The sequence below is a fragment of the Helicoverpa zea genome, chromosome 9, assembly GCF_022581195.2.
Source record: "Helicoverpa zea isolate HzStark_Cry1AcR chromosome 9, ilHelZeax1.1, whole genome shotgun sequence".
NCBI classification, from domain to species: Eukaryota; Metazoa; Arthropoda; class Insecta; order Lepidoptera; family Noctuidae; genus Helicoverpa; species Helicoverpa zea.
This window is the reverse complement of record NC_061460.1, coordinates 5,856,117-5,917,064: the sequence shown is the minus strand read 5'-3', so window position 1 is coordinate 5,917,064 and position 60,948 is coordinate 5,856,117. Positions and strand designations below refer to the sequence as shown.

At 36.6% G+C, this 60,948-nt stretch overlaps 2 protein-coding genes and 1 long non-coding RNA gene across 5 annotated transcripts; 1 reads left to right on the top strand and 2 right to left on the bottom strand.

The window, feature by feature from the left end:
* The first annotated feature begins 272 nt into the window (after positions 1-272).
* On the top strand, positions 273-7,745 carry LOC124633013 (nucleolin-like). Its single transcript, XM_047168095.1, has 8 exons — positions 273-445; positions 588-802; positions 1,889-1,999; positions 2,090-2,503; positions 5,519-5,726; positions 6,040-6,520; positions 6,720-6,854; positions 7,238-7,745. The coding sequence occupies exons 2-8, from the start codon at positions 595-597 to the stop codon at positions 7,346-7,348; spliced, it is 1,668 nt and encodes a 555-aa protein (XP_047024051.1). The 5' UTR covers positions 273-445; positions 588-594; the 3' UTR covers positions 7,349-7,745.
* A 47-nt stretch (positions 7,746-7,792) lies between these two features.
* Positions 7,793-51,441, bottom strand: LOC124633012 (sodium-independent sulfate anion transporter-like). Of its 3 annotated transcripts, none has more exons than XM_047168093.1 (13): positions 51,268-51,441; positions 31,009-31,225; positions 30,265-30,460; positions 28,522-28,661; positions 26,992-27,072; positions 24,940-25,103; positions 23,917-24,074; positions 19,851-20,012; positions 18,665-18,777; positions 13,408-13,581; positions 12,784-12,934; positions 12,075-12,248; positions 7,793-10,230 (listed from the first exon to the last, which is right to left on the bottom strand). In XM_047168093.1, the coding sequence occupies exons 2-13, from the start codon at positions 31,207-31,209 to the stop codon at positions 10,043-10,045; spliced, it is 1,902 nt and encodes a 633-aa protein (XP_047024049.1). In that variant the 5' UTR covers positions 31,210-31,225; positions 51,268-51,441; the 3' UTR covers positions 7,793-10,042. The 3 variants fall into 3 exon arrangements, with proteins under 3 accessions (XP_047024049.1, XP_047024048.1, XP_047024050.1); XM_047168092.1 differs by having other exon boundaries at positions 51,272-51,440; XM_047168094.1 differs by lacking the exon at positions 51,268-51,441 and adding an exon at positions 47,709-47,851.
* A 2,129-nt stretch (positions 51,442-53,570) lies between these two features.
* On the bottom strand, positions 53,571-58,934 carry LOC124633237. Its single transcript, XR_006984711.1, has 2 exons — positions 58,521-58,934; positions 53,571-53,652 (listed from the first exon to the last, which is right to left on the bottom strand). It is a non-coding gene; the product is annotated as an uncharacterized LOC124633237 (long non-coding RNA).
* Between the last annotated feature and the right edge of the window lie 2,014 nt (positions 58,935-60,948).

Genomic DNA, 60,948 nt, shown 5'->3' with positions numbered 1-60,948 from the left:
AGTAGTAGAATTTAATTCTTTGAACTTTACCAGTTCAAATCATTGAGATATATTTCTATGATCTTTTAGAAGCATTGAATGAAGTAACAAAAGGTTTATTTATAGGATTTAAATGAAATGTATTAATCATATTTAATTACAGATAGGCGAGACACAAAAGGAAAATACTTGATAAGTTCATAATGTTGGCACGCCAGACAACAGGTATAAATAGGAGTGCGTCTGCGTGCTGGTTGATCTGTGTCCCCGTCAGCTACCATCACTACTTTCCTTCCATGCGTGTGTGACGTAACTCTATAAAAGAGTGCGCAGTGAAGACGCCGCCGCTATATCGTTTCCGCTCGCCACGCTCGGCCATAGCGTCCCAAACACCGGCACAGAAGGACGCGGGCGGAACTCTTCCGCTAGAGCCCACACGGACTCATCAGTGACAGTTCAACAAAAGGTGAAGTGTCAAGGACAGTGCATGTGATTGTGATGGTGACAGTGTTGTGATATCGTGATAGCTACAGTGGGCTGGTGGCAGGTCGGCACTGTCGCGGTCGCGATGCTCCCGGTGATGTAATTAAAGGTTGTGTTTGTTTCAGATACGAGATGAGGTCGTTGTTCTTGTTAGCGGCTTTGTGCTGCCTAGTGTTGTCGGTATGCGGGAGCCCTATTGCCCGGCCGGAGGAGGACAAGGAGGTGAGCAGGCAGGCCGCAGCCGCAGCCCCCGCGGCGCCCGCAGCAGCAGCTGATGACGATGATGACGACGACGACGATGATGACGATGATGAAGACGTCGACCTCGATGATTTGGGAGGTAAGTACCATGGATTTAATCAACTACAAATTGATAGCAGTTAGAAGTGTGATCAATTGAAGAAATAAGGAGATAAGTTAATTTCATTTAAAAGTTTCATCTGGAAAGTACGTACCAGACTACGAGCAAAAACATTGAGAGTATCTGCTTGATAATATTTTACCGTTCAAGTGAGCAAGTGCTGTAACGGTATAACCGATAAATACATTTAGTGAGATATACGCTGACAGCGATAATGCTGCATTAGCAAGAGCACTCGAGCTTAGACGGTTAATCATTGATAGGCAATTTACTGCGTTTTACAAAACACCTGCATAATTGTTCCACAAATAGCATGGTAATATCTCGTTAAGCGATTCAAGCATAGCTGAACACTTTGAAGCAATTTACATTTATAATTTACGACTTAATTCAACTACCTCTTCAATAAATATTCCGATTATGGCAGTAATTTGATTTTAATCGATTCTTTTGATGTCTAGTCACTATTTACATGATGCAGTATTCAGATTTTGTAGTAAATAACTGGTGAAATTATATTATTGAATCATAAATTATTTCTAAACCATCACTTTTTATGTCAACGTTAGCACAAATTAACTGAAAGAAAAGTCTTTGCCCTTGTGGGGCATCATGTTAGAATGCTAAATCATCAATGTACACAACGGTAAAAGTGTTACGATACATCGATAAAAATTCCTTAGAATCAGGACGTGGCGGGGCCAACGCGGAATGTGAGTCGAGCAGCGTGACAGATGCTCTCAATCGTTAATTAATTCAAACAGAAAGACTCAATCAGAGAAATTGACGCTCCCCTGCTTTCTCGCTACGAAAGCCTCGCTCTGGACGTCACGCACCACGAGACGGTGGCGCGCGTCTCTCATTATCTGTTTGTTTAACAGTTCATTTGTGCTTCGGTATCGCCACTCGTGCTAATAACACGTATCTATTGAAACGGACTCAATGCGCGATAAGTGTTAATATAAATGAAGTAGACAAGTGTACGGTACCGAGAGTAACGTTATATTTCATTTTAGCACCTTTGCGTTTCGTCGCAACGTTCTAATCTGAGTATTTTTGTCGCAGGTGACGATGATGATGATGACGACGACGATGATGATGACGACGATGAAGAATCTGACGATGATGAAGACGATGACTACCTGGAAAGGTTCTTCGATGACATCTTAGGAGGAGGTAAGGACGCATGATATGAAATTATGATATTAATTAAATGGACGCGAAATTAACGAGCAAGAAAATAACATCAAAATTACAATTTCACAGAAGAAGATGATGACGATGACGAGCCTGCGGCTGTACAGCCGGTCGTCGCAGCCGCCGACACAGTCGCGGCCGCCCCCGCTGCACCTGTAGCTGCTGCGTCATCAGTCGAGGAAGTAGCAGCCGCCAGTGAAGAGGCGGCTGAGGGTGAAGCCGAAGCTGTGGAGGGCGAAGAGGGTGCAATCGCCCAGAAGGAGCCCGCTAGCGCCGAGGTGGAGACTCCTACCACTAGCGCTGAAGTAGCCGCCGAACCTGAGAACGAAGAGGATGATGATGACGATGATGACATCGGCATCGACACCGTCGCCGAGGATGACGATGATGATGATGATGACGATGACGAGGCTGAAGACGACGATGACGATGACGATGATGACATCACGGACGCCCTTGGCAGGAACGTCTCTAAGAACGCACGTGAGTCCAAAAAGCTGAAGGCGAGCGTCGCGGCGTATGCGAAAAAGACCGGGAAAAAAGCCAACCATCTGGGTAAAGTAAAGAAAACCAAAGCGACATCCGCCGCGGCAGTCGCCCCTGAACACAAAAAGTTCAGATAGTGAGTAGGCGGCGTGATCCCGGGCGAGCCACGCCCTTCATCCACCTGACGAGACCTCCACGGTCCTCTCCTTTAGCTTAGCTATTTATTGACTATTTATTTATTGCTATTTATTTTATTTATTAAGTGAGTGTGTTTGATGTGTGAAAGTGTAAGTATGGTACCGAGAAAGTTAAAGTTAAATTAATGTCTAGATCATGTCACACTGGTCTCGTGGCAAATTATTTGAAATAAATCTGTTGTTCTAATTTATGTGTGAAATTTTTTATCATACCTTCCACGAAGATTTGTGCGTCATAATTCAATTTTGTCGTACATCGGTCAGAAAACTAGTTGCTTATTCTATCTCGGTGTCAACTACTTGGGTGACATTATCTAGTTATATTAATTTAATTTTTATTGTTATAATAAAAAATGTATACTAGTCAGCTTCAGCTATTTATACTCCTCCTACCCTGATCCATCTGTAACAGTATGCAGTAGAGTTATGTTCTAATCATACGCATTATTTACGTACTCTATCTCCCCTATTATTTCCATAGTACATTTACGTAGCAGTATTGTATGTAGAAATTAAAATATAGATATAAATAACTAGCCTTTTGACCGATATATGTATGTATTATAACGCACAAACATCCTATCTCCTAGTAATATCCCTTCGTCAAATCCATATCTATCGATTGTCGAAGCCCGCTAACATCTCTGTCTAAATCACGAATAAGATTTCATTAACTGATACTGGGGATGTGCCTTCGATAGAGATCTAGAAATCCCGCGAGTGAAGGCGCGGGTGCGCGGGCGCAGCGGGCAGTCGCCCGTCAAGGAACTAGTTCGGTAGATGTGTGTTAGGAGGCCGGCGTCCACCGCCCGCTTACTTTCTCAACCGGAGCTCGAGCGATGAACCCGCCCGATTTCTTCTACAACCTTGACACTTTCTTTAACCTTGCTCCGGCCGCGCCCTGACTGACCTTGACGAATATCCAAATTATATATTAAATCAACTGATAGAAAGTAAATCGAACTAAATATTTACTCTCACTCAATGACGAAACCGCGAAATTTGCGTGCCGAACGTCCGGCCAGTGAAAACAAACTAATGAGATGCGAAAAGAGAAATTTTTAAATGTTTGTCGTCGTGAAATGTTGGGAGTGTCGTGAGGAGTCATAAGCGACCTAATTGGAACTCGTTTGTTGTCGCCGCACATACATACTCACCTGTACGTTCTCAGAATACATCAGGTTATTCTGTTCCTGTCTGAGGAAACTAAGCGTAACGATTTTTCACTTCTAAACATAGTCAAATGTCTCTGAGATCAACCATCACAGATGTTACTAGAAATTGCGTAACTACATATCATAACTGACAATATAGATATTACAAGCTTTTACCTACATTATGGTGCATCAATAACAGGCAGACTAAGTTGCTTACTCCTAAATCGAATATCAGAATTGAGTACGACTAAAGCGGGGCCGCGTCGTATCAATGTATGCCGTAATTAGATTTCTTCGAATGTGCGTGGTACGGCACGCAGTTTCTTTTACGTGTGGAAAATAGAAAATCCACCGTTGACTGGGCGTATTAATTGTGAACGACGATTAGAATTCAAGTGGGGCTCCAAGAGACCGATACAGTTAGCTCGCGTGCCAATGTAACGTGGCTAGAATCAGGTGTAGGATTCAGTTGAATTATAATTATCGAAGAGTACGTTGAGTAGGTACTTGCATGGTAATAGGCAGGCAAATAGGTCTATTTAAATTTAGCAATATAAACGTGACCGTTGAAAGAAGAGAGAGTTATTTAATTGACTAAGTTTCAATTGAGGCTAGAAGTCTCTATTTGGCAACAAAGTAGTAAATTATACCGATATTACAAACCACTTGCATTACACATTCTACATATCAATGCAATATGGATACTCTCCATATTGTTGTATTAGAAGCTATGTCATAGAAATATTAACTGGACAATTAATTGAACACAGATAAGGTGCACCTTACTATACTTTTACGATAAAAGGAAATTGAATAGCATAAGCCAATACGGTTCAATGTTTTGGAAGCTAAATTGTTTTAGCAGATAACTTATAAATATCGAATTTCCTACCAATATAATATATCAACATAGTATATAATATAAACATTGGAAACTATTTAGACAACCACACATTTTATAGTCGGAAATAGTTATGGACTGTTTTCACGACAGACATGAAAAATAACTTATAATTTGGTCTTCATTTGTTTTGACACGTAACTAAATCAGTTCCGTCTATAACATTTTTTATAGTACAAGTCAATGTATCTTTGCGTTTCATGTCACATAGCAATTAAACGATACCAAAGCAATTTTATTAATTACCGCATCCATCACGAAACACTCAATATTGGTTAACTGTCTTCGATTTATTTGCCTTTTGCAATACGTGTTGTAGCCGGCCACAATTGCAAAATAATTGGAGTATAACAAATGAGATACGGAACAAAAAAGGTTTTACTTTTGCTAAGAAATAAATATGTATTCTTTATTTACTGAGCACTGCTTTAAAGCGATAGATTAATGGGTAACGGAGTAATGTTTTTTGCAGTATGCTTCTCAGACCCGTTGTGTGAAAGAATTATTCATCTTTCAAAGAAATGTTATTCGTAGCTTGTTGTTTTACCGTAGATTCGCCCCGATTAGGTATTTGATTTTCCTTTGTTATTTTTTTATGCTTATTCATATGATGGAAAAAAAACTATACCAACGTAGGTGTATGAAAAGTCAAGGTCAGAAATCGACTAGGTATACTAACCTGATACGTCTTTAAATATGGCTTTGTAGGGACCAAGCCTACTTACAGTTACCTATACCATCCATAAATATTTAACAGGCGCTCTGAGTGACGAGACAACAGACAAGCCAGCAAGTGTACCAGCTATCTACATCGTTAAGTACAACAGATTCGTAGACTTTATTCTGCAGAAGATGAACGATATTCTGAGGGTGTCATACGATCCCGTCAGCGTCAAACTACAGCCCATCGACGCCAAAAAGAAGAACTCAAAGCCAAAGAAGAGCAACAAGACTAAACCAAAAAGGTAAGACATTTTTGGTCTTACTACAAAAACTAAAACATGAGTCGAACACTTGTCTAAAAAATTGTGGCTGCAAAATGGACCTTATTTCAATGTCATAATCTGATATTTTTTTAGACAAGTGTTAAACTGACGTTTAAAAGTTTTTGGGGTACGACGGCTAAACTCTACGTATTAGGTAAAATTCGGAACAAAGAAAGTCAATGACTAAAATAAAACGCTAGTAAATATTTTAAAGACACATAAGTAGGTACTGTCTGAGTCAATCATACCGGACACAATAATATATCCTTACATAACACAATTTCTCTTTTAGGAAAAGCTCAAACAAGAAAAAGAATACAGCACGAGGCAGCGAGACAAACACTACCCAAGAGAAAACAGTCTCGGAAATCCCAGAAACTGTTAAAGAGATGACTCAGGCCAACGAAGTGGTTGGTGAACAGACGCCTATTGCGGCTGAATCTAGAGCTGTTAAAGATAAAGGTTCTGAGAAAGCTAAACCTACACCTGTAAGGAAGCCAGTCACTAAGCCTTCTAACAAGCCAGTTACGAAACCTCCTACTAAAGCGACTAAACCGAAGCCTAAACCAACGAAGACGACTACTAAGAAGCCAACTACTAACAAGAATAAGACTAAGAGTTCTTCGAAGAGCAAACCTAGGGCTAAGGGAACGTTGTACGGCTTGTCATCTTTGAGGAGAACTGGTGATGTGTCAGTCCAAATGAAATCTCCAGAAATCACTGTCAATTGCAACTTTGCTATTGGTCCGCTGATACTGAGAGTTCAAAAGGAGGTACGTAAAGGATTATCATAATTCGCTTACTGTTGTGTCATCTTGGCTTCAGTCTTCCCATATACTTCTAAATATCTATGTGGCTGTTACCTTATTCCCAGTTACTATTAATTTTCCTTAAGAGTTGTTTTCGGCTTTAGAAAAATCTTGTTTACACTTAAATATTTGTAGTGTTTATCATGAATTTATCTTCGTACAGGTTAACAATGGAGCCAAGAAAGACATTAGATCAGCAACAGCGACCACAGCTGAGATGAATGGCAAGTTAGTTCTGAAGATCAACTCACAGGGCGTCGCCACATTGCATAGCATCAAAGTACTTCAGCCTAAACAGGTGATACAATCATTACATTTGTTTACCTTTTGTGAATATTCCAGAGTTGGCACCATCATCACAAACACTTTGAGGAATTTAAAACGAAGTTCTTGTTCCAGTATACTCTTAATAGTACTTTCTGGTTGAAGTAGATATTCAGTAGGTATAAGCTACAAACTATTAAAGATTTTTCTATATATTAGAACAGCATTTTTTACCAACTTTCCAAAAATAATGTTTTCAATTAGGATGTTTGTATATTTTTTTATCGATGAAGTATCTAAGTGTAATTAGTGCTTTTGATAGCATAACAGCTAGTAACATTGCCAAATTTACTGAAGCTAAAACGCTGCTTCGGTTCAGAATGAAAAGTACTAACCTATCAATCTTCCTTCTCACAGGTTCGCGTCGACAGCAACAATGAACGTACTCGGAAGCTCATTTGGCGGCGCAGCGGCAGAATAGCCGACGTCGTCTCTGAAACGCTACTCTCTGCTTCTAAGCGGGTGTAGAGAAAAATATAGCATTAAGAGGGGTCTAGGTGATGGTTCAGACATTGCATTTAAAAAGCCGACTTCTCAGACGCGAATTTTTAATTCAATAGTGTAATTTGGATCTAGCGAACATTTTGTTCAGCTATTCTAACTGTTAAGACACGCCTTTGAATTGTCGGTTTGCGTTCGACTGATATAGACGATATTTTTAATTTAATTTGCGTCTTTATATTATGGGCTTTAGAGTATATTTTCAGTCGTAAGACTTATGATACTCATTATTTTTAGCAAATAGTCAGACAATGCATTTACTACGTTGTAACTTAATGGTGCTAAGATTATAGAAAATATGGAGAATTTTATTCGATGTATGTATATTATTTATTTTTTAAATAAATACTTTTGTAATAAAAAATCGATTTTTATTTTAGGTCACTGTTAGTACATAATAAAACATTCCAGTCATTTGTAAAATGTAATTTTAAATAGTGTACAGATTGATCAATTCTTTCATTTCTTCACTGGTAACGAGCATTTATTTCATGAATATAAAGGATTTAAAAAGATTCCACAATATAATAATAAAAAATTAAGGTTTTCTTTATATAAATATTCACGAGATTAGCGTTTCTACTGAAAAGGAATTAATGAAAATTACGGCATCGCAAAAAACTCAATACCTTTTACACTTGCACTTATAAACAGTTGCAAGAATTACTGGTTATTGCAGAAAGTTTTATTAAACATCGATAATTCGATTATATTGGAGGTTTTGTCGATAAAGCGCATCACTACGCACAAGTTTATTGGACTCATTCATCTTTGGTACTATTTCTACATTTATGCCTTGGAGACGTTTTGAACGGACTATAGAATAAAAACAACTAATTCAAAATCAAATAATTCCATTTCTTATAGAATTAGCTGACAATATTCGAACATTAAAATAAGATAACATAAAAGTTTTCAATAATATCTAAGTAGGACATACGTTTGCAGACAAAATACATATTTAGTTACTTACCACGTTCTGAAACTGCAACACAAAAATTACCCGAACTACATAATTAAATTACCAGTATAAAACACACTTTTCACTAACTACTTGGCTTAATAAGTATTGCATTATAAAAGACCTAGGCCTAAGTTCATCGACAACAAAAACATCTGTTTTCTTAAAACAATGTTTACTATGAATTTTCAGGTTAAATATTCGAACTAAATAGTTGTTTTACAAAAAAAGTAACGTTTTTGTTGTCGGTGCAAATGGGCGTTCTAGTACATTAATACTAAATAAAAATAATTAAATAGGGGGACATACTTCACAAAGTACAATATTAATTTAGTTGGCAGATAGTCTTTCTGTCTGGAAAATATTTAAAACGTGTCAACGTTTCCTTACAACAGTATTAAGAGTTGGTATCTAATGAATTTGAGAGTTGAAAAAATGGTTGATATTGATATGTTATTTAAACTTGCCAAAAGAGACCATTAATAACGAAACTATCGGAAATTTCGTTTGAACTTTCTTAGATTATAAGTAAATACGAGTCAGATCACAAATATTCTCGATAAAAATAAATTAATGTTTGAATTTTTTCGATAGATCGAGCATGAGTCAGATTGAATTGATGGCGTTGGACGCTACAGATAATATAAATATGTATATATATAATTAATTAATTTATCTACTTTACGCTTAAACTAATTTATTCATCATCGTGTACAAGATCGACAATAGTAATGAATAACTTATCTAACTGGAAATACTACGGGAGACATGTAAATTGGAAGTCATACGTTCAAATCAGACTTTTCAGACATACATATGGACCAAATATTTTTTTCAGACTTTTTTATCTAAGTATGCTAGTATTATAAAGCTAAAGAGTTTGTGGAATTGGAAAACATATTTTTGTTTAAGGAAGCCCATGTTTTATTTGGGTGCGGGGTGTAGTTCTCTCGGGAAGATGGTGAAACCACTGGCAGAAGCTAGTATTATATAATTGAAAAAGGTATTTTGGAAGTATGGAGTTGGATATTTGGAAGAGCCATAGACAACAGCTGGCATGGTCGGCAAAGCAATCATGAAATATATTTTGGAACAAGAAGAGGATTTTAGTAAGACGGACGGCTTGATTATTTTAGAACTTAAGAACAGCAAATGTCAATATCCTAGACCGACATAAATCTGGACAGTATTGATGCTTAGAAAGGGCAAATACTAGCCAATCACTTATTAAGTACTTTTTACTAGTTAAACATACTTTAGGAACTATATTCAAAAGGGTAACTTTGTCGAACTTGTACGAAACATCTATCTACACTAATACTTACATACTGAAGTTTAATTGGTTTAATAGAGGGATTTTTGCTGATATTATTTGCTGAAATGGATTATAGAATTTAAAGGACAAACTATTACAGTATCACTGTCTTTTTGTTGCACACAAAAAGTATTTGGCGTTCCGCGCCTCAAACTAGTATAGCCTCATACGGATTTGTACAAATATTCGGATGAGCCGCGCCTCAAGCCGGTTCACTTTCAATTCTGTGTACATATTTGCACGTACACAAACGCAACATTTTGCTATAGTCATTCAATTGTTTTTTTATACTCATTGCAGCTTAATTTACAAAAAAATCCATCTTAAACCAAGAAAACCTTAGTGAAAATACATCTAATCTTATTCAAAATACGACGTATTACCGTCACGTATCATTAGCGTCGCTCGGATGAGATCTCGTCCCGTTCTTGCATAGCAAAGGGACGCTGTTTTGTTCTTCGGTAATGACGATCTCTGTGATGTCGTCATCGGATTGCTTTAGTGAGTCGTACTTGGGAGGCGGCGTGTGTTCTTTGCTGTTAAGTATTGGTAGGGGGATTTGTCCGGTAAGACCTGTGAAGATGGACAGACAATTCTTAGTTTGTTTTGCACTGATTTAAGAGGCATTAGACAGTATTTAAAATCTATTCGGTCCCAATGTCTTGCACAATATAATGATGCCTATACAAAATGTTACGATATGCGAAATGTTCACTGTTAGTTTAAAACTCAAACTCACAAACGTTTATTAAAATTAGGCTGATAAATCAGCACTTTTCGAACGTAGAAAATGGCAATACTGATTTTTTGTCTACGACATAGTAATCTATCTCATTACGACTTTTGTTTCCTTCAATTGCGGACTGCCAAATGGGACAAAATATAGACTGATAACGATATTTTCAAAATTGACAAAAAATGTATGTAACCATCTGAATCATGTTTTTTTTTCATCAAAAATCGTAAGGACGTACTGTGTAATGTGGAGTCTAGTTCAGCACTGGTCAGCACGACGACGACGTTAAAGCCGGCGCCGCTGGCGCGAGGGGACAGCAACACCAGCGGCTGTTCTCGAGACACTAGCAAACTTCTATACAATAATGTTCCCTTCATCAAGTCATACGTACTATGTAAGGTGGAGTCTAATTCAGCGCTGGTCAGTAGGTACGACGACGACGTTGTAGCCAGCGGCTGTCCCCGAGACACTAGCAAACTTCTAGATCATAATGTCCCCTTCATCAAGTCATCTACGTACTATGTCATGTGGAGTCTAGTTCAGCGCTGGTCAGCACGACGACTACGTTGGAGCCGGCGTCACTGAACACGGACGCAACACTGGCGCGAGGGGACAGCAGCACCAGCTACTGTCCGCGAGACACTAGCAAACTTCTAGATCATTCTGTCCCCTTCATCAAGTCATCTACGTACTATGTAGTGTGGAGTCCAGTTCAGCGCTGGTCAGTACGACGACCACGTTGGAGCCGGTGCCACTGAATACGGAGGCCACGCTGGCGCGAGGGGACAGCAGCACTAGCGGCTGTCCTCGAGACACTAGCAAACTTCTAGATCATAATGTCCCCTTCATCAAGTCATCTACGTACTATGTAATATGGAGTCTAGTTCAGCGCTGGTCAGTACGACGACCACGTTGGAGCTGGCGCCACTGAACACGGAGGCCACGCTGGCGGGAGGGGACAGCAGCACTAGCGGCTGTCCTCGAGACACTAGTAAACTTCTAGATCATAATGTCCCCTTCATCAAGTCATACGTTCTATGTAGTTTGGAGTCTAGTTCAGCGCTGGTCAGCACAACGACGACGTTGGAGCAAGCAGCACCAGCGACTGTCCGCGGGGCGCCAGCGAACTTCTAGCTCATGATCTCCCATTCATCAAGTCATCTACGTACTGTGTAGCGTGGAGTCTAGTTCAGCACTGGTCAGTAGGTACGACGACGACGTTGTAGCCAGCGGCTGTCCTCGAGACGCTAGCAAACTTCTAGATCATAATGTCCCCTTCATCAAGTCATACGTTCTATGTAGTTTGGAGTCTAGTTCAGCGCTGGTCAGCACAACGACGACGTTGGAGCAAGCAGCACCAGCGACTGTCCGCGGGGCGCCAGCGAACTTCTAGCTCATGATCTCCCATTCATCAAGTCATCTACGGTGTAGCGTGGAGTCTAGTTCAGCACTGGTCAGTAGGTACGACGACGACGTTGTAGCCAGAGGCTGTCCTCGAGACGCTAGCAAACTTCTAGATCATAATGTCCCCTTCATTAAGTCATACGTACTATGTACTGTGGAGTCTATTTCAGCACTGGTCAGCACGACGACGATGTTGGAGCCAGTAGCACCAGCGGCTGTCCTCGAGACACTAGCAAACTTCTAGATCATAATGTCGCCTTCATAAAGTCATACGAACTATGTAGTGTGGAGTCTAGTTCAGCGCTGGTCAGCACGACGACGACGTTAGAGCCGGCGCCGCTGAAGACGGACGCGACGCTGGCGCGGGGCGACAGCAGCACCAACGGCTGTCCGCGGGACGCCAGCGAACTTGATAGTGCGCAGATGCCTTTAGCTGCTGTGAAGTCTGCTCCTGTTGAATTAGATAGGTTTGTAGATTATGGGTACACACATTGAGCACATTAAAATGAATTTTGGATTTTTTACACTTAAGTCTCAGTAGCCCGCTCTATGTACTGTCCTATGTATATGTAACTTTCACACTAGCGTATATTATGTTTCTCCGTTTATTTACGCGCGAGAAACTACGAGCTACTAAAAACCAGTAGCGTGGTTTCAAGTGTTATCGTTTGAATTGATTGATGCTAAATGATTGCTTTTCGTACAACCCTCTTGAAAAAATCGTGCGGAAAAGCCTATAGTGGGAATATGCCGGTACCCATAAGCGTAAAACCGTTAATAAAATATAACTGTTACAAGCACGTATCTAAGTAACATACTAACTTACAGAGCACATATCGGCAATCTATAACGACGGACATGCTGCAGCCGCCTTGTTTCTTAGCAGCTCGCTCCACGTACTGTCTGATGTACTCAACTACGGGGAAGTATAGGTTGTTGCCCACAGTTACTAGACCGTAACTGAGTAACGTTACTATATAACTCACCCAGCACATATCGACAGTCTATAACGACGGGCATGCTGCAGCCGCCTTGTTTCTTAGCAGCTCGCTCCACGTACTGTCTGATGTACTCAACTCCGGGGAAGTATAGACTGTTGCCCACTGTTACTAGAACGTAACTGAAGCCTGATGCGTTCTGAAATATAACAGAAGAATAATGATTATTATCTCGTCTAACTTTCTTACAGTTTCTCAGTTCAAATTATTGTGGCAATTTGTTAAAGTTATTTGCGTTTATCTTATCGATTTTTGCTTTGGGTTTGGACAGTTGTGGGTGAGGAATTCATAGAATAGATAGGACAGTCATTTGCTAAATTATGTTGAATGATACATATAGTGAATGATGTCAGCAGATTCAAATTCACCCTCACAATGCCTCATATCGTATCATCATAATGCTCATATAATAAGGATATATCACAACACCGTGTCTCAGAGATTAGGCAGCGAAATAATTTGACCAGAAAATGGTAGCAGATTTATAATCGCCTCACACCACAATGGTGTATCAAATAATAAGGTTATATCAACACATCGTAACATCAGTTCTCAAACTACGTCAACATACGCCTTATTCACAATTTTTACACACATCCAAATAAAACTCACAGTAATAATCTCAGCATCCAACTGTGGCCTTGCACTAGGATACAACAGTAGTATCACATTAACAGCCACCCCGGCTAAGATGCCCAGTTCTACGCCCACTGACAGACATAGAGCGAACGTCGCGAACGCGGGGAGGAGGTCCGCGCGACGAGATCGCCACATTGGTTTTACTACCTGGTGAAAAAAATAAATTAATGTACTACGTTTAATAAAATACACAACAAAAGTATCATTCATTAATGCTAGTAAAATATTGCTATAAGAAGATATAGTCTGTTTTGAATGAGTCCATTTTTAAGACAATTTAATTTGACTTTTATTAGTATTATTATAGCATGAAATTTTTTTTTTTTTTTTTTTTTTTTTTTTTTTAATCATGCGATCAGTCTTTCTGACTATGAGCAGATAGGGTGTAGGATAGCGGTCGGGTGGAAATGTCCCCCATTAGGAACATCGTCCGTATCAATATAATGGCTCAATCAGTGCTGCCGAGTTTCAATGTCCGTTGACGTTTCAGTCTGTTTTTGGAGGATGGCAACGCGAGCTGGACAGCTAGTTGATTCGGGTGGTTCTCCAGTCTGGTTTTATATTTCCCGGCAAATGTCTCTATTTCTTCCTTTACGGTTGGCATATGTAGGTATTTGTGTATTTCTGAGTTTCTTATGAACCATGGTGCGTTGCTAATTTGTTTAAGTATGTAGTTCTGTGATCTTTGGATTTTATTTATGTTGGATACACATGTGGCTCCCCATAGTTGTATTCCGTAAGTCCACACTGGTTTTATAACAGCCTTATAAATTAAAATTTTATTGTCCAGGGACAGTTTTGAGTTTCTACCCAATAGCCAGTAAAGCCCTTTGTATTTTAGGTTAATTTCATCACGTTTGGTCTCTATGTGTTTTTGCCATGTTAGTCGGCGGTCTAAGTGCAGACCTAGGTATTTTACAGAATTACTGTGTGGTAACTCTCTGCCTCCCAGGTGTACAGGAGGACATGTTTCTCTTCTGAGTGTGAATGTGACCTGGATTGATTTACTGGCACTCGCCTTGATCCTCCATTTGTTGAACCACTTGTTGATTTCTGTGAGGCTCCGTTGTAGTTTTGCTGACGCTTCAGCTGGGTGTTTGCTAGATGATAGTATTGCAGTATCATCTGCATAAGTTGCGATGGTGACATCAGGAGTTACCGGTAAGTCTGCTGTAAAAATTGTATATAAGAGCGGGCCAAGAACTGAGCCTTGTGGAACTCCAGCTGATATATCTTTGAAGGCAGAGGTGCAATTCATCTCTTTCACTTGGAAGATTCTGTCCGCAAGGTACGATTCCAGTATTTGATAGAATGTGTGGGGTAAGAGTAATTTAATCTTACATAGTAGGCCTTTGTGCCACACCCGATCGAAAGCTTGTTGCACATCTATGAATGCTGAGGAGCAGTATTCTTTCCGTTCGAGACTATCGCTGATATATCTACATATCCTGTGGGTTTGTTCTGTAGTCGCATGTTCTGGTCTGAATCCGAACTGGTGGTCCGGAGTCACTGAGTTTTCTTGCATCGCTAGCGAGAGTCTATTCAATAAGACTTTTTCCAGGATCTTCGACATGATTGGAAGGAGACTTATGGGTCTGTAGGATGACGTTATGTGTGGTGGTTTACCTGGCTTGTGAATCATGATCACTTGCGATACCTTCCACAGTGCAGGGAAGTACCCTGTACTGATGATACAGTTGAACAATGTTGTCAAGAATAATACTGCTTTTTGAGGTAATTCAGTGAGGGCTTTTTTGTCTATCAGGTCAAATCCCGGTGCTTTTTTGTTTTCTAAGTGTTTAATAATTCTCTTTATTTCCCGTGGATGTACTGATTTTAGAGGAAGGTCAAGTTGAAAGTCTTGTTGGAGAATTTCGTCAATTTCCGCTTCGTTTGAATCAGAGCTAGGTTCATTGGCTACAAAAACTTTGGCGAGGTGATCAGCAAATGCATCTGCCTTTTCTTGTTTTGATCTGGCCCATTTGTTTCTTGCCAGTTGTAGGGGTGGCTTCGGATTTGTGGGCTGATTCATATTTTTGCAAGTTTTCCATAATGAGTAATTTGTATTGGCAGAAGCGGACAGTGAGAGAATGTTGGCCTCCAGTGTTGCATCGTTATTATCTTTAATAGTCTGTTTCAATAATTTTGTGTAGTTGTTCAATACTCTTTTATCATCAGGGTGTCGACTAGTATGCCAGACTCTCCGCAATCTTCTTTTCTCAAGAATCATGGCTCTTATGCCCTGAGGTACATGATTATGTCTAGGATTCGAGTGATTCGTCTTTTCTGTACTCGCCCAGCAGGACTCTTGAACCGTGCGTGTGAAATCTAGGACAGCATCATCAATTTCATCCCTAGTTTTCAAGCGAGTTTTCAGTTGCAGTGACTCTTCGACCAAAGTTCGAAACAGGTCCCAGTTGGTGTGGTTATTGTATAGCCTTTGTCTTGATTCAAGATTCAAGATATTAGTGCTGATTGTTAGGATAGCTGGGACATGATTTGAAGAGCCATCTAAGCAACAATTTATATTGTAGAAAAGTCGAGAAAGACCCCTCATTATAAAGAAGTCTATTACGTCAGGCAATCGGGCAGGGTCGGACGGCCAGTGGGTGGGCTCGGATGTGGCTATTGCCGTCAGATGGTTTCTATCCAAGCACTTTTTAAGTTCTCTTCCCCGGGTTGTAATCAGTCTGGAACCCCAGTGAGGGTGTTTCGAGTTCCAATCTCCTCCAGCTATAAATCGAGGGCCAAGGGTATTTATATACGTCGTGAATTGTTCCTCTGTTATGTTGTGCCTCGGCGGACAATAAACAGATGAGATATTAAAATGCCCATCCCTATCTTGAATGTTGATTGTGGTAGCCTGTATGTGATCTGTTTTGAACTCGGGAAGTTCGTAGTGTTCTACAGAAGATCTTATAAGGATAGCTGTGCCTCCATGTGCTGTTCCATCGGGATGGTTTGTCGTATAAATGTTGTAGTTCCTTACGTTTATTTGGCTGTTTTTAGTGAAATGAGTCTCAGAGATAAGCAGGATATCAAGATCATGCATTTTTAGTAGCATCTCAACGTCATTTTTGTTCGGCCATAGTCCGTTTATGTTCCAAATGGCTATTTTAGTTTTGTTTATCATTGCGATAATTTATTGACTAGAGTTGTCAAGAGCCCCAACATGTTGCTCATTTGTTGTAAGATAATGTCGATTTTTTCTGATTGCTTTATGAAGATTTCTTCTATTCTGCAAATGAATGGTGCTTGCTCGTGGGATTGTACATCTGGATAATCGTGTTTAGAAGCTATATCCTGTGACTGACCTTTCACGACTTCACTATATTCTTTTCCAGTTACTGGGTATCTGTTGGACTGGTTTTCATATTGCTCGTCTGGTTGAGAGTTCTTGGTATTATTAGTATTAGGTGGTGATGCGGTTTTATCAACTTTTTTCAATTTGCGTTGTTGTGTTTTTCTACTCAAGATTTCTCTATATACCTCGCATCCTTTGTAGTTTGATGGGTGTGGCCCTAGGCACAAAGCACAGGTGGCTGGTGTGTTTCGATCAACTTTAGGACAGCTTTTGGTTGGGTGTGAATCCGCACACTTGAGGCATCGAAATGGCCTCATGCAGTAGTTTTTTGTATGGCCATACTGCTGGCACCTCTGGCACTGAACTATGGTGTTTCTTTTTTTAGGGTCTTCGATAGTAACAATTTGATGGTAGATGTGTCTTATTTTTTTTGCTTCTTTGTTATCAGGTCCTGGTAGTAGGTTGATGAAGAAAGTTGAAGTTGGCTTTTTATCGGGGCCAAATCTGGCATTGATAATTTCCCCAGTCACGATGTTACCGGTTGCTTCGAATGCAGCTCTGATATCATCATGTGGAGTTGTGTGATGTAAGTTTCTTATAACGAGTCTACAGCTCCTTTCCTCTTTCCTGTTGAAGGTGTGGCCTATAAGACCCTTCTCCCTAATGGATGTTATCAGGGTTTTGTATACTGTTACGTTTTCGCTCACGATTCTTATTTGATTTTTATTTATTATTTTATAATTGAATGATGATTTATCAACAAGTGATTCTAAAAATTCTGTGAGTTTGTTAACATCGTCGATTCCATATAGAATTATTGGTGGGGGTTTGCTCAGCTTTTTTTCCTTGGGTTGTTTCACTTCTTGATTTTTGTCATTTAAAGGTAACCCGGTGAACATATTTGATGTTGGAACTTTTTCAGGGGATTGTTGATTTGACAATTTTCTTTTCTTATTTGGGTTTCTGTTGACTGGAACTCGTTGCCAGTCAGGTAATTCGGAGTCCCCAACAATTCCTGCTTGAAGGTCTTGTTTATTATTTGCCTTGGCATGGTTATTCAAGGTGTTTCCAACTGAAGCACTCCTTGGTCTTGCAAAGAAAATTGGGTTGAGGGCTTGCTGTATATATTTTTTGTTTGTCTCAGTAGAGTTGACTGTCACGGGGGCCTGAGTACCCACCCTCGTGGAGCCTGGAGTAAGCAAAATTTTGCCCCCCCCAGATACGATGGGGCAGCCTGAGTTTCCCTGAGGGCTCTTCTCAGTGAAGGATTCTCCAGAATTACTGGTACCTTCCTGGGGTAATGAGTTGTCAAATCCTGCTTTCATTTCGTTTTTGGCATACGTATCGGGCATGCAACCTAGCCTTTGGTGAACCAACACCTCCATACAAGGCAATATGTTTGGTTTCTTATTCGGAGTACCTTCTCCTAGACCAACTGCCACCCAAGGCTCTCGAGTTTGGTCTACCCGGGTCCGAGCTTTATTTAAAGAGGCGGCTCATACTCGCCTCTGTCATCCAACCGTTAATGGGTTTAGCGCCATTTTGTAGAGGTAACTCAGCCATAAGCAACCCCAGCACCCCTCTAGTTGGACCGCCCAATTGTCCGCGACTGCACAAAGCAGCTAGCTCCCATATCTGGGTGCCGTTTCGCTATCCGCAACCTGCGACGCGTGCGGCGGCATAGGGCCTATGCCTCTGGGAAGGGTCTCCCAGGACCACACATAGCATGAAATTAAAAAAAAAACGATGGTTGAAGATATAAAAAATTACTTTTAAACTTTTGAAATAATCACTGGACTGTTCTTTTTCCAATCAATTAGAACAAAAGATTTTTAGGGTCGGAAAATCATAAAATTAGTATTTTTGTAAAAAATGAAATTGTAACTATTAAATTGGAAGAGTTTATGTAATAAAAAAATATCTTACTTCATATTCTATCATAAATATCACAGCACATATCACGACGGCCGCCAGCGCCGCTTTGGGAATAAAGTAGAAGTACGGAGTCAACAGACTCAGTGCTAGCAGCACCAATATACCTGAAAACGTTAAACAATATAATAATTATACATGTCGGGACACTTGTTTACACACGGTCGGTTAGACCCATGGTAAGCTTGTGATGATGATTGGCTTGAGTTATGGATGCTAACGCAACTCATAAACTATTTAAACTTAAGTACATATATATTTATAAATAGATACATATATTACACTCAAACCACAGCCAACATACATGCTCATCATACAAATGTTGACCGCACCGGGAATCGAACCCAGGACCATCAGTTTGCAGTCCAACATTGGATCATTGCTCCAACGAGGTCGTCAATATTTTTACAACTCTGGTGGGAACAATCAAAGGACCGACGTGTGGAGGCAAACTGGGGAGGTCTTTGCCCAGAACCTAGGGTTAAGAAAATAAATAAATAAAAAAGTTATAATCGAAACTGCGTGCGATTATCAACCTTATACGTTGTGTGTGCGTGTCTGTTAAGTTGATAATATATGACCAGTCACTATGAAGGATGTAAGGTAATTTATTGATAAAACCTAAGTAGTGTGGGAAACGATTCTTTACTTAATTAAGCACCTGTATCCTGTACAAATCGACTTCAAGAATAATAATATTTTAATTACCATCATCAAATAATATGATATATACATATGTGAAGAAACCTAATTGTTGTCAATACTGAACACAAGAATATAGACAAGACAAAATATAAAAATAATCATAAAATCAATAAGCACTTGTACTAGATTTTAAATTATGTGATCAAATAATATAATACCTATATACATATTAGATTTCTTTGTTCAGTATTCACATCAATTAAGTTGGTTCAACTTTAATATGAATGTTTTAACATGACGTGATTTGACCTTCTCAACTTTAGAGGTATTAATAAAAAAAATATATATAAAAAATAAAAAATATATTAATATTTGTTACATAATGGACGGTCTTATTACTTCCACCAACTTCTGATTCTTGAAACTCGTTGCATCACAAAATATTGTTTATGAAAAAATATTCATATTGACCGAGCCCTGGTTGCTTAGGGAAATAACATTTTTAAGAAAATAATATGCTTTTGGATTAACCTACCAGTATAAATGCTACCGAACTGCGTGGCGACTCCACTGGCGTGGTTCACCGCGCTCCGGGAGAAAGACCCGGTGATCGGCATAGCACCCGCAAAAGAACCGAATATATTCGAAAACGAGAGAGTTATCAACTCTTGTGTAGCATCTACTGACTCCCCACTAGCTGAAAAAGAAAAAAAAAATGCGTAAAAAAAAATGAAATAGAAAAAGATATTTTTTCAAAAAAGACTTTAGTGAAGCAATTAACTAGTGTTGTTTATGTTGATAGATTCTTGGTTTACGAACTATTTTGTAAGTAGCCGTTGCGAAAAATTTAGGTTTTTGTTAAAGTAACTGTTAGTCATGGTCTACACTAGAAGTAGTTTGCATCATAATTTAAATAATTTTAACAACAAAAAAATTAAACAATGTCCCAATTAATTTGTTTTTAGTTTAACGTTATTGCGTGATGGCTTAGATTTTTTTTATGAAATTCAAATAATCTGTTAACAATTGCTAGTATAAATATTAAAACATAAAACAGAATGAGTATAAAAGGCTTAATTAGAAAACCATAAAACGTTTTATTCTAAGTAATAAAGATTTATTTTCATAGTGTAATTCGCACAGATTGAGCACCATTGACCTAATTAATGTATGCGAAACTGAGAATGTTAAGGCCACGTGGCATAATATAAACACATTCCCTTATACACTAGACGAATGACGTTTACTTAGGGTGCGTCTACACGGTGCAAGTAGTTTGGGTATGTTGAGGCACATGCGCTGGTTACATGCATTTTAAAAACAAGATACAATATACCAAAGCAAGATATCCACCCGCGTGCTCTGTTGCGTGCGCGAGGGTCATTTGCGCATGTTTTTTTATTTATTAATTAATTAAACATACACACTATTATCACAGTATTAACAAATACAATAGTGGTGTTCTGAGCTACTACATAATAACCATACCAGATAAATTAAAATTAAACTTACATCTAACACACAAAAACAAAACAAAACATGTTAACTTGCTCCAGCTATATGCGCCGTGTACACGCACCCTTAACAACAATGCTCATAGCCTTGTTATGACTGCGTTATGCAATCTGTTTTATATGCAAAATAATTGTTTTAGAGATTTAATTGTTGTTTGCAGCTATTAATATTATTTGATTGGATAAGATATAGATGTTTAGTGATTGCAAGGATTATAGGCATATTTTAAGTTATTAACCTTGCAGAATTTTAATAGGCCGTTATTGGATACTATTATTTGGCACACCATAGTTCACAGTAATCCAAATAAGAAAGGAAGTTTATGGAATAGCTCAATGTCCAAAAAAAGGTAGGAGAGAATTAAAAGTTGGTCTACGAGACCTCACACTTGCGTTAAATATTTTAGATGTTTTTATAGTTTTTTGGCTAAGAGTATCAATTGTACACATGGTCACGTGATTATGTTTAGCTAAAGGAGGAGAAAAAGGACAAACCAATCCATTAGCCTATCATCATGTGAATAGAAGTCAAATTCAATGAAGAGTTTGTTTCCCGTGATAACTTTTAATCTGACTTTCCGAACACAGATACCTAAAGAAATGATTCGTCTCAATTAAGTTCTTTGAGTGATAACTTCTAAATTCAATTTGAATGTCACAGCGACGGAGGAAAGAAAGGTAGCGGAGATGCCATAAGGAAGGTAGGTCAGGCGCCTTCTTGTAGGTCAATGTCACGTACGGTAGGCGTGATCAGTTACTAGAACTAACGATGCGTTCAGGTTCGTTTGCAAATCAAAACCAATCTGTCAAAAATTGGTCTTCATTGATTGGCGATTTTGTTTTGAAACGAATGGACGGTTTCTATAGAAGGCGTTTAAGGGCGGGGGTGGTAACATTCCTTGTCCCCCGGACACCTGCATTTTGGGGCGCGCTACTTTCTAAGGAGAATTTGCCTTATGACATCTCTGCTAGTCATTTTGTTCTCCATGGCCACAATATAATTTATTTTATGATAATGTTACTTCCGACGTTGAACAATGATGTTTTATGTTTTGTTACCAAAGGGGAAATGAGGCGATTTGTTTATAGCATTAGTGTAAGTTTGATTGAGTAGTATTAGCGTAATAATAGGGCAATCTGCAGGGAATTGATTCGATAATTTGCGATTAGTTTAACGTTCTCTGATTACATACATTAAAACTTCAATTTGTAGAAATTGAAAACTGTAGAATTTTAATGCAAAGCGAATAGTATTTCCGAAAGTTATCATGCATGCACTTAGTAATAACTGCTTGGTACTTCATTGGTACTATCTGTATTAATTAAACCGTCTCACTTGACTGACTCCGATAAGCGAATGATACTTCACCGATTGATGAAATTCAATGACATAATATCGATTTATTTCGAAGTGTGTGCACTCAAGTTTATTATGTTTTAACTATCGGCTGCCGTAATAAATTTAACTTTTTTACACCGATTGAAAGCTCATTCTGTAATATGTATATGTTATGGACCAAGTGATAAATTGGGCAGTATACATAATGCCCGGTCATTATGAATAATGCCCAATATGAGAGAGCAATTTGATAATAATTATTCAAATAATCAAATTGACCGGGCACTATACATATTGCCCGTGACCTTTTGGGCAAAGTAATACAAACATATTTAATTTCATTTTTGTTATTGTTATTGACATTTGACTTAAAATAAACTAAATATTAAACCACTTAAATAATCAGCCTCATGATTTGGATTAATTATGACGGACTTCTGCCTTAAAAATCCACTAGTTTTTGCATTTAAAAGTTAAGGAAAGTCATATTAAAATTATAAAATAAGAAATAATTAAATTTAAAACAAAAAATTTACAACATATCTTTGTTTTATACGAATGACTTATTATTATAAAACAAAATAAACTAAAGTTTAAGCGATCAGACTCATTATTTGGCATAATTAGCACATAGAAATATAATTAAAATAGAGTGCTATTTAAATAGGCTTCTTTTTAATATCATTACTCGCCCCCAAAAATTTATGTTGCCTTCTAAATTACTAAGTCAGCCACAATTAAATTTGTAGCATGCTAAACTAAAGTAAACTTCTGAAAAACTATTAAATGACATCATAAAATATATTTATTTAGCTTCAATTTTTTTCACTCAGTACGTTTAAAATATAACACATCCCATATCAATTGACAGAGCATGGAAGTAAGCATGCAACATGCAGCAAGCATGGCTTCTGTCACGGCTACGGCGCTGCGGGGCTCCGGCGGTCCCATGCGAGCTTATCGTCGCAGATGGTTTTCACACTCACCACCGCAGCTTCGGCTTGCTGACCGGCTCTGCCGGCCAGCCTCAGCCGCGGCGGCGAGCGCTTCAACTACCTGCGCCTCAGCTCGCAGGCCGCCTCGCCCCTCCGCGCCTACGCGGTTTTTAATTGCACCCTAGGGGTAGGGCAGACAAGACTATGTGGAGTCGGTTTTGCAGCGATTCGTTTTCGTCACTAAGTTCAGTTTTTAATACAATGTTTTGAATCCAAATTAGATTCTACCATAAAAAAAAACGAGCCAAGAAAAATGAAATCAAGAAAAACGACGCCGAGTTAGTAAATTAGATGACAATTGTCCAATTAATAATTTTGTGGCTAGACTTATAATTTCCCATTAAAATAGAACATATAAGTTAAAACAGTAATCATAAAATATGTAGCAAGTAACAGGATTTATTTATTAGAACAACTGCCACCCTCGCACCGCATAAAATATAGCTTTATTATCAAATTGCCCAACTATCATGTAGCAATATAATAATGCCCGTGCAATGTGATAAATAATGAAGTTAAGATAGTTATTAATCACTTGGCCCGATAAAGCTAGACATTATTCATAATGCTCGGGCATTATAAATAATGCCCGAATTAATCACATGGTCCATAACATATACATTACAAAAAGAAATGATAAAGATAAATAAATCACGTACATCGACCATATGCTTTAAACTTAGCGCTAAAGACAGAAAGTCTTTTATGAGCTGTAATTTGAACCTTATTCTTACTACATAAAGTCCAACTTACCGAAAGCCTTGGCAATAGCCACATTGCCTAATACAGCAATAACAGGAACTATGAATATGGAAGAGCCGAGATCTGAGCACATTTCCATGAAGCTGACTTGTCTTCCGTCGTCCAGGGTTGTGGAGAATGGTGGCAGGCGAAGAGAGGGGAGACCATCCCTGAAAGAGGTTACAACTTAGTTTAATATTGAAGCGATCCAGCCTCTATGGTTACAGCCGCTTTAATTCAACTAGGCACAATGAAAGAAACCCTTAAATAAGTTTCAACTAATAAAACCGGTACCGTCTTACCACAAAAACTTTTAAACGTCGGTTTAACACCTGTCTAAAAAAATGTCAGATTATGACGTTGAAATAAGGTCCATTTTGCAGCCACACTATTTTTAGACAAGTGTTTACACATGTTTAAGTTTTCGTAGTAAGACCAGTATTGTTTTGAGTAATACAAAACATTGAGAATCCTATTTGGCGTTGATCTGATAGCTTATTGTTCTTAGTTGTTTTGTCTATTGACAATAACTGTATATATAGTGTTTACAGCATTCCTTAAGAGTATTTATTCAGACTTATCAACAATAGTCTATGCAAATAAACCGGCCTTTTTCATGAATCATTGTAGGTATCGATAATAATCGATATAGAATGAATGGCCTTACATTTATTGGCAAATATCGGCCACATTTGAAGGACAAAACAGTCAACAAGGAAGCGCTGCGTATAACAGACAATTGTTTCGTTTTTGTACTCACGTGTTTTTTGTGTGCATAACGATTAATTAGCCACATTGCATGCAAATATATTAAATTATATGTATTTTTTTTTTCGATGAATAAGTTGTTTGCAATTCTTGTCGGTACTCTCATTCTAATAGTTGTAAAATGTTGCCTTGCAAACATGTTTAGGCAAACTATTCTATTCTTAGAATACGAGATACAACGTCATTGCCAATTCTACAAAAAGTTGAAATACTTAAATAGACGACGTAGGTAAGTTGTGAAAAAGAAAAATATATTGTATTTCTTACTTAACAGTCCCTGTGAGTTTGAAAGGCTGAGTGGAATATTTCTCAAAGAGGAACGCTGCTAAAGAGCATCCTATCACCACAATAGCGTTTCTCGACGTAGACAGCAACCAAAGAGTTTTCTTTAAGCCTTTCTGACTCGGAGGCAGACTTATGTCTTTCATTTTCTGAAAAGGAAATAATATTATAAATACAAAAATAGTATTTCTCTGTCTGAACTTAATACCTACTTTACTATATCAAAAACATTTTGCATTCAATTATTAAAACTCGATCATTTTAAAAGTATAATATCATGCAAAGCACGATAGACAAGCACGTGGTACGTAATTCGAGTTCAGAAAACGCATTGTATCAAAACACGTTTTAACACAGTAAACTATTCAAAATGCATATCTCTTTATACTTTCAAAGCGTGTATACTCCGAGAGTTAATTATTAAAAACAATGAACAACTGCAATATTCGCACGAAACTTAAACAAAAGACGTAAACATGATAAACCGTGAAAAGTTAACGAAAGTTCTGCTGTATTAGCATAATGACTTGCGTTTTCCATACAACGTAAAAAGTATACAAGAAAATAATGAATATTTCTACGCACTTGTGTAAGCATTGAGAAAGCTATTGAACGATATTAGCACGTGCAGATATTATACTTTAGTAAAAATCGCTACACACGCACCTCGCCGCCTGAGGCATTCATGAAAATTCAATATCGACCATTATGATGTATCTTATTGTCTTACAGCATTGTAATATCTTCATTTTATCATGAACACAATAATAACCCTTCATATGTTTATCTCGGAAACGTGAACTTTATATGAAACGGTGTTATAGAAACAATTGTGGATCGACATCACGAGCTCTGATGAAACGAGCCCAAGTTCTGTGGCATCAAATTAAGTGCCATTGAAGTTGACAAAGGTATGCAAATACGAAACGTCGATAGAGAACACCCGTCGACGTTTTAAACGAAAATTAACTATTTCAAATATAAGCGTCAGATCAAATTAATTGGTATTTAATAAACATTTAGCCTCTGCCGTTTGGGACGTTATAATTAATTAGCTACATATATCAACGGCGACACGCCTCCAATTTATCAAAGGATGACATACGAGTAAGTGTGTAATACATACATTACAATAATTTGTCGTCTAGCCTGGGTTAAGTTTTGTGTAATAATTATATCTAAATGGTCGCCTACTTCCAAAATGTAGAATAAAACATGACCTGGTATTACTATTATATGTAGCTATTGTTTTTACATTTTACTTTTGTTGACACAGCAAATATAGTTTCGAAATAAATGCATTGAGCCGGTTTAAAATTACACCACGTGAATAGTACAAATGAATTGTTATTTTGCTACTGCTATCCGTTTTTTAATTGTTATTGTTTTATTGGAAATTGCTAGACTTTTGCGTGATCAAAAACGTTAATTAAACATGAAATGTTTTTCATGATCATGTAAGGGCGTATTCAGATGACACGCGCCGATCACGCGCAGCACCCGTGCACGCGTTCTGCCCGCCTTAAACCCGCACACGCGCTGCATCCGCCTCGCACACGCCTCGCGCCCACATAAACCTGTAGTGATAGTCATGGCTTCCAGGTATCACAACACGTACGAGGGGAGGGTGCAGAGCGTGGGCAGGGCGAGTGCAGGAAAGGCGCGGGGCGTGCGCATGGTGTGCGTGTGTAGACCTCGTTAAATGCAATTTGAGATCTATTGATGCATAATAAGGCTGAAATTCTTATTTAACAAATTTCAATGCGAGTTGGAAGCGGGTGGCGTGCGCTGGGCGTGCGCGTGTCGTGTGAACGCGCCCTAATGGATCGCCTGCTCAATGACAATAAAGTTAAGTAGGTCCTCGGAATATGTATAGCTGTTCAAGTGTTTATACAAAGAACAGTTACTAACCGGTCAAAGTTCATTTAAAAGAACAGTTTGGGCTCCAAGTCCACATAAAAAAAATTGAAGCCTTTTAAGTGAGCGTGGAAACCTCGAAGGGCGGACAAAATAAAGTAAATTGAAATTAATACTCACACGCATAACTAAAAGTATCACTATACACGATATACCTAAAGAGCTGTCAGCGATTCTCGCATTTGGTAAATTCGTTATCACCTGAAACAATATAAAATTAATTAATTCACGTTTCGCTATCAAACATGCCGAAGACATTCACTCCAAGACATTCGTTATTCACGTGACTGACAAAACTATAAAATTCTTGTTTACTATGTTTGAGTTCAATAATCTTAACTAATATCAAAGTTTATTTTTAACATGAGCATTAACATTTGTGCTTTCGTGGTAGAATTGATGAACCGACTTGTATGAAATTTGGTATTTTATCCAGTGCGCAGTATTTCCCTCAAGTTTGGTCTCTTTAAAATAAAAAAAAAAAAACCAGGTTACTGCATGATACTTTGGAGCATGATTGCAGATGCATTAGGACAAGTAAGACACAGGTTGCGAAATAGATGAACATGGCCAAATAGGCATGATGACAAATTTTTAAATTCCTTTGTATGATGTAGGTATACGTCTATTTTATATGAAAAATTATTAATTTTAAGAAAATGCGAAGATTTTTTATCAAATAATTGCATTTTTCTCTGTCCACTTTGAATCCGGCGCGAAAACGCTTGTCAGTGTCATGGTGTCACTTGTGACGTCACGACTGAAATTACAAGACTCAAGTGAACAACGCTCGTGCAATAATTAAGTTTTTTGTGTTATTAAATATGAATTCGAAAGGGCATAGGTGTTGTGGGGTCACTGGGGGACCAAGTAAGAACACATCCAAAACAACTCCTGATAAGTTATTTGTGTACGTTCCTCACAATACCTACAAAAATACGAAACAAGTGGCTTAAACTTGCAAGGCGAGATTCAAAAGCAATATTGCCCAGGGTACAACTTTATTTTTGTGAAGATCACTTTGATGTAAGTTATTACGTAGTTCTTTAGATTCTAGCATAGTTTATAATGTAAATAACTATTTCGAGGTTAGGTTTCATCTCTCATTGTTTTTTAATTAAACTAGTATACTTACATGGAAGTTTTAACATTTCTAAATTCAGCTGAACAAAAATCTTTATTTGATGCCAAAAACTTTCCCAGCATTATGATATCAATTCTAGGCAAATTAGCGCTGTTTGCATTGATAAATCCGGGCTCCATAACTCGTGTTACAAGCAACTAATTAATTAAAAACAAAGATCGCAGTGGAAGTTCACAATAACGAAATGTGACGTTCGCGCGCTTTCGCGCGAGTTGTTTTGAGAAATGACGTCACGAGCTCTGATTGGTGTTCAAGATATCATGGCGGATTGCCTTATTTCGTAATTTTATTTTATAAAAATACATATTAATCACATTATTAATAAAGAAAACAATGCGCGTTTTATATTCCAAGCTTCAAGTTTAATTTAATAAATATATTATTTTAATGATTTTTGATTACTGTCATCATGCCTATTATGGAGTAGGTATATTTGAATATAATTGCAGGAGGACGATGACATATAGGTAATAATCTTTTCCGCATAGTAAGCAGATCATATTTACCTTTTGTACGGTGTCTAAAAATTGGCCAGATTTGAACTGTAGTCCTAGAAGGCCTTTGAGTTGTGACACAGCGATAATCACAGATGTGGCTGAAGTGAAGCCGACTGTGACCGGTACCGATATGAAGTCTATTAATACACCTGCGTAATAAATACAACATTTGGTTAAAATAGAAATAGCAAAATATAGATAGATTGAGATATTACGATTCATGTTACAATGTACAAGTATGAATGAATGTGGTCGGAGAGGGAGAGGAAGATCGAAGAAAATATAGATGGATTGTCTTAAATATGACATGAATTAGAAGAGAGTGAAAGAAAACATTTAGGTAGTGACAGCCAAGAAAACATTTCGCGTTGAGCCCTAACACAATTGGCCAAAGCAGGAAGAGGGGCAAACTCAAAATAATAAAAGTAAGGAAAATAGCTTGTTGCTGTGATACCTGTTATGTGGATGGACGGTACAAGTTTTATGTGGTAAAATAATAAGGATAACGGGAATAGGTCAATTTGTGACGTATGTACTTTTGATATAAATATTGATTAATTTTATGTTATAAACGGTACCTAAACAAGTTATTTGTGATTTAGCGTACTTAAACCAAAAATAGAATAATCGCTAAAAATGCAAATTGGACAATAATAAGTTTTATCACCCTATTAACCTAAAAGTATTAAGTACCTCACGTAGGCACGTGGTAAATGCTTTGTAACTGATTGCAATTAAAACAAATCAGTTAAACATCATAAACATACTTCGCAACATAACCTCAACACAATTTATTGAAACTTGTATAACAAATGAAGTCAATTCCACGAACTGCTGGAAGGCAATTAATACGAAGGTAGAAACTCCAGTTAGGAAAGAAGAGATCAAATTTAGCGAACGCCAGTGAATAATGAAACAGACTCCATACCCGCTACTGAATGGAAATTGGATAATGATAGCGAGATAAGCTCACAAACTAAAGTATACACCAGTTATGAACTAGCTACTGACGATAATTGAGGACGCATTGTAATGTTAATACTGCGAATGCTATGGATAGAGGTAGCGAACTTCAATTTGGAGATAACAAAGGGAAAATTATTGAGCCGGCTTTATATGGACTCATACAAAACACATTTGGAGCGATAAATAACACGTTTCTAATGATACAATAACCTATTTTAAGGATAGACAAAACAATACAATATAGGGGACTGTCCGCAAAATTTAGGCCATACTGCATTGGAAACTAGGTATTTTGACATGTTAGTAAATTATATGTTTTTTTACAATTCAACTGAATAGTTATAAAGGTTTGCTCTCACTTTTAGTAACCAGCGTTTATTACGCGCCGGCCTTGGTCAGTACAGGATATGATTATTATGTACACAGTAGAACATTATGCCATGCAAGTATCGTGTCTTTTACGTGTACAATGATCTTTTGTTTGCCAAGATCATCAATGACTAGAAGATCGTATCAGTTTGTTTTCATTTAGAGGGCGTTAGGCTATACTCCTATAAATTTCTACATCTATTTTAATAAAACTGCTACAGGCCAGAATTCCTTGTCAAAGCAATAAAACTTGGTAAAACAAATTGCGGTAGTGTCGGATTGCAACCCCGTCGAGCGAGTGCTGTAGGCTTCCATTCAACGACATTGAAGTAAAACAAAACATAATTCACGTTGGAAACTCAAGTTACATAGGTACAATTCTTTATGCGGTTAAATCTGAGATTTTACAAGACTTACCTAAATGTAATATGCCCATCACAAGTTGTACTACGCCAGACAGAAAGCAGAGTAATACAGCATAGTCAGGGTTCCTGTCCTGTATCTGTTGGTGCGTCATGAGAGCCAGAAGTGCAGTCGGGCCCAAGGTAATGTCCTTGCAAGACCCGAACACTATGTAGACGAAACATCCCATGAATGATGAGTAGAGACCGTCCTGAAAAAATTACGAGTGTGAACACGTATTTTACTAACTTTTGAGTTACGTAAGTAAAGGTGAGGTTGTGAGTACTTCAGCAATATCATATTCGCAAGTTTTGAACCGAATAGTAGTAAATCATTACAAATACGCATTACATCATGCAAACGCTCAATTAAGACTTTCAATGTTTTCATTCGAAGGTCTATTAAAAGCCTTATCATCTCAATCTCGGTTATTGCACCTCAAAATGCAATCAGAACCTCATATTTGGAGCAAGTCGATTTTTACCTGTGACTTCCAGTCGATATTAAAACGTTATTCAGATTCCTGAGATAAAAATATTCGAGGGACCTGACCTGTACCAGGTATGGGAAAAGATAACAGAATGTCGTATGTTGCCTGAGATTAAAATACTTTATAGGGTATGCTTTCGATAGAAATGTAGGCAAAAATGTTTTATAAAAATTGGTGGCAATTTTATTATAATTATAATATAAAAGGTTGATATTTTACTTTATTAGGTACTCGTATGACACTATGGGATAGAATGAATGTTACTTTACCTGTGGACTTAACCCAGCTAGTGTCGCATATGCCAGAGCCTGTGGTATAACCGTAAGACCCACTGTGATGCCCGCAATTAAATCTGCGAGAGCCTTCTCTGAATTGTACTCTGGAAGCCATTTTGTAATTGGCAGTCGTTTATGTAACAGACGTTTGCATCGAGTTTGTCTTTTGGACCGAAGCTTGGACGGCGATGACATTTTACTGTTGAACCACCTGATGACAAAAAGAAAAATAAATTGAAACAAAGAAAACAGAAAAGTAGGCAATTTAATGGCATACGCCACTTTGAAACATGGCAAAGACTCTATTAATATGATTAGTAGGTGGTTCGTAGATATCAATGGCACAATTAATACGCTAAAATACCGGAAAGGTCAATGACTGACCTTATATATATTTGAATATTTCGTAATAATTGTGAAACAAAAGAAATGCCCCTGCTATGATGTCATGTAAGAATAGGTATACTGATTTTAACCTAATTAGTTCAAGTGATTCCTTGTCTTTTCAGGTCAATTTCGACAAGAAACATTTATTCACCAAATATCGGATGGTATGTGTTTTTTTCCGGCAAATAATGAAAATAATGCGAACATAATTAAAGAAAGTTTGTAATAAGTGACAAAAGTTTAGGGAAACATCGTAAATATTTGTCTTTGACTTACGATACAAAAGTTTAATAAACCGTTTATGGTGGAGGTTCACGGCAGCTTCCACGAAACATGATAGAACAATAAAACGAGAGACAAACTTCGAGACGTCGTCTATACTTTGCTAGCAACGTTGTATTTACGGAGAAATGGAACTGAACACATTTGAAAAATACGGATTCAAGTTAATTCACTCAGACACAACTGTTGTGATAGGAAAGCGTAAATAGTTCGTTGAAATGAGTCGTACCTACCATCCTTTTCACATTGTCAACCTAGACTTGGTCAATATGGAGTCGATAAGGCGGCGACCACAATGCCCTATAGTCCCCAAGCCTATAAAGCACTCCTGCAGGGAATATTGGGGTAGTTGATTTAATTTAAGACCCTTTGTGTCGCACACTTCCAATTCCCTAATAAAGGCTGGCCACTAAACATGGCCGCCGAAAAACAAAGGACCGAATAAAGTTCCTGCGTATGGAAGGGCCACCACAATCGAAGCTCTGGTTATTATTGTTGAAATAACAAATACTGCTTATTGTTGGGAGAGATCACTGGGATTACTATTTTGCTTTGTTTTAGAGATAATGAAAAGATTGGTAATTTTGCCCTGAATCAAATGTACGTATTGTTATTGGGTGGATATTTCCTGCGGCTTTGCTCGAGTTTTAATAAACTTAGTCAACTTTATGCAAACGCTTCATTAATGGTAGAGATCTTCCCTGCACATTAAAGTAGAAGTAGAGATAAACTTAACAAATAAGGACTGAAATATATGTAATTAATATGGACTGGGTGAGTACTCGTGTACTTGTGGAAGTGTAAGGATATAAAGCCTGACAAAATAGTGGAGTACCCAACTATTTTACTACAAAAGCGTAAGAAAGGGGAGGGAACAAATCTATTACTGTCAATTTACCTCTTGAGTGGTAAGGTGCTAGGGGAAAATTAGCTATTAGTGTGTAGTGCGTTCGGACACAAGGCGAAGGCCATGTTCCCCGATAATATTGAGGTCGGCTGTGTTAATTTGCGATGGTATGTTACATCGGTTGCCAATAAACCTCCGCTGAACAACGTCACTACTACGCTTTGTTCCCAGGCAGGTGGGTCTAACCAATTATTCGGCCAGATTGGATTGAGGATTTCCATTAACCCTTGTGTTTGTTGTACATCTTTGACAATGTCGTTTTATGTAGCCCCTGATCGAAACGTTATCTCAGTAATATACTGTTTACGTAATACGCAATTTTGGATAATGCAGGATGTCGGATACGTAATAATGCATTATTGAGCCTATAAACATGTAATCTTCTTAATGACGTTGCGAAGATACGCCTATAACACAAGGCGAGTTGGAAAACTGAAGCTCTTTTTTTGTTGAAAGAAAAAACACAAAACTGAATTTACATGGTATCAAATCTTAGTGTTTTCTGCGTAGCTCTTTGTATTCATGAACATGTTATATTAGCGTATCTATTGAATAGCCTTGAATTACAACTTCCTTATGATCGATTTATCAACTATATTTAGTAACGGTGAATTAACTATTTCTATTATATCTCATTATTGTAAGATTACAATTTGATAAATATCTAAAGTAATACTTATATTTTGCGAAACATAATTATTTCACACCACGTTATAGGTACTCGACACAGATAGTTCAACCACAACATAAATATATTTTGTGGATAGTGCAAAATTACTTACAAAACATTTGTAATAGGTAATACGTTCCTAAACATACATATTCATAATTGGCAGCCAGCGATTCAGCAAAATACGATGCTACACGTGATGTCAATAAAGCTCGTATAAATTAGATTACATTAACAAATTGAAAAAGATCACCTAAATATAAAAAAACACACATTTTCTGTAGTAGCACAAATCGATAATATTGATATTGACCAGGAACTGATAACGTACAATCAATAGCAGGACTTTATCAATTTTTGTATGATGACGTTGAAACATACTGTACTGGTTAGCACAAATGCTGAAATCAGCATTAATGTAAAAAAATTTAGAGTTGAACGTAGAACTGTTAATCACGTCCAAAATATTTTATTCATCATGTTACATTTTTCCCTCTTGTTTGTCTCTAATAACAGTTAGCCTTACTACAAAAACTTAAACATCAGTGTGACTGCAAAACGGACCTTATTTCAACGTCATAATTTATCATTTTTTTAGACAAGTGTTCAACAGACGTTTTAAAGGTTTTGTGGTACGACGGTATGTGTCTAAACGAAATAAAATTGTTTTGGCCGTTTTTAGAAGACAGTGACTCATTCTTCATGAATATGTAAAATCTAAAAAATAACTCCTGATGTAAGTGTAGTTAATTTATTATAATTAATCAATTTATACCCCAGAACTGTTAACTTGGTTTCATGATAGTGAGAAAAGTAAAATAATGTGGTCTACTCGTAAACAGTAATTAAACTAAGATCACAGTTGTGGCCGAAGTAGTAATATTTTATGGAAACGGGGCTTTTTAAAAGCTGCGAATTTTTCTTTCATTTAATTCAATTTTAATGTTATAGTAAATTAGTTGAAAGTACAAGATTTTATAGTATTAGTTAAAAGTATTACTAAACGAATGTTTTTCATCTGCAATTATGGGTAGGTATAGAAATTACTCTATCCTTGCAAGTGTTTCACCAACATAGTTTTAGGTCTACTGAATAACGCGAGATCACATATTTTGATTAGAACAAGAAATGCTATCGTGCTCAACGAAGAATAAGTCCTAACTTGCGTAAAACGTAGTGAGAGAGATAAGAGACATAATATCCTTATCAAGCATATACATACATGCATCGAAACGGGAACCTCAAAGACATCGACTGTAGAGATAGCACTGTATTAGGGTCTCTAACGACCTCGTGCGAGCATCGGAATCAACTATCGCACTAAACGCCTATCAGGGATCCAACAATAATTCCCTTTCCCAAGACTATTATCAATCATTTTGGTGGATGTTAGCCACGTAATTCCTCGATCAATCCGTCGACCCGTGCGCCAAATGTAGGGCTGTGCCAGCCTTTTCTGACCTCCAAGTCTGCGTTTGGGCATATCTACGGGCTCTGGCCTTAAGCTTCCATTCAACGAGGGCTTAGTGTTTGTATTGTCCGGATTTTCAGTGTTGTGCTTGTTGAAGTTTAATTGTAAGACACTGAATGTCTAGGCGGACAATTGAATTTGTGAAAATGGCTTTGGCCAACTTCAGTTTGCCGATTACATAAGTTAATTAAGGAATTACGGTAAACATCAGCAATCTAAAATTATTTTACTAGAATCTACTGACTCATCCAATAAAAATAGGTTGCTTTATTGCGTAGATTGCTAAGCTTACGCTTGTCCGCTATCAGATTTGATAAAAAGATTAAACGTTGGTCATAATAATCGACGCAAGGGGCGAATGAAGACTTAATTGCTGGTCTGATAGTAACATAAGAAAGTCTCAAGATCTGACAGAGTCTTAAGACAGCCCTAACGGTGTGTGGTACAATCCGTCACACGCGACACGACGTGACGAATGCGAGGTGGTAAGAGCCCGCAGAAACGATAATCCAATGAACATTCCTATGGGAAGTACACATGATACCAGGCGCCATCTACTCTAATATTACATTCCTTAGAGTCAGCTGTGCGACTGCCGCATGTGAACGTTCCATCATGTAAGTAATAAGTGGCATTATACACTGTGCGATAATATTAAAATAATAATACTGTTGTCTTCATATTGCTGTGGGAATACAAGACAAAACAGCACCAACATGCGTTGTTTATCCTCCGTGGAAGTTGGAAGAGTTAACCGGAAGAAATGGGCCTCCATGGAATAAGGAGATTGCAACTTATGCACTTGCATTTTTAATGTTAGCTTTATGGATATACATGGCTTTACATCCTGTAAATACTTAGCAAGGAGCATTCAGTTCAGTATGTAAGTAACAAGGGTTTTTTTTGCTATAAAGAATCACCCAGAGATTACAGTCTTATCAAATCTTGGGGAACTTTGGCATTCATATCATGAGGTAATTTAATTAAATTTTAAGTTTTATGTTGATTGTTATTAAATTTTGCCTCGTGCCAATGATAAATCCTTAAGAAACCTCTGTCAATTCGACCTTGACCCATAATGTTGATTATTAAGTACATTTCGGTCATTCGGGCATTCAACAGATTTTGCACGAGTAGCGAGTATCTACCATGCTTTCCGTCATTTAATTATTATTAACCGACTTCCCAAAAAGGAGGAGGTTATCAATTCGGCCGGTATGTTTTTTTTTTTTTTAAGTATGTAGAATTCTCGCCTGAAGAATAAATGTAGATCTAACTGACGCCTGTTTAAGTTAAATATTAGAAAAACTATTTAGTGTTGATTTGCGGGCACGAACCGAGCGGTTGACGAGCCTATCTCTTGAGGAAGCCCCGTGGAGGCGCGAAACACGTGTCGACTGTTAGGTTTGATATATTGTCTCTCGGAATTAACACCAAATAATATTTTCTAACATTCAATGCCTCGTATTTCCACAAAGTAACACCTGATTCCATAACGTTACTTGTTTAAGTTTCCGTGAATTCATTACGACTTTCGCGACATATGATCGCGAGTATAACAAACAGGACTGCCTATTCAATCAGGTCTTGAATGTTAAATGTCATGTCTAGAATATAATGCGTTTAAGTCTTAGTATACAAAAAACTTGTAATTTACATAAATGTGTGTGTGAATAACATAGAATAGAATAGAATAGAATATTCTTTATTGTACACCAAAGAAACATAGACAAGGACATTACAAACAAATACGTGTGAGTACAACAGGCGGTCTTATCGCTCAAGAGCAATCTCTTACAGACAACCTTTGGATGGAGTCGATTTTAAATAGATAGATTAGGGTAGTAGGCGTACGAATAATGATTAAATAGTTATATATACAAGTATAAAATAAACAATACATACACATATTTAAGGATAGTTGGATGGGAGACAAAAATATAAATATAAAGAAAGTAGAGAGTGTGTTAAAGATTCAGATAATAGTTCTTCACCATACTCTTGAATACAGCGAGTGACTGTGCGCGCCTGATAGATACAGGCAGTGCATTCCACAGACGAGTTGCTTGGACAACAAATGATTTGTCATAAAATGTCGAGGAATGCACCGGCATCTTCAGTTTTAAATTCTCTGATGACCTTAGAGACCGCGAATGCGTGTCACATACAAACTCAAAACGATCTTTAAGATAAGAAGGGGTCGTAGGGTGAAAGAGAATACAGTACAGTAAAGAAAGAATATGAGCATTCCGACGAAGTCGTATAGGAAGCCACTTGAGTTTAGTGCGAAATTCTGATACATGATCATATTTGCGCAAGCCAAATATGAATCTTATACAAACATTTTGAAGTCGCTCAAGTTTATCTAGTTGGTCCACTCTGAGGTCGAGATAGCTGGCATCGGCATAGTCAAGGATAGGAAGTAAAAGAGATTGTGCAAGCGCAATTTTCGTGGCAATGGGTAGAAAATTCCGCAGCCGTCTCAGTGATCCTGCAGAAGCAAATAATCGTCTGCTGATTTCCTGCAACTGTGGTTCCCAAGACAAACTGCAGTCCATGAATATCCCCAAGTTCTTAACCTTCTTACTGAAGGGTATTTGGACACCATCAAAAATGACTTGCGGGAGACGAAACCAGTCAATTCTTGATACCATCCGTGAACTGCCGATAACAATGAGCTGGGTTTTAAGAGGGTTTACGCTTAGTCCATAGCACCTACTCCACTCAGCTATTTGACTTAGATCTTTATTTATGGCCTCAATTGCTTCTGTAAGTTGATCCAGTGGAGCCTGTGAATAGATCTGGAGATCATCTGCATAAAGGTGATAGGAAGAAAGAAGTTTATTAGAAATTGAATTAATGAACATTGCGAAGAGTAATGGGGACAACACGCCACCCTGCGGCACACCAGCAGTCGTTTCACACCATGAAGAGTATTTATCTTCAATGCGAATACGTTGCCGGCGCCCGTACAGGTAACTATGAAACCAATCAATGGCCGTTGGAGATATGTTAAGAGAGCAAAGAATACCAAGCAAAATGTCAAAATCAACGGCATTAAACGCATTGCTGAAGTCCAGCAGTGCAAGTACCGTTAATTTCCCATTTTCCATGCCTAGTCTGATGTCATCCGTAATATTGACCAGGGCTGTTACAGTACTATGACCAGGACGGAAACCGGATTGGAAAGGATTAAGAAGTCTATTCTTGGATAGGAATGAGCTTAGCTGGTTATGAATAAGACGTTCTAGGACTTTGGAAAGGAATGGTAATATGGATATAGGACGATACTCGGAGAAGGATGTGGGATTAGGTTTCTTTGGGAGAGGAATAATTTGGGCCTCTTTCCAAGCATCTGGAAAAACACCACTGAAAATGGAATAGTTTAGGATGTGACATATGACAGGAAGTACTTCATCAAGGATCGGGAGGATCATTTTACGGCTGACACAGTCACTTCCAACTGCATCAGAGGTTATGGATGTAATGCTCTTCTTAACATCACAAGCAGCAAATTGATTAAAGACAAAAGATGAATAATACATACATACGTATGAAAATGTAAATGCAAAACCAGATGATTTTTAACCCCCGACGCAAAAACGACGGGGTGTTATAAGTTTGACGTGTCTGTGTGTGTGTGTGTGTGTGTATGTGGCATCGTAGCTCGCAAACGGATAATCCGATTGTAATACGGTTTTTTTTGTTTGAAAGGAATGTCATTCGGGAGTGTTCTTAGCTATGTTTGGTGGAAATTGGTTCAGGTCTTCAAGGTCATCAGCTCGTTTGATAGGTCTGATAGGAATGTTACACGCTCAGTTTACTTGCAAGCATATGTGGGATCTGAAATTTGAAACACTAATGTCTTCTGGAACCCCTGAGCTGGTCTGCTGTTAGGGCACGAAGATAGGAGACATAACCCTGAACTGCCTTTTAGTAAACGCATCGAGTTTGGGCTCGTTGTATTTGTCTTGACTAGTTCTCTTCATGATTCTAATTGACGAGAACCTGATGCTGGAAATGGGATGTGACGGATGAAACCCTGGAATGCCGGAATGAATAATTTTGCTGAAAATCTAGAATGACCAAAAGTTAATCTTTATTGATTCTCAATCTGTGCAATTCTCCCAGAGCCAGTTTGTCATGAGGATTGTTAAACAGCTTCCTTTGGCCGTGATCGCATATAGCGACCCCATCTTAAAATAAAAGAAATTAAATGAAGGAAGGAAAAATTAAGGAGCTCCTTCAAAAAGCATGAAATAAAATTAAATTATAAATTTAAAAAAACCCCCGACCCAAAAAAAATTACGCAATTAAACCCTATAAAAAGCAAAAAATAACTTTAAACACTACGTAAGTACCAACTAAAGCATGTCAGACTAAATAAAATTTTAACGTGTCGGGGGACCGCTTTTTACCTTTAAAAATACTTACATAAATCAAATGATACCTACCTAATTACAACACTCGTATAAAAAACACGTATGTAAACACAATTATATACAAAGGATGATGGGTAAAATTGGCCGGTATATCCAATGAAAACCATTCGCATATCAAATGATAGCTTATACCCTAAGCTTCATTTTTGTTATGGGCAAAACCTTCTAAACCACCGGAGAAAGAAGATATAATACCTGATAGCATAGGACAGCCCATGGACTTGAACCACTTCAGTGCGTATGGGAGGGATGTTTAAGTGCATTATTATTGTCAATAATTGTCAGAACGAGTCACAGAAGGTGTCTGTGCCCATTTTTTCCAAGTTTATTGAAAAAAAAAAGATTATTTAGCAGGTAGTATTTACAACGTATGGTGTACATATTCCGCCGTTCTGGTGAGTCTAACCAGCATAACCAATGAAAACCATTTGCATATCAAATGATAGCTTATACCCTAAGCTTTATTTTTTGTTATGGGCAAAACCTTGTAACCCTCCGGAGAACGAAGATATGACACTTGATAGCATAGGACAGCCTATGGACTTCAACCACTTCATTTTGTATGGGAGAGATGTTTAAGTGCATTATATTATTGTCAATAATTGTCAGAACGAGTCACAGAAGGTGTCTGTGCCCATATTTTCCAAGTTTATTGAAAAAAAAAACGATTATTTAGCAGGTAGTATTTACAACGTATGGTGTACGTATTCCGCAATTCCGGTGAGTCTAACCGGTATATCCAATAAAAACCATTTGCACATCAAATGATAGCTTATGTCATAAGCTTCATTTTTTATTATGGGCAAAATATTGTAAACCACCGGAGAACGAAGATATGACACTTGATAGCATAGGACAGCCCATGGACTTGAACCACTTCATTTTGTATGAGAGGGCTGTTAGGTGCATTATATTATTGTCAATATCAGTCAGGACGTGTCACAGAAGGTGCATGTGTCCATATTAAAAAAATATTAAAAATATAACAGTTAGTATTCACAACGTAAGGTGTAACTATTCCGCTGTTCCAGTGAGTTTAACCGGCATAATCAATAATATCCATTATTGGTGGAACATTGTTAACCACTGGGGAAAAAAGATATCAGTCCTGTAAGCCTACGACTGCCTATGGAATTAAACTACTTTGGCACGTATGGTATATAAGAAAAACCTATCTTCTTATCTATAATATAAAAATGAATCGTAAAATGTGTTGGTAAGCGCATAACTCAACAACGCCTGGACCAATTTGGCTAATTCTTTTTTGTTGTGTTTGTTATTGTCAGGAGAAGGTTCTTATGAAAAAAAATAGGGTAAAGTAGAGAAGTCAGTTGACGGGAGCGAAGCCGCGGGCAAAAGCTAGTTATTAATAACGTAGCTTTTCCACCACTGAAAGATTTTCCAAATCAGTTCAGTCAAGTTCGTAGCCTATTTAATGCAAATACTTGTCGGGCACAGACATCATCTAATAGCCAGGATATATATATGATATGGACTTCAACCACTTCATTTTGTATGGGAGAGATGTTTAAGTGCATTATATTATTGTCAATAATTGTCAGAACGAGTCACAGAAGGTGTCTGTGCCCATATTTTCCAAGTTTATTGAAAAAAAAAACGATTATTTAGCAGGTAGTATTTACAACGTATGGTGTACGTATTCCGCAATTCCGGTGAGTCTAACCGGTATATCCAATAAAAACCATTTGCACATCAAATGATAGCTTATGTCATAAGCTTCATTTTTACACGCTTTTTATTAGTTTATTATGGGCAAAATATTGTAAACCACCGGAGAACGAAGATATGACACTTGATAGCATAGGACAGCCCATGGACTTGAACCACTTCATTTTGTATGAGAGGGCTGTTAGGTGCATTATATTATTGTCAATATCAGTCAGGACGTGTCACAGAAGGTGCATGTGTCCATATTAAAAAAATATTAAAAATATAACAGTTAGTATTCACAACGTAAGGTGTAACTATTCCGCTGTTCCAGTGAGTTTAACCGGCATAATCAATAATATCCATTATTGGTGGAACATTGTTAACCACTGGGGAAAAAAGATATCAGTCCTGTAAGCCTACGACTGCCTATGGAATTAAACTACTTTGGCACGTATGGTATATAAGAAAAACCTATCTTCTTATCTATAATATAAAAATGAATCGTAAAATGTGTTGGTAAGCGCATAACTCAACAACGCCTGGACCAATTTGGCTAATTCTTTTTTGTTGTGTTTGTTATTGTCAGGAGAAGGTTCTTATGAAAAAAAATAGGGTAAAGTAGAGAAGTCAGTTGACGGGAGCGAAGCCGCGGGCAAAAGCTAGTTATTAATAACGTAGCTTTTCCACCACTGAAAGATTTTCCAAATCAGTTCAGTCAAGTTCGTAGCCTATTTAATGCAAATACTTGTCGGGCACAGACATCATCTAATAGCCAGGATATAATACATCTTGCTTTGAAATATAATCCTGTGGAATTAGAGGTGTGCTGGCATTTGTAATAACATCCGTTAAATAGTGAGGAAATACTGTTTTCCCGTGCGAAGCTGGGGTGGGTCGCTACTTTTCTAATAATTCGACAACCCAGGGCCGACTATCCTAGTGCCGCAGAACGAGGAAATGCTATCTCCAATAATGGAAATAATATACGGTGGTAGAAGTAAAAGTTTTTATGTTTTATTTTGCTATTAAAACAATTATGCCTAGTTAAGACCGATTTTAATTGATAGTCTACCCTAGGCTTACTTAAATAAGTGATAAGTTGACGAAAATACATCATACAATGAATTTTTCTACTATGGATTTTATTTTAACAAAAAAAAATGGTGCAAAAAGTATAACTCTTTTGTGCCCGATTGTACTTATTTCCGGTCGATTCTTGACATGGACTGTTTTATTTCAGTAACTGTAGGGTATAAGCAATAATATAATATACATTAGAACTTTATTGGTTATCAGGCCAGGGTTCATACAAAATTGCCCATCATCCTTTATAAGTAGTATATATAATGTAGTAGTTATAATTACTTCTAACGTTAGGCTAATAAATTAGAGCGGTCCCCCGACACGACAAAATTTTATTTAGTCTGACATGCTTTAGTTGGTACTTACGTAGTGTTTAAAGTTATTTTTTGCTTTTTATAGGGTTTATATAATTGCGTATTTTTTTTTGGGTCGGGGGTTTTTTTAAATTTATAATTTAATTTTTACGAAAAACTGATAAACGCCGTTAAATCGCAATATTAAGTAAATGCGTTTACTAAAAACAAGGCTTGAACTTCCTGGTTTCAGATCGTAAACGTATAAATGGCTTAGAGATTAATTATCGCAAAAATGTTTTATATTATCATTATAACAATTCCGTGGCTTATCTATAGAAGATATTGCAGTAGCTCCTGGTTTGAAACAGATCTTAATCTTATTTTAGAACCTTCCTAATGTTTCGCTAATACTTAAAACACGTGTAAACAAATAAACTAGATACCGAATCATTATTCTTATTAAAAATTCGATAGGTTTAGTCACCTCATATCTCGATGAGGACGAATCTGTGTCAAGTCAGATAACAGGTCATCAGCAACAGGAAGTAATCGGTAGATAAAGATGTTCTGACGGAACAAAAAGTCGAGATTATTATTTCATAAGCTTTTAATAAGCATTCTGCCCCAAATAATTTAAACGTGTGTAAATTGGAAATCATAATGTTCAACTATGTAACTGTTTCAAACTACGAATTCACATACGTAGCATAGGTAAGGAGCATCAACATTTAATTTACTGGCAATAAATACACCATTCTTACGCCGTAGTGGTCTTGGTTAAATGACTGATAGGTACCACCCCAGCAAGTGTTATAAAAAAGGAGAGTAATATTTTCACGGGAACAAATTGCCAGAAATACGAGTCCGTCGATTACGAGACATCGATTTGTTTCGCGCCACGTCGCAAGCGTGGCACGTTCTCCTCATTAATATGGTCCCTGCAAACAGTTGTTACAGCATCCGCAGAGACCCAAACACTAGAAAAGCTGAATCTAGCCCGATTTTGATAGTCTGGACAATAATAGTAAATGCTCACAACACAACTATTGGTCATCATAAAAATGAGAGCAGAAAGATCAATAGCAAGCCATTTTCTGAAGACGTAACATAAATAAGGAAGACATCTTTTGTCAATAAATCAGTCTTTGTACAAGTATAGACTAATCGATTAAAGAGGTAGCATTGTTATTCAACGACGGCTCTCCTAAGCTCAACAAAACAAAAGAAAATCTGAAGGCAATTTAACAGTCCATAAATAAACATGTCGCGTTTTCGTTCACAATAGATGATAGTGCACATCTGCAGGACCCAGGACCCAATGAACTTTCCCTTAACAAATTACGGTACCCGTGTTAGTCCAACGATTACAAGTCGCCGATTCATCACGCAGAGTTTCGGACGTAGCACGTACTTCTCTCATCTATTCCAGCCGTCCAACGTCCGATCAGTCAATGTTATCGGGAGTCAGAGACGACAGGTTCGCACGCCTTCAATGAGCAACAAAATTAATTTCAGAAAGGGCTGAAGGTTCACGTATTGAAAAAAATAACGATAAAATAAGGCCTCCTAAAAATATAACAAAGCTGCTTAGATTGGAGATTCAAAAAGTTATGGCTGTTAAATTTCCGCATACGTACTTATAGAGATAAAACTTCCAAAGTAGACAATCTGAAAACAATTCCTAGTGTATCGTTTTCAGATAGAAAGTTATAAACTTGAGATAGTTTACCGTAAATATTGCTGTGCTTGCATCACACCCTGTCACAAGTATTTGGACCATTGTGTATAGATTTTAGCGCGTAACCTTATATTGCAGAACTCGTAAAACCAGCTGAGTGACTGGTGTTGAGTACCGTTGTCTCGACATATTACGCGATTTCCTAGCAAACAGCCCGATCACGACATATAAAAATGTTACTCGTAGTCGTGTCACGATTTGGCACTCTCAGCGTTTGTCGCTACTGTAATTTAGAACAAAAAAAAGTTTATGTCTTTATTGACAGTAAATCCAGTGTTATCAAACAACGCAGAATGAATGCACCGTGTACTGTACATAAACGCTAAGTATGACATTTCCTCAGTATTTCTTATTCCAAGAATTTGTCCAAGTAAAACAAAACAAAGCATTCGCGCTGCATAAATTGTAAGGTCCAATAGTGCTTCAACTGAAAGAGATGCTATATTTCTGGAACTCAAAACGTTCAATACAGAGACGGCAAGTACTGGGAAAATCGTGTTCGAATATCATTGGACCAATTTTCAGCATCGTCGGCGGTGGCAGTACCGTGTTGTCGAGTGTGTATTTGTCAATCGTCTTTGCATATTTTTCTTTTATTCGCTATTATTTAGCGTCACACATAAAAGAGAAAGTATTGTTGTGTTCATTTTATATCAGATATAGGTTATTCTGAAGACTACGTTGATGTAGTGTTAACAAGATATGCAAATACTTAGTGTGCAATGACACGGAAAATTAGTTTGCTGAATATTCAGTTTTATCCGCAGAATAATTAGAGGAAACGGTAATTAAAGTTTATTGCACTAGGAGGCAGGTTAGACGAATAAAATACTGATACCTTTTATAACGCTAAATGCCTACCTTACCTTTAGGTGTAGTAAAATATGAATAGATAATATTAGATGAACCACAAGCTATAACCTTAGCCTATCGGATTATCCACGAGTTGTTGTGCACTTACTCAGGAACGTGCTAAATTACACCCAACTTTCTCTCACGCCAATATTAGTATTCCTTCTACATACTCTTAGAATAATGTCAGTGCTTAAATTCGTTATAAGCTTTTCTGAAACACCACGAATATTTTATTTTACTTTATTAACGCAACTATATTGAGTTAAACCTAATTGGGATGCTGCAAACGCTTTGCGCGCTTTTAGCAGAAACAAAAAAGCTATTTCGCATGTAGTGTATCTAAGTTTTGAAGGTAACATACCTAATAATTACGTGATACGATTCCAAAACGAACGTTCGCGGCGATATTTTATTTATGACGGTGAAAATAAAGAAAAACTCGTTTCTTTGAAATATTTACTTTTATTGGTGAAACCCTTTCATATACTCGAATGTCGTAAGAAATATTGGCAACAAAGCGAAAAGAATTTTATTGTGAAGTCGCATTCTTTGGGTGTCAGTTTCTCTAGCCCCAATACATTCCTGTGTTTGTCACTTGATACGCGAATCGTGAGTGCCACGATCTCGTTGTGGACTGAACCAAAAACCAATGCTCAACAATGCTCTCATGTCAAAATCGTTTGCTAGAATTCGATTTTGGTAAAACAAGGATTGTTTTATTGCGTACTTTATGGCATTTTACAAATACTTTGGTTCTATTGTAAAAAAGTTAACAAGGTTGGATAGTACTTTTCTTTTTCGATATAACGATTAGCGTTTTTATACACTTAGCATATAACACATTGTTTCAAGTAGTGGTATGAATATGAACTTGGCATTGAGTGAACAGTTTCGGTGTGGTCCCTAGAGTCCGAATGAGCACTATAACGATTGACCCTACGATTTTTTTATAAACAGACATGGAATAGCAGATGCACATTTCCATAAATACTTGAATACATAAGTAAATCAGATAGGTAGTCTATCTGATTTACTATTTTATCATCGTCCATCTGAGTGACTTGTTTGATGTGATCGATTCGAAGATTCAGCTGATTAGAAGTTAGAAGTCAGATGGCATAGAGTTAGCCGCCTTGAATAACATTTGAATGTTTGCAATATGTAATATAAATTTTAGAAAGAAAATGCTTGAAGGTAAAAATATTGAAGTTGTTTTTAGAGAAGATTAAAAAAAGCGTAAATTAGAATGATTAAAAAGTCACTATAGTAATTAATTAATTGCCTGTTTCCAGTTACGTGTTTCGCTTTTTTGTGTTTACATCTTATGTGCAGCTGTTTTAATATTTTTTGTTAGCTAAGTCAACAAAGCAATATGTTGAGGTCTCGGCGCGATATAATACTAAGGCATCGTTCAGACCAAACGTATTGTCGGCCGCTGACTGTGAGCGCGCGTTACGCAGTTTATTGCTTTTCCATATATATTGAAATTGTTGTTCACACCGAACCGACTATACGCTATTACGTCGTCTGTTGTCGCTGACTCTCAGTGGCCGATTATTTTACTACGCGACTATGCACGGCGGACGCGGATTGGCTACGCGGACGCAGTTGCCGAATAGCGCCGCTCCGCCGCTCGAGAAACAAACTTCAATGAGGACAGACGAGACACGTGACACCTCGCGATGTTCGACACCGAAAAGTTTATTGCAGAAGTACATTCTAGAGAATGTATTTGGAATGCGAATTCAGAAGAATCTAGTGATAGAAACTTACGAAGATGCGCTTGGGAAGACATAGCATCTGTTATGTATGAAGATTGGGGGGTTCAAATACTGAGCTCTTTTATGTGTAGAATAGTCAGCCGCTCAGCGTACGCATCTAGTGTGAACCTACACGAGCCTATTCTTTTGTTCACACATGTAGCGCATCGTACGCTATAGCTTATTGTCGGTTTGGTGAGTACGCTTACTGCAGATTGAGTCGACGTTCACACTGGGGCAGACAGTGAGTATACTCACAGTAAGCGGCGGACAATACGTTTGGTGTGAACAATCCCTTAATATCACTTTCTTTCAGTACCACGCTTTTACAAAGGTTCTTGTGAAATGGTAAATTTCCTAACAGAACATTACTCCATAAAATATATTTGCAAAGAGCAAAGATTAGTTTTTGGTAATACTTATAACGTATCAATGCCCTGTAAATGGTTCTACTTCCTTCGTTTCTTGTATTATAAGTATGCAATAACAAACATTTTGCTAATGTATTAACGAATAGTCTTGGAACAAATACTAGCTATGCTATTAAACTATTAATTATATCTACATCTGTACAAATACATGTAGGTACAATGAAAGGAGGATAATTTTCTGCATGTGGTCATTGAATGTTCATAACAATTGTTACCGGCGTGTTAAAGTTCTACAAGAACCTAGCACTATTTTACACTATGCAATACTTTAAGAGGAACACCTATGTCAGATTTGCACGCATGAGAGATCGGTGTAGATGACCATTTTTACTATTAATATTTTTGTCTGTGTTTAGTTTAATAAATCTTGCCTATGGCCGTTAGTATTATTTAATATTTTATTTTTTACTGAACATATTTGATTATTTTTATTAGGCTAATAAGAAATAAGTATAATAATGTTGTTTGGTCAAAATGTCACTTGTTTATTTTACATGTCATGTCGATTGGTACAAATTATTCAAAATAAAAATAAAATTCTTGGATGCCTAATAGTTTTGTTCAACACATAAAATACTTATTTTAAGTCTTTTACATAGGAATATGATCTCAACTCTAACTAAAATAATAATAGAATTAAGTATGTTAATAACTAAAAATAACGTTGATAAATTCGTAATTAATTAATACCAAACACTTACCAAACACAAAATAATAATTAAAAAAACAAAAAACCAATCACTTGACTTTAAAAATTACGAGAGAGCAAAACATAGTTTAATCGATGTTTTTATTTGCAAGCGAAACCGCGCGGGCACTCCACATTAGCGTTCGATCACAGACTGAACCGGCGCGCGCGCCGACTAGCTAGAATCGATTGCGCATTGCCACTCGCAACTTCACATGCTACATATCGTAAATAAACCTGTCTGTATGTATTTACGAACAAAAGAATAAATAGGATATAGCTATCAATACTAATATGTTATGCATCAAGGACATTAATTGAAATAGCGTGATTGTGAAAGCAAGCACGTGCGAAAAAATATATGTAAAGACCTTAGATCAGTCAACATAGTGTACTGAATTTTGCATTACAAACCGAAATCCTAGTGTAAGTCAATCACTTTTCCTTTAAACTCCAAACTAATTTAAAACGTAGAGTCCTTAGATTATTTTTATAAAAATACAAGCACCATGTAAGTTGTACTTTAATCCAACGTAAGTTCCGGTGAATGTTCGGAAACTTTTAGATACAATTTTATTTCTTCTTAAAATATCCGAATGCCAATTTAGAGTTGGGAAGAGGAAGAATAACGCGTGAAAGTATTAACGGTGTCATTTCAGGGATTTTGTTAAGCCTGTGGCGCGGTGACACGAGTGTTGAGTGGCGGTTACATGGTACAGACATGGCGCGACGTAGCGCGGACACAATTTCAGGACAGGGTTAAACTTTGTGCCCGAATTCCATTGCGTTTATAGCCAAACTTGCAAAAATACTTTCTGCAATATGCTTCTTCATGTATTTTTTTTTTGGATAAGATAAACAAAAAATATCAATTTTGTATTGCGTCACGTTACGTTACGGACGTATACGTTGCGGATCATAATGCAGAAATAAGGACCGAAATTAATTTATAATAGACAAGCATAGTCAGGAGTTTTAGCTTGTTAAACCATGAAGTTATAATAGACAAGCATAGTCAGGAGTTTTAGCAAGTGAAACCATGAAGTAATAAATGTCTTATCGATTAGATTGCATCACGAGACATTACAATTGAGTCGATTAAGTGTGTGTCATACACAATATCATAGTACAGTAAGTACACGCATACTTGCCTAAAATACATTACGTTTGTCAATTATCAACATGATAAATATTCAACTGTGTTAGTCATGCCAAAATTGTACTACAATAAGTAAACAAGCTTCCACCAGTGGTCTCACCTGCGTTTCATAGGAATCTGCGCATCTGGATAAAAAGTAGCTTGAGATTAGCGCGTTCAATCAAACATACTCTTCAGCTTACATTAGTGTACAGAAGTAATTAGAGTGCTATTCATTATTCGGTATTTATTTAATTGACCCACAATAACAATTTCAAATACAAAAATATAATTAATGATAATAAATATTTATTATTATTTTGATAGGTCTTGTTTTCAAAGAAAAAAATCATAAATTATCCATGGGAATGCTTTATTGATGTTTAGCGTGAGCTTCCTGTTAGTGTGACTCAAATTTTGAAAAATGCAGTAGTATAATTGGGCTCAGAACATATTCCTTAAATATATGTTTATACAGGCTTTTTAACATATCTCTACACGAGGTCTTAGTCTTAATGTTAAAATAATAACCTTTTGCTTCTATCTAAGAGATTATGCCTGAATTATGTACAAATGTACAGCAACACTCAGTTATACAGATTTGTTAGTTTATACTTTCAATTCAGTTTGAAAAGCTTAAATAAGGCAGACTCTAAATATAGAATTTGTAATCAGAACGGAAGTGTCAGATTCAGTGTGCCTGATTTATCTCTGTTACATCCACAGGAAAGAAATTGTGGGGGAGTTACTTAGTTGATATCAATGCCAGTTAACAACATTTAGAACAACTGTCTCCAATCATTAATGTTGCTGCCATTTTGTTTAAGTATTCACTGAATTTCAGCTTGAATAGAACGGAAATATTGCATAATCTTAAAAGCTTAGATTCGATAAATTGAGTCGAAAAAGTCTTATTTTATTTTATTTTATTAATTTTAAGGAAACTTACAGCTACATACATCGTTTAATTTAGGGTAATAATGTGGAAGAGGGCCAATAACAAGTTTCCACTCATAACAATCATGTCATTCGTCGTTTTGTAAATGGTCATTTACAAAACGACGAAAAGTTTCAGTGTACATATCAAATTACAAAATTCTGCATGCAGCTAAAATACAAATACAAACAGAACAAAAAACCATGATGACAATGTGTGAAATGCACAAAGATATAATTGTAAAAAGTTCCTACTCAAAGAAACAGCAACACAAACGTTTCTTTAGTTGACGGATACTGGTTGTAAACAAATCCCGCTCTGTATCCTGACACGCTGCATTAAAAGTTCTGCAAGCTCGTAACATAAAAGAGTTCTGTCTATAGGCCTTTTTCTCAATCTGTACATTAAGGAGATGTGATCGCCGCAGAAACACAGACAGCACACGCAGTGCAATCCTACTTACCAGCTCAGGGACATCAACAGATCCGTTTACTTAATTAAACAGAAAAGCGAGATCCGCGATCCTTCTCCGCTCATGTAAAGGTAGAATATGAAATTTCTTACATCTGCTTACATAGTTAGGTAGATAGCAATTAGAACGATACTGAGTATACCTTAAAAATTATGTAAATATTATACTTTGGGTTCCAAACTTGAGAGGCATATTCAAGATGTCTTGAAGAAAAGAAGAAGTCTTGTGCCACAAGATACAAGATGTGCTTAGTTTGTGGGCCACCGTCAATATTGTAAAGTTACTTTTAGTTAATAATCTCTATTTTACTTTTATTAATTATATATTGTTCTATACTACATATTATCAGTTATTTATTGATCTCCAAAGGCTCCAAAACTTATGAAAATTATCTCCGACATCACTTACATAGGCTATTTATTTAAATCCTGGTATGGAACAAACTTCCTGAAATGAGGGTGAAACTGCAGGAAGATAGCCAGTTTACAATGAACATTTCATGCTAGCTTAGGTACAAATAATTATGAAAAATAATAGGTAAATAATTAATTGCAATAGTTATTGTATGTAGACAGACTTTTTCACCACAAAAAATATTAAGAATGATGTGTAATATTTTTATGACCCTATCATAAACTATGGATGGTAAATAAGAATTATCTGTAAAAAAGTAGGCATTACAATTATTATTGTAATATATTTAAGATATAAAAATCCTTCAGCTACATACAAAATTTATTCAACATTATGTAAACAAGGACATACCACATAGTAGTGTGAACACGAAGCTAATTGACCTACTATATACTAACAGGAATATAATTTAATTTTCAAAATAAACACTTCTGCTGAAAATAGCTTATTCGTGGGGAATCAAACTGAAACAGTATTTCATAAGAAGCCAATTGGATCACTAATATTAAAGTAATAAATCTAAACACAAACGTTGAAAAACAGCATTGCTATTTATTGATGACAATAATTTCATTGATCGCGTAATATTAAAACTGCAATCCAAAAAAAACTTACCAAAGTCCAGCTGTTCTGCTTGCTAAAAACTCTTGAATTAAAATTATTAGCTACTGACAAACATTGTTCATCACTTTTCCATTCAACTTTATTTTAACAGACGATTCTAAATATATTTTTGTAAAATATGGAAAGAATCTTAAACCTTTCACAATCACAGCGGCCGAGTTGGTATCGAATGTTGACAAATTCAAGCTTCCTTCAGTGTCAATTTGAATGTCTGACAACGTCAGCTACGTTTCGATACTGCATTTGTTCTAGTCAGTATCACGAGTATTTACTAGGTTGGATCTTGTAGAATTTTACTGTTTATTTAGGACCTAATTAATTTTGAAAAATGTTACGAGATTCTGTTATCATTTCTTGCTGCTTTATAAAACTGTTGTATTAATGTATGTATAACCCTGCAAAAATATGGAATCTGTCGATGGTAGCGCCACCCCAGGAGAGCGGGATTATTTAAAATTGTTCGGAGTAGATTTTTTTATTTTATTTCGTACACCGTTACACGGTTTGATGTTTGATCTGGTTTGATATGAAATAATTTTTAAGTGAAATGGACTCTACTCGTATTTTGGATACTCTTTGAAAAATTTGCTTATGCTAGCACGTCCATTGTGTTTAGAGATTAGGAAAATTGTTTAGGATTTGACTAGTTTAAACAATAAACCATTCGGTTTTAAGCATTACATACAGGACTCAACATTTAAGAACTACCTATCCTTGAGATTTATTTCTAAAGAGACAGTGTAACCTGCAATAATTAATAATATTAAAATTCACACGCATGTGTGATGATTTTGTTAGGTGTTTATTTTTCGGTAGGCGCCATAGATTTCCGTAGTTCTTACAACCTAGCTCGTTATTATTAAAGTACAACAATCATGCAGAAATAGGTAGGTATATTGTTTTATGCAAGTGCTTGCACTTTTAGCACGTTTTTGTTAGGTCGACGAGTAGGTATGTAATGGAATCTAACGTAGGTACTTAACTGATTTACTCATCTTCCTAGGATAGCGATCGTAGTGTTATAAAAATTGGCAGCTGTACCTACTTAGATACGAGTGTGTAGTTCCGATGACAATAGATATAATAATATAAGCCGGCAAATGAGAACTGGAACTTTACAATGGAACGTGGTATCGTAGCTTTGTTTGCTTGTGTACTTTTATAACTCTTTGCTATTTGTTTTTTGTAGGAGCTTGGTGATACATACAATACATGGATAAAATATTTTGTGGAAAACACGTCGTACCTAAGTCCTTGGATCAGCTGTCCATTTTGCGCATATAGAGAATCACCAGACGCTTACTACTAGACACGCCATAGCTATATGTAAGTACCAGTTTCCTTAATACTTAGTTACCGACGATCTCTTTTATTTTAATAAATAGTTACCCCGTACTTACCTAATTTGGTTAAGGGTTAAGGTATTGCGAAAATTCAAAGTAGACCTACCTATCTATCAGTATTATAACATAGAATGGGTTCTTAGAAGAACTAAGTAAAAAGCTTTAAAACAGACATCTCATTGTGTAGTCTGAGCGGGAACGGAGCCGCAGGAAACAGCTAGTTCCTCACTTTATCGAATCTTTAGATTATCTCCTTTGGGATATTGTAGTCTGTATCGCCTTTGAGCGTTATATTTGAAGATGTTTTTTGCGAAAAAGCTATTGAAATAAGGAAATTCTCTGTTAGATTTACGATAACAATGTATTTCGAATAGATGGATATAAATCATTCACACGTGTACACCTGCGACTTATATGTAAAAGTGACTTAGCTACGTGTGACGTTTCAGTAATTGTGGTTCATACTAGTACTTTTCTAAATAGGATAGTTGTTTCTTAGTATATTTAGTACTTTTCTAAGCAGCGGGTTCATTCATAGCTGTTGTTTAAACTTATTTGAACTACTGCTATGAGAGACATTCCCTAAACTGAATATCTTTTCGATTGCAGACCCTTGTTATCTGCTATGCTATGGCTACAAAGTTTAGATACTCTATAGGGCCCTTTGTGTCCCACTACTTCAAAACTTCTTTAATTACACTTTCCCTTTCACGATTCCCATGTCACAGACTAACAATGGTTTTCGCTGTCAAGATCTTTTTAGTACCTTCCCTTATTGTCCCGGAATTTTGGTGTTGATAGTGTCTGTGTTATATCTGATTAGGATTAGATTCCCATGTCTTCCGTATAGAATAAACTTATAGATCCACATGTGCGAATATTACCTATCTTTAACTGCTGATTAGAAGCTGTTGGGTAAGGTGCAAAAATATAAATAAAAAGCAATATTCTAGATCTAGGTAACATCATTCTTTATTGCGTAGTAGTTTTGCATCTTTTCTTTGAACGTAGCCGGATGGTAACAGCATTCTGCAACAAAAACAAAAAAAGTAAAGTTTCACATAAATTCTGTTAAATGAAAAAGGCACGTGGCACTCCTATGGTCGAAATCGTTTTGTTAAAATGTATGTGGTCATACATACACATGTATGTAGGTCGAATCTGAAACGATATAAATCAGAGAGCAGGCGTTATGCACATAACTCTCTACTTCGGACTCGGACCACTCGACATTAGCAAGGTCTTGTCCCCTGCCAAAGAGTTATGTTACTCCTTTATGACTGGAAAGGTCGGAGTAATAACAGAAAAACTATTATCTAAATAATGTCAAAAACATACATTTTTTGTGTATAAAATATTTGTGGTGACGTCTTTGGAATCTTACAACCAATGATTTTTCTCATATATACGTCCTATGTACCCAAACACGAAACTAAAAATGATTTCAGAAAACTATAGGTAGTCCTGATTTGTCATATTATGAATAAATGCCTGACCAATATCAATGACCTAAATCAATTTATTTATAGTTCAGTCCTTTTTAACAATATCTTTGATAATCTTAATAACAAATTAATTGAAAGCAACATAATCAAAATAATAATAATCCATCTGCCGTAGAGATAAAAAACAATAATTATAAGGCGGATGCCTATCAGGAATCAAATAAATAATGACCAGCAAAAACTTGTTTGCTTTTTAAAATCAGACAAATTTTAATGTCAGAGAAATAATAACATTCCGATATTTTTCGATTAACATTCAAATCGAAACAAAAAACGCGCGGAACAAGGAACCATCTTATGATTCAAAGATTATAATAAAATGAAGAATATTTGAATAGATTAACGATATCTTAAGATATTGTTTGTGCATTAGTGATCGAGTGATGTATTAAGAGGACGAATTGGAATTTTTGGCACCAAGGATCTCAATTTTTCTCAGTAAATACAAAACGGATCAAAATAAAACTTGGTTACCTGAAAGTTCATGATATAAACCTTATTTTGTTAGACGTCAAAACATGATTAGGTAACTTTTATAACAGAGAAAAATATATCAAACATACCTCTTTTTAAAAAGAGATTCACATATTATGGGCAAACGGGACCGATTTAAGCCTCTTAACTTTTTTAGTAGTTGAGTATATATATACTCTTTAAAATTGTAGAAGGAATTTTTATCAAATTATCATTTCAAAATAATAAAATTACAAAACCATTTTGTCGCTTACGACTTTTAGTTATAAGCTAGCGCGCGTATTGTTATCCTCGCCCCGCTCAGACGCTCCGACCCCTTTTGGCGCCTTAGATGCGCGTGCCGGTTATGGAATTATTGTTGACCAATTCGTCGCCTTAAAGAACTCGCTTGATCTTGAACTATGTTTTTGTTGGCTGGAAGTTATTTAGTTTTTTTCCGTTTTAGTTATTAGGCACTCATTTAGGTATCTGTTATTATTGACTGTTTTTGCAGAGGTAAATATGTCATTCTTATATCGCTTAACATTAAATTTATATATTATTAAATAAATTTATTTGTATTTCTGTCCGTTATTACGAAACGGGACTTAACAATGAAATCCTATCCAGTTTACATACTCAGATACACATACAATTTATCTCTTTGTTATATCCCTAGTCGCAGTCCCAAAATTGTGCGGCGAGGTTATCAGTGGGACCTAATTTAATTCATTAGCCCTTCCCCGCCTTGTGTCAACCCTTCCACGACATGGTGAAAATGTCCCTATGCAAAATTCTTTGACCGGGATTATTAATGTGACCAAATTTAACAGCCCTTTATTTCCATACGCTTCTTCGTTTTAATGAATATTTAGAGGATTAAAAAACTAATGAAGCCCGCATTCAAATCTTTTTATGTTCGGTCCCAGAGACCGTTTTACCAATTCTTCTCTCCAATTAAGAATGGAGTTTTGAAGCCTGTTTTTGATTACACGGATATAAATTTGTATTTGAGCTAACACCAAGATTTATGCGTTAATGCGATGTATGAGTGACGTTATGGATATTAGAAATTACCGAAACTGGCTCTACGTTATAAAAACAATACAAAAAGTGATGGTATACCTAATATCTGTAACTATGTGGGTATGTACTATTACCTGCACAATATGGTTCTATTGATTCCTGATAATTATACACATAAGATGCAGCTTACACTACATACATTTTGTTGCATGTATGGAATCATTCGCATGTTTTGAAGTCATTGATGAACCTTAATGCCTATTGGATTAAGGAAGTTGCTGAAACAGGAATATTATTAGGCTGCTTTGGGTACTAAAATCTCGTTATGGCGGCATTCAGTTTCTAACGACTAGATTTAATTTGTTTCTATTGTTTGTCTTTTTTGTGATTTTCACGCCTGTACCAAATAAATTGATTTGACACACGGTGACACAGCTGATACGCTACCTAACAATTTTATTAAGATTCAAATGGTACCTAGGTCGACTGCTAAGGTATAATTCAATTTTGTAACAATACCTTTTGCCCGTTTGTAGCCTGTGTGGAATCTTATGAAGTTAGCATGGATCACGTTTTGTGAATCCTACAGTGAAACTAATAAAGTCGGTGAAGGTTCACTGGTCTTTCCGCAACAAAGCACATTCGTACAATACGTCAGAAACAGGAGACTTAACTACGTTTGGTTGTCCGCATTGCAGTTTAGGCGGCTTTCTGTGTTGTGCGTAACAGCACTACAACTGGCACAGTTTAACTTTAATCTTGGAAAATCTTGTCTTTTGGTCAGTTGATTTGGTTAAAGTCGTTTTTGAGGTAATGTTTTCTGTTTTCTTTCTTTCCTGTGTAAGGTAATTTTAGGACGTTAAATAATAATTTTCAAACCTTCAACCAGCTATATAAACCCTAACTAAAACTAAAACAGTTTTTGGGAATTTATATTATGATAGATTACTCTTAGATTACTATTATGATTGAGATAACTGAGATTGGTTTCTAAGCAACATTAATTATCACACGGTTGAAAATTGCTAAAGAACTAATCACCTTGACACTCTAATACTGTAGGATGTAACAAATATTTATTAAGCGAAATCTTTTGAGATTGCTAATTCTTCGATAATACCCAAGTAGCACAAAACTGTTGCTTAAGAGCTTTAGAGCCAATCCGATTATTACCAAAGGTGCCAAGATCAAGCGCCAGAGCGTGCTCTACAGACCTTATGCAGCAGCTTTGCAGCCAAAGGGGCACAACTTTTTTCAGTCTATAGTTCCATTAGAACTTCATAGTAGAGGCATAAAAGCGATACAGGAGCGGCAACTAATAATTAACACCATACTAAAGCTCTTATGGCGATGATTGAATGAATGACAAATTTAGCTGAATGAAGAAAACTTCACTGATCGTTCACCTTGTCTCTCATTTATAAAATATATTTGTTGTTCCTGAGTCAGACATTACTGAATACAAATAAATATTAAGTGAAGGTAAGTGTTTTTGAGCTATATTTTGTATTATATGGTAAGTAGCTACAAACGCAGATCAGTTTATCGTGAATATAGTTGATATTGTTGATGTATTTTTAACGCGCCTCAATAATTAAATCAGAATATCGTAAAATATATAAATTATTATTACATAAATATTTTTGTATCACATACCTACACGATATTGAAATTACATACTGGACTACATTCGTTTTTAGTAAGTTGCTTGTTCGATATTTAGATATATTTTACTACAAATGCGATAAAAACCTATAAATTTCTCGACTACTAATAAATAATTATCTTGTAAACATGGCGTCCATTGAAAGCAGCTTTAAGTTGCAACTTCCACCTTAAAAACTCCTCTCTGCGCGTCATAGCGCTAAGCTTCACTCTTCTGAAGGTCCAAGTAATATCTGTACCTCTATTGCAGTTCAAGTCTGCACTGTGATACTGCAGATATCAAACCACACTATTAATGGCTACTTGTTTAGAGATCCGTAGAAGTCGTTGGAAACTTTATAATACGATGATATATTATTGTTAATTGTTTAACACTCAAGTACCATATGTTACCTTGTTTTCAGAGTACCGTTCAAAATAATTCAAACTTTTAATGCACAACAAAATAAACAAGAACTTTGCATCTGTCCATCTAAATGGAAAAAATCGGAGTGTTTCACTATACTTGAGAGTAAATAAATGGAGCTACTGATTTTTTTTATATTCTTGAATAAATACATATTTTTTGTTATAAGTTTTTTATTACTTCAAAACAAACATTATTTTTCCTCTGTAACTGATTCGTTATCAGTAATTGAGAAAACAAAATCTACGGGACCCTTGCTTGTGTTTATGAATAAAATAACAGAATGTATCCAAATGAGCAGGCAATGTCTATTAACCTCCTGCTTCTATTGTGGAACCTTAATGTGGCTATAAGTAGAACAGAGGATCAAATTCCTACTTAAGTCTGCACAAAAGAACAAATCACTTCTGCAATGGAACCTTTAGTGGCAGAAAAGTGATAAATATATCTTTTATACAGTTCCGTTAAAAAGTCTACAATTAGAGTCTTTATGCAGTTCTAACGCGTACATCAGCGGCAATAGAAACTCTTTAGCAGCTTTAACCTTTAACATAATTGTTTGAACTCTCTTTTAAAGATGTAGGCTGCAAATGGGTTGTAGAATGATCTCTTGTAAAACCTAGAGTGCCATTTGGTTCAGTTTCTGCTGCCTTAAGTGATATTTACAGCTATGAGCAGCTACGGAAGCAATAGTAGAATTTAGAGTTACTTTCGGAACCCCTAAAGCACTACTGTACAGCTAACAGTTGCAAAATAGGCTGCTGTTTCCACTAGTGTGCTAGTTGGGTAATCACATCGAATAAAATAATCACAAAATTGATATAGTATCTCAAAAATCTCACCTCGTAAGTCAAGCAGGCACTCCAAGTATAAGCAGCCTTTCTTCAACCGAAAGGTCTGAGAACAAGTTGATGTCAGACGTCGAACTGTATTCCTTATCACTGTTTATCCTGTTGATTTCCTTCAAATTCTCCACGAAGTTCTTGTAATGTGTATTATAATCTTCATCATTTTTGTACGACTTGTTAAAGTCTTTTATAAACTTTTTGAACCAGTACGCAGCATCTGCTAAATTGTATATAGGTTTCGGTGAATCATCAATTCTGTCTTCAATTTCATCGTAACTGAATAAATCTGCATCGTCTCCAAAGTATTCACATTTTGCTAACTGTATTAAAGCTATGGATAAAGCGACTACTACGTAATACTTCATTTTGTTATGAACACGATAAAAACACACGGTGGTCGGAACTCGTCTGCGCATTTTTGTTTGACATTATATTTATATTATGCGTGACCTCGAGAACCTGTCCGATTGATACGAGAATATAGTTTTTGCATTAACATTGAAACTGAGTTGTATACACTTGGTGTTAATGCACTTCGTATGATTGGTACCTACATAGGTACTTCATTTATGTTTAATGATAAATGAATACCTACATTTATCAAGGACGATTTTGCTTATAAAAATAAAGCTTGCTTCTAAATATAAGTTAATTAACTATATGCACATAGCTACATAAGCATTCTTCTTAAAATTATTTGGAATTCTATTTTGTTTTTAAAAATAACTAAAGAAAACTGACTGATTACAAGAAAATGCGTCTAGAAGTAAGTTGATCAATTTAAATAAAACCATCTGTTATTGATAGAGCTTATATTGTTACCTATCGGTCTCATGGCATTTGTAGATGTTATTTTTGGATTTAGGAACCGGTAAAACATAATTTTTGATTCAATGCGTAGACTAAAAGCATAAAAGTATTATTATTTATCCACTCGTAAATATTTTAAAGGATTTGAATCTTTTTGACTCTGATATTTTTTTGATCTGATCTTTTTGACATTAGTTTTTAGTCCTTCTGAATTTTACTTGTCAATTTTGTTTTTAAGTAACAACAACAGCATTTCACTACAAAGCGGAAAGAGAAAATAAAAGGCTTTTAAAAGCCAAAGCCTGTACTCGATACAGTTTTCTATTAAAAAAGTAAAGAGATACAGTTCAGGTGTGACGTCAGCAAAGACAGACCAGTGTCGGGCCGAGATAAGTGTAAAACAAAGGTTTATCAGCAGCCAGCTGTAGGCACGTACTTTGCAAAGCCGGAGAATTACGTGGCTAGGGTGGCTAGCGGACTTGGCTCGGGCTTATCTGTCAACAAAACACCTACCAGGTATCTGGCGAAAGGTTGAAAATACTACGACTTAGTAGCATCACGATAAGCACGATACAATTAAAAGCTCGGATAAAATGTTTTGGCATGTTAGGTCTTTTTGTGAGTCTGTTGCGCTCTAATAAATACCTGGATCAGATTCTTTGTTGGGATTTCTGTGTGTTTTGTGGCTGTAGGTATGTTGTTTACGAAGTTAATTCTTTTAAAATAAGTTTTGAATATGTTATGCATAAATTCGCTTAAATCTAGTTCCATACTAAAAGACTCCCAGAGATGATTTTTCTTATAATAAAAAGTCGATCTATCTAATTTTGGTCTAAAGATATCGCTATTAGACTTTATTTTTACGCGACTGATGTCATTTCAAAGTTATGCCATAACTTCCGAGGGGCCATCTTCATCAAAACAGATGAGCACGCACCTTGATTAAAAAACCCGGTACTAATGAAATAAGGAAGTCGGACGTATTGATGTAGATAGATGATATAATATAATGTTAGTCACGGAACCCGTTGAGCACTATGGCGGCGAACGCTCATGTTAGCATTGTAAATTGGGTTAAGTTAGTTCGGGTCGTGTAATACCCACACTACATGACCAATGCTGACGTCTTCGTACTTTGGTGGACACAGTGAATTTAGTTTGTGTTTAAAGTTTCACTATAATAGGAAATGCAATTTGTAATTCAGTTCATTTAACTAAATGGGCCATAGTTGTAAGCTTGGGAAGCTGTGAGGAGCTTTATTGGAGCCCCCTTTGATATTTATGTCTCAGAACGTAATTAGTGAATGATTGATGTAAATGATGGTGACCAATTTCAATATGGCCACATTGTTCCAACCGACTAGTGGCTTATTGCTAGTTTATTGGTTAATTTTTCTTTAGTTATGTTTCTAAAACTGACTAAAATATATGACATTGTTTTTATAATTTGCAAAGGGACGTTAAATTAATACCACAAAAATCGATGCCTGCCACACAGTTCTTGAACCTAATCAGAAAATTGTTGTATTTCTACTTTGAAACAAGCCTAGTTCATGGAAATGTTGAACAAGTTATTAATTAGATTTGAAAACTTCAATCTACCAAAACTTTT

Excerpts from the sequence above, each read along its gene's own strand:
- LOC124633012 (XM_047168093.1), bottom strand. The coding sequence starts at position 31,209 with ATGTCATCGCCGTCCAAGCTTCGGTCCAAAAGACAAACTCGATGCAAA. Across the intron at positions 30,461-31,008 it reads TAGCTGGGTTAAGTCCACAG|GACGGTCTCTACTCATCATT; the intron begins GTAAAGTAACAT and ends TAATTTTTTCAG. Across the intron at positions 25,104-26,991 it reads TGATACTTTTAGTTATGCGT|AAAATGAAAGACATAAGTCT; the intron begins GTGAGTATTAAT and ends TTTCCTTTTCAG.
- LOC124633013 (XM_047168095.1), top strand. The coding sequence starts at position 595 with ATGAGGTCGTTGTTCTTGTTAGCGGCTTTGTGCTGCCTAGTGTTGTCG. Across the intron at positions 2,000-2,089 it reads CGATGACATCTTAGGAGGAG|AAGAAGATGATGACGATGAC; the intron begins GTAAGGACGCAT and ends ACAATTTCACAG. Across the intron at positions 6,855-7,237 it reads AAGTACTTCAGCCTAAACAG|GTTCGCGTCGACAGCAACAA; the intron begins GTGATACAATCA and ends TCCTTCTCACAG.